At 35.4% G+C, this 72,089-nt stretch overlaps 1 protein-coding gene and 1 non-coding gene across 2 annotated transcripts; both read right to left on the bottom strand.

The window, feature by feature from the left end:
- Positions 1-17,835: 17,835 nt before the first annotated feature.
- On the bottom strand, positions 17,836-68,150 carry LOC143638546 (heat shock factor protein 3-like). The gene is made up of 13 exons (XM_077106446.1): positions 68,052-68,150; positions 58,639-58,747; positions 39,535-39,662; positions 35,628-35,752; positions 32,376-32,451; positions 31,854-31,915; positions 29,042-29,126; positions 28,706-28,839; positions 24,333-24,557; positions 22,112-22,235; positions 21,602-21,682; positions 19,383-19,446; positions 17,836-18,161 (listed from the first exon to the last, which is right to left on the bottom strand). The coding sequence occupies exons 1-13, from the start codon at positions 68,148-68,150 to the stop codon at positions 17,836-17,838; spliced, it is 1,638 nt and encodes a 545-aa protein (XP_076962561.1).
- On the bottom strand, positions 42,753-42,875 carry LOC143639573 (small nucleolar RNA SNORA1). The gene has a single exon (XR_013154721.1). It is a non-coding gene; the product is annotated as a small nucleolar RNA SNORA1 (small nucleolar RNA).
- Positions 68,151-72,089: the final 3,939 nt, after the last annotated feature.

Genomic DNA, 72,089 nt, shown 5'->3' with positions numbered 1-72,089 from the left:
TGGTATTCCAAGTAAGTGGTAAAGCAATAGCTAATGCCCAGAGGCAATCATGAACAAGAAAAGTTTTGTAGAAGAAAAATTTAGCTGAACTTATTTTGGTGCATGTATGTGAAGGTAGGGGACGAAAAGGCCTCATCAGATTATGGAGGAGTTTGCAAACCAGGCCAAAATGCCTACACTTGATCTTATAGGCTTCTCGGGTAGCCATAGAAAGTTTTAAAGCAAAACAGCGGTCTGCTGTTGCTAAAAGCAGGTAGTTTTAGTACCAAATCTATTGACGAAATACAAGTGAAATTGGGTGGGAAAAAGTGGAAGCAGGAAAATGGTATATTAACTAGGTGATTGGAAGCTTAATGCAATGGAAAGAACATTGAATGGACATTAGGAAGCCTGGGTTTATCTCTGTACCCTAAAGCTGTCATATTCACCCATGGATTCCCAAGTAATGTTCTGGGGGATCTTTAGGAATGCTTTAGGTGAGAAAAGGGCTAGAATGGGGAGAAGGGGTTTAGGTGACTGAATTTCAACCAATAGTATGCTGGAGCCAACTTGAATTCTGAGATGATTGTATGAATTTCTTTCCAATTCCATGTATAGTGACATCATGTTAGTATCTTGAAATAGGCCATGGTAGGAGTATTTACATCATGAAAATCAGCAAATGGCACAATCCAGGGATTTTTTTTCCCTTGGAGAGTTGACAGATATTCACCAGCACACTACTCATTTCAATTCTCCATACCCACTTTAACCAGAGTAAATTACCTTATGTGCTTCAACTATTGGGATCTTAATGTGTCATTTACCTAAAAGGTTTAGAGGGTTTAAATGGTTTGAAATCACAGAGATAGCTAACCCTTAAAGATTTATTTGGTCTGGCTTTTAAGAGTTCAGTGTAAAAGTCCAGGCATGAGACCAGGCACATAATCGGTATTTAACAAATGTATATTTTAATGGTTTTGACACTATTCTAGGTATAGGGCCTATAGTAATTAATGAAACAATCATAGAGTTTACATTCTAGTATAACAGATATTAAGCAAAAAAACAAAACAAATATGAAAAGGAAAATAGTGTATTTATGATTATATATTATATGACTTATGAAGTATCAGTAACATCAACACTGAATATTGCTGTTACCACCAAAATTATGCATAAATAAATTATGAACAATAAATTGGGAGAATGGTAAAATAGGGAATGTGCATGAATGTGTATTTGCAAGGTTGTGATTAATAGATGAGAGGGAGTACCTGAGAGTTAGATGCTCATATTCTACAGAATAACAATATAAGCATGCTATTTAGAGATATGTAGTCAATCAAATATATATATTATGTATTCTATATATAATATACATAATATATATAATACACATAATATAATATATACTACATATTCTAATATATAATATAAATATAATATGTATAGTGTATAATGTGTAAAGTAGTGATGGGTACCATGAAGTAAAATAAAATAAGACTATGGGGTAGAGTGTGATAGAAAGAATGTTGGTTCCTTAAAGATGTCTGCATGATAATCTCTAGAAACTGTGAATGTTAAGTTACATGGTGTTTTAGTTAGATTTTGCAATGCTGTCACCAGAGTACCTGACAAAAACAATTTAGAAGAAGAAAAGTGTATTCTGGTTCATGGTTCCAGAGGTTTAGTCAATGGTCAGCCAAGTCCATTGCTCTGGGGCAAAGGTGAGGCAGAACATCATGGCAGAAGTGTGTGGTGCAGGAATGCTGCAACATTCATGGCAACCAGGAAGCAGAGAGAGGCTAGGGGCCTGTAGGAAGAAGTACCCTTCCAGGGCATGACCCCAGTGACCTGCCTTCTCCAGCCACACCCCATCTGCCTTCAGTTACCATTCAGTAGTCCATTCAACATAGGATGGACTGATTAGGTTATAGCTCTCACAACCCAAATAATTAGCCTCTGAGTATTCCTGCACTAATAGGAGATTTTGAGGAACAGTTCATATCCAACCATAACACATGTCAACGGGCAATAAAGTTTGCAGATTTGCTTACTTATCAACTGAATTTAACATAGGAAGATTTTCTAGAATTATCCAGGTGGGTCCAATATCATCACAAGGGTTCTTGAAAGTGGAAGAGAGAAGCAGAAGGGTCAGAGCTAGAGGAAGATGTGACTATGTACAGAAGAAAGGCAGAGAAGTGTACAGATTGTTGTATTGCTGGGCACAGTGGCACATGCCTGTAATCCCAGTGGCTCAGGAGGCTAAGGCAGGAGGATCTCAAGTTCAAAGCCAGCCTCAGCTACTTAGTGAGGCCCTCAGAAACTCAGTGGTTAAGTACCCCTGGATTCAATCCCTGGTATGAAAAAAAAAAGACTGCTGTCTTTGAAGGTGGAGAAAGAGGAATGAACATATGCCAATAATGTGGATGACATCTAGAAGATAGGAAGGTCAAGGAATCTGACTCCCCCTCCCTCACTAAAACAAAACCTCCAGAAGAGAGCATAATCCTGCTGCATCTGAATTTTAGCTCCATTGCATTCATGGCAAAATTCTAACTTTTGGATCTGTAAGGGAACAAAATGTTGGGTATTTTATTCAATGTTTTTGAGATGGTGTCTTATTTTGTGGTCAAGACTGGCCTTTGACTGCTGGGCTCGACTGATCCTCCTACCTCAGCCTCCCAAATAGGTGGAACAACAGGCATGTGCCACATGGCCTGGTTCAAATTGTGTTCTTTTTAGCCACTAAATTTGTGTTAATCTCCTATGACAGTAACATAAAACTAATACAGAGAGTAATAAAGTAGAATGTATTCTTTGAGAATCTGATGTTTTAGCAGACCAGAATGAAGTAAGGGAGCAAGGTTGACACATACTTGGGCAAATATAATTTCAAGTATAGAGGATTACAAGTGTCAAGGCCCTGAGGAAGAAGCATACATGGCATGTTCAAGATGTGATCAGAACAGAGTGAGAGAAGGGGAAATTTGATAGATTAGATGGGAAAAGAGTGAGAGGGAGTGTATAATGTGGGGACTTGTAGGCCATTTAAAGAATTTTAGCTTTTATAGTGTGATATGAAATGATTAGAAGCACCTGGCCAGGGGGATGGAGTGTTCTTATTTGTATTTTGAAACCATTGCTCTGGTATCTAGAGACTTCTATAGGCTACAGAGGGGAAAGGAAGCAGGGAGACCAGTCTGGATGATTTTATGACAAATAAGTACAGATGCTCCCAAACTTATTATGATTTTACTTATAATTCTCAACTTTAGGGTGATGTGAAAGTGGTAAGCATTCAATAGAAATGATACTTTGAATTTTTATCTTTCCTGGGCTAGTGATTTAAGATATGTACTACAAAACTCTCTTGTGATGCTGGGCAGAGGAAGTGAGACACAGTTCCCAGTCAGCTATTTCAACACAGGAGAAAAAAGCCAATACACAATGTACTGTGTTGCAAACTATGATGTTAGTTGTAGAAATTGCATTGTTACTTACATTAATTTCAACTCATGACAGGTTTATCAGAATGTCACTTTATGATAAGTCAAGTAGCGGATAACCTTCAATATACAGTAGTTGGGGGCGGGAGTTGTAATTCAGTAGTAGGGTACTTGCTTAGTATGTGTGAGGCACTGGGTTTGATCCTCAGCACTAAATAAAAAAATAAATACAATAAAAGTATTATGTCCATCTACAACTAAAAGAAGTTTTAAAAAATAAATAAATGTACAGTAGTGGCAGTGAAATCAGCCATAGATGAAGAAATGAGTTCTTATGGCATACGCCACCACCACCAATTCCAAACTCATATATTGAAAATCAGAACTTAGAGGACTCTTTGACCAATGAGTCCTACTTGGCCTCAATAGTAAACAAAGGAAAAACTGAAGCCTAGAGAGAGAGAGTAAAATTTGTTCAAAAATACACAGTAGGGATGGGGATATGGCTCAGTTGGTAGAGTGCTTGCTTTGCATGCATAAGGCCCTGGGTTCAATTCCCACCAATGCATACACAAAAAAGAATACAAAGTGGAGACAGATCTACAACCCTACTACTTTTAAGCACATTCATACTGCCATTCATGCTGCTACAGCCCTTAATTGGGCAGGTTCTATTCAATCACCTTCAGAAATGTTCATGGAAGAGGCTGATTCTAGACTGGGCTGTGGAACTGCTTTGCCCTTTCTAGGTCCCAGTTTTCCTCCCTGAAGAGTAATACTACTAGAATTGAACAGTCTACTGAAACATCTAAGAATATGCCTGAAAATGAAGACTGGATCCATTGGTTACATGCATGCAGGCAAAATGGGTAATAAACACAAAATGAAACAAGTGTATGCAGCCAGCCCTTCTTTTTGACTGAACAACAAAAACCAATGCTTCTTGAGCTCTGGTTCTTAAGGTGACAGAAAAAGGGGAAGTGGAACAGTGATGGTAACTGTGAGTGGGTGGATATGAACATACACCACCCAAGTTTCATCAGTTTCCTACTTCCACCCAGTCTGGCCACTGACACAAAGAGTTGAACAAAGGGCATTGATGTCCCAAAGCCTAGGAAGATTTCTAGCAGGCCAGGCCTGCCAGCCTTTTCCCTGGTTCCTCCTGAATGAATTTTCAATTTCTGGTAATTTCACCAACAGGATTGAGTTCTTACTGTATGCCAGGTTTATGTTAGGTTACTCACAGGAATTGGCTCCTTCATACCTTCCTATGAAGAAGGTACTAATTTTATTCTCATTTTTAAAAGAGTGCAAGGCTCAAGGACTATAGATAACTTCTCATGGCTCCAGAGCTAATTTAAAGCAGAGCTGGAAATGTAACTTATGCAGTTTGTATTTCATGTTCTGACTACTATCACCATATAATATTGTCTCTTATACAATAAATTTCATCTCTGCAATTCTGAGCCCAGCCAGGAGCCTGACATGTGCCAGGTATTTGGTATATCTGTTAGGTTTCCTCAAATTGAATGTAGACATTACAATGTGAGGAGATTAAAGTACTATAAAACAATATGAGAGTGAAGTACTAAATTCCCCATAGGGTCAGGAAAAGCTTTCAGTATGAGATAGCGGCATTTGAAATACACTTTGAGAATTGGGTAGTCTTCTACAGGAAGCATTAGGGACAATAAGGGGGCTACTCCAAGCTGAAGTTCAGGGTGAAATAGCCAACTTTTTGGGGGGAGGGGTATAGGGGGTTAAACTCAGGAGCACTCAACCACTGAGCCACCTCTCTAGCCCTATTTTTTATTTTATTTAGAGATAGGGTCTCACTGAGTTGTTTATCACCTTGATTTTGCTGAGATTGGCTTTGAACTTGCGATCCTCCTGTCTCAGCCTCCTGAGCCACTGGGATTACAAGCATGTGCCACTGTGCCTGGAAGCAGCCAACTTTTGTGTGGACAAATAATTTTTTTAGTACCTCTAGTCTTCTTTTCTATTTTTATTTTTTGGCACTATGGATTGAACCCAGGGGCACTTAATCACTGCGCCACATCTCAGCCCTTTTTACTTTTTGTTTTGAGACAGGTTCTTGCTAAATTGCTTAGGGCCTCACTAAATTGCTTAGGCTGGCCTCAAATTGTTGATCCGTCTGCCTCAGCCTCCCAAACCACTGGGATTACAGGTGTGTGTACTACCACACCAGGCTACCACATCTGCCATACTTCAGTCCCACATGTGAGCAGCTATTTTGGCTCCAGACAAGATTTCACCTGTACTATGCCCAAAGCCATGTAATGCAAATGATATAATAAACATTCTACTATATTAGTTATAAAGTTGTATTCCATCAGCACATAAAATTTGAAGTATTTTATGAAGCTGTCTGTGTCCATATTGGTAGGCAGAAACAAGTCAGTATTAAAAGTTCTTTAAAAAACAGACAAGTTACTATAGGGTTACAAAGAGTGGACAAGTTGTTTCTCAGGATTAGGAGATGGGAGGAGAACGGGCACTCAGTGCTAATGTGCATAAGGTTTCTTTTTTGGGTTGTGAAGTATTTTAAAATTAATTATGGTTAAGCTCTTTGAATATACCAGAAAACCACTGAATGTACACTTCAAACAGGTGAACATTATGTTCTGTAAATTATATCTCAACAAAGCTGTTAAAAATAGTTTGGAAAGAATTTTAATGTCCTATAAAAAGTTTATGTTAAGTAATAAAGGAGAATATGAAATTATATCTAAGCTATAACCTTAAGCAGGTTAAAATATAATGAACATGCAGATAATGTTTCATTGTTTTAAGTTTTCCATATTTTTCCAAGTGTTTTCCAATAATTATGTATTTCCTATAATATATTTTTGTACTTTTCTCTATATGTGGAAAATTTGTATTAAATATTAATACTGTATTTAACTGGTAGCTCCAATATAATTTTTCTATTGTTACTTCTTATCATTTAGTGGATTTTCTACAATTAAAATATGTTATTTTAATAATCAATAAAACTAAAAAAAGGGAGAGAAAAAAACAATCAACAAAATTAAAGCAGTTGAAAATATTATAAAATATCCATTATACATTATAACATCTATAAATAAATGAAGATAATTGAAGTGAACTTATACAAAGTAAGCAATCACCAGAAGACAACTTGCATAAGAAATAATATATTTGGCTAGTAAACACATGACAATTTGCTAAACTTATAATAGACAAAAGATTAAAACTGGTGCCATACTTTGGGAACATGTTGATAATATCTATCAAGATAAAAATCATATGTGTCCAACTATAACTAAAAATAGATATTTAAAAATCATATTTACTAAACAACTGAAGTTATGTTATCAACAGAAACATTTACACAAACATAAAATGTAATACAAAAATGTTTATTGTATGATTGACTTTAGTAGGGGAAATTAAAGGAAAGTTAAATGTCTATCTGTAAAGAAGAGATTGTTTAAACAAATTCTACTTCATCGATGTACTAAAGAATACTAGGGAGCTACTAAAAAGAATGGGGGTTAAATGTATATGTACATCTGGGCATGGTGGCATACTCCTGCAATCTCAGTGACTCAGGAAGTTGAGGCAGAAGAATTGCATGTTCAAAGCCAGCCTTAACAACTAAGGAGATTCTCAGCAGGTTAGTGAGACCCTGTCTCAAAGTTAAAAAAAAAAAAAAAAGGGTGGGGATGAGGCTCCATAGTGGAGCACCCTGGATTCAATCCCCAGTATGTGTGTGTGTGTGTGTGTGTGTGTGTGTGTGTGTACACACATACAAGATTTTTATGTGTAATACTGGGTGTCAAACTCAAGGCCTCACAAATACTAGGGCCAGCACTCTACCACTGAACTACATCTGCAGCCCTCTCCAAGTTATTTTTAAGTGAAGAAAGCAAATTTTAAAAGAGAACATATAATTGGTTATTTTTTTACAATATAGGTTAATGTGTGTATAGGTATTATGTGAGGGGCATAAGACACAAATTGTTATCTATGGGGGGCTAGCAGTTTCTACAGAGGATGATTTTTTTTTCTTTCTTTCTTTATGGTACTAGGGATTGAACCCAGGGGATATTTACCACTGAGTTACATTCCCATTCTTTTTTTCCCCATATTTTTATTGGTTCCTTATAATGGTACATAACGGTGGGATTTGTTGTTACACATTCCTATGTACACACAATATAACAATATCATTTGGCCAATGTCATTCCCCATTATTTCCCTTTTCCTTCTCCTCTCTCTCACTGGTCCCTTTCCTGTACTCTAATGATCTCCCTTCAAATTTCATTAGATCCCCCTAACTTTATTTTCCTTTTTCCTCTCTAGTTTCCACATATGAGATAAAATATAATTTTTATTTTAATTTTTAGAAAGAGTCTTGCTAAGTTTTCCAGGCTAGTCTTGAACTTGTGATCCTCCTGCCTCAGTGTCATGGGTCTCTGGGATTATAGGTGTGCAACACCACACCTGACAAGGATTAAGTTTTGATACTAAATCTGTTGTATATTAAGGTGTGAGACGTATAAATTAATTCCAGTTTTCTCATTTGTAACAGGATGTTACATATATATATATAAATTATATATGTAAATATATTTCTGTTACATATAAATCATATATATTTCTTAAAGTTTTCTTGAAAGTAAATGGAAAATGCACAAAGATGCTCAATATTATTCTGCCTTGCATTTTTCTTTTTTAAAAAAAATTTTTTTAGTTGTAATTGGTCACAATACCTTTATTTATTTATTTATTTATTTATTTATTTATTTATTTATTTATTTTTATGTGGTGCTGAGGATCAAACCTAGTGCCTCACATGTGCTAGGCGAGCTCCTTACTGCTGAGCCACAGCCCCAGACCGCATTTTTCTAACTAATTATTTTCATGCAGTTTCTGATATCAGAAGAAAATGATAAAGAAGAAATTTGACAATCCACTTTCAGGTAATGGTTTAGTGACTTTGCCTTAAAAGCAAACAAGGTCAGTAGAAAATGCCTAAAACCTCCCTTTGAAGAGCAGGATATCTGGTAAACTGCAAAGGAGTTCTCTGAATGGGAAAAGCCTTAGATGTTTGTTCTTACGTGCTATTGAAAATGAAAGCATTTTTACCTGCATTATCCTAAACCTGACATTATCGTTATTCTACTGTATAGATAAAATAGAGGCTCAGAAGTTGGGTAACTTGCCCAAGATCACATATAATAGAACCAGGAATCTCGCCCATTTCTGTATGATTCCAAGTTCATGCTCTTTCATATTGCCCAACCATGTCCAGATTTAAGTGGAGAGTAAGTCAACTTTCCCTGGTACAGCCCCTTGGTGTCTTGCATAGCTGTTGCTTTATACATATGCAAACTGCTTTTTGCTTTAGAGATGGGAAAGTGGAAGTGGAATCCCATTTCCGGGCTGGGCTAAAGTTATAAGTCCTCCTAGGTCACTGACCACAGAGGATGAAAACTCTTGAGTAAACTAAATTATTCTTTCTCACTGGTTTGGGAGCAAAGCAGAAGTGGCAATAGCTGACAAAGCCTAGCTGGAACAGGATGTTGAAATGTACACAAATAACATGTTTTTATGGATGAGACCAATATAAATACTCTAAACTTATTCCTGCTCTTATGCTTGTGCATTTTGCTATCTCATACCTAACCTTGGAAGTAACAGATACTCTTCTTTCGCTACCTCTTTCAGGTGCCTTATTATGTTGCTCTTCATCTTTATCATCAAATTTCTCATTGGGGTTCTGTGTAGCTCACAACTGAACTTACTTGTTCTCATGGACTTAGATATCTCCAATTTGGGTTTAAATTTATACTGAGCTCTATTCTGGTATCTTTTTTCAGTTCTCAAAATCCTTTGCCAACTCTTCCTCATCATCTGGCTTTATTATCCAAGACTAAATTATCCAACCTGTACTAAATTATCCCAGATATTCTGGCAAGAGAGTATTTAGAATTGGAAAACATAATTTCCTCCTAATTCTTACTGACTTTTAGACTGCAAGCTTCAATGGAGTGGTATCATGCTTGTTTTGTTTTGTTTTTTAACTGATATGTCACTAGTGTGCCTGGAAATTTGCCTGCTTGAAACCTATATAAAATTCAATAAATACAACATGGGATAATGAATCTATATCCCCTAGAATCTTCTAGTTCATTTTCTACCTTTTTAGTGCTCAAGTAGGAATCAAGTCAGTCCTATGAAAGTCAGAGGTTATATAGTCCAACGAATAAAACTCTACAATTTTTCTTGACAATCTTTTGTATTTTCCAAAATAGCTCAATGCTAGCAAGTGTGCTCTATAATTCATATTCTTATTCATTCTTCTTCTGAGTGTTTGACCCTCAGCCAATATAAAATAAGTCTAAAATATTTTTGCTTTTAGGAGACACAGAATCTAGAGTACACATAGCAACTAACTAGACTTGTAGGCTGCATATTAATGTCATACTATATATGTTAAGTAGTTCAGAAGTATCAAGTAGAGAGATATCATTTTTAGTTTTGTTATTAGATCTGGGTGCAGTGGTGCACACCTATAATCCCAGTGATTCCAAAGTCTGAGGCAGTAGGATCATAAGTTCAAGGACTTATGTGAGTAACTTAGTAAGGTTCTGAGCAACTTAGAGATCTCTTGTCTCAAAATAAAAAAGGGGGGGCTGGGTTTGTAGATCAGTGGTAAAACATCCCTGGGTTCAATCCCTAGCACCAAAAATAATCTGTTACTATAAAATAATTCTAGTATTGGATATATTTTCTGTAGCACCTTAAGCCCATTAAAGTCCTAGCAGAGAATAGTTAGGTGGTGTTTGGCCTAGCTTCCAAAATTTATAGACTGTTAGCAAAGATGCTCACTTCATTTAATATCCTCTCCCCATTCTTTCTTCTCTAATATATAGTCCCAGTTCCATTAATCTTACTTCACAAATCATGTGTCATGGTCTTAAAAACTTCTTGAGAGTACTTCTTAGGTTTTCTTCCTAATTACTGTATTCTAATAAACTGTGATAGTCAATCCCATGACTGAGGAGTTGGGAAATTCAACCACTCCCAGAGGGTATGCTGACTGAGATGGAAAAATGGCTTCAATGACTTAACAACAAAAGCAACCCTCCACTCCCATGGAATATGGAGCAACTAGGGTGGTGTAGTAACAGGGTGAAATTGGGGGTCAGAGAGGGCAGGCAGAAAGAAAAAAAATAAGATAAACTTAAAAGGAACCACCACTTGTCTCCATTATTTGTTTGGTTACTGTCATCTATATGAAGAGTGCTGATATTAAATTTATTACTTTTATTATTTGTAAGGCTGCTCCTAGTTGGTACTACTGAGGATGAGACATAAATATGCAGACATAAAGGCTCAGCTATCTGTGGCAAACTGGCTCAATGAACTGCATTGATGCTGAGCTATATGAGGAGGTACAAACTGTGAAACAGGAGATGAGGCTTTCTTCAATATACATGGATTAGGGGCTGAAGTTGTAGCTCAGTGCTAGAGAGTTTGCCTCCTATGTGTGAGGCACTGGGTTTGATTCCCAGCACCACATATAAATAAGCAAATAAAATAAAGGTCTACCAACAACTAAAAATAGTTTTAAAAAATACACGGATTCACAACTCAAATGCAGTTAGCTCTTCTCCAGCATCACTTTGGATGCATTGCAAGGAAAAATCTTCTCAAAGCCTAGAGTTAATGATACTTCCATCTGGCTATCTCTCTTTAATTGCTATAATCTCTCAAAGTGAGAGTTAGACATTACTGAAAAGTAAAAAAAAAATTAATAGCTTTTTCCAGAACACTTCATTTTTTAAAAAAGGTTTGAGAAACACCTTATATCTTTTAGACACTAGGAAGAAACATCTATTTCTCATGCTATGTTGGGGCACATGTCCGTGCTATTCCTGGATGAAAGAGCTTCAAGGGTTGGTTTGGTTCCAAACACTTCAGCAGAGGTTCTCAACTTTATAGATCCAAACAATCACTATTATCAACTCTGATGGATAGTGTCAAATTAGTCATAGACATAAAGCAGTGTCTCTCAGTGTTGGATACATTTAGAATTATCTGGAGAACTTTTGAAAGTCCTGATGTCCAAATATTACCTCAGACAGATTAAACTGAAATCTTTAAAAGGTCCCAGACATCAGTATTTTTGTAAAGTTCTCCAGCTGATTCCAATGTGCAGCCAAGATTGAGAATCACTGCATTTATCATTCCATATATCTAAATGTCATTTGAAGTACTATAATGAGATATATCCACAGCAAGATTTCCAGAGATTACTATATCTCTTTCCTTTCCTCTTTTTGGTATGGGCATACGTAAGAAGTGAAAGTACTATCTTTGATGAGGATGTGATCAAATTGAAATGTAGCAGTGTCAGGGACTCATGAGCCATGGGAAGAATTCTTATAATTTGAGAAAGTGCCTAAGTGAGATAAAGCATAAGGGAAGCAAATACTCTCCCACCATGGCAGGCCCTATTATTAATATCCAGTCAGAAAAGGCATAATAACACCATATTGATTCTTTGGTATTTTTACTATTTTCTTCTGTGATTTATTATTTTATGGAAGTCAATGTTATTTAATTTGGAGGGGGGTACTAGGGCTTGAACCCAGAGTGCTTAATCACTGAGCTACATTCCCAGCCCTTTTTAATATTTTATTTAAAGACAGAGTCTTGCTGAGTCACATAGCCTTGGCAAGTTGTTGAGGCTGGCTTTGAACTCATGATCTTCCTGCCTCAGCCTCTGAGCTGCTGAGACTTAAAATTTTTAAGAAATTCATTTTGTAGTTAAATGTGCTGGAATGTGTATGTTATAAATCAAATAAGTATTTATTAGGCTAAGATTAAAAAACCATTAGACTAGCAAACTTCTGGCAATATTCAGATTTGAGTTCTAATTTTGTAGGTCAGCACAGCAGTATGAGAGAAATATAAACAGATATTTAAGGAAATAAATGATTAATAGAATGCAGAAAAAAAAGAACATGAAATGACAAGTAGCAGTATTTTTTTCTTTATTGGTACTAGAGGTTGAACAACCAGGGCCTCCGACTGCTAGGCAAGCTCTCACCAACTAAGTTACCTCCCCAGCCCTTTTTGAGACAAGATCTCCCAAGTTACTAGGATTACTAGTGTGTGCCACCCCAATATCCAATAGTTGATAGCATTTTTTGAGGGAGTACTGGGGATTGAACCTAGGGGAGCTTAACCATTGAGCCATATCCCCAGCCCTTTTTATTTTTTATTTACAGACAGGGTCTCACTGACTTGCTTAGGCCCTTGCTAAGTTGTTGAGGCTGGCTTTGAACTTGCAATTCTCCTGCCTTAGTCTCCAGAGCCTGAGGATTACAGGTGTTCACCAGTATGCCTGGCTTACTTAATAGCATTTTGACAATTAAAAAAAAAAGGTGGGGGCTGGGGTTGTGGCTCAGTGGTAGAGCGCTCACCTAGCACGTGTGAGGCCCTAGGTTTGATTCTCAGCACCACATAAAAATAAATAAATAAAATAAAGATATTGTGCCCAACTAAAAAAATTTAAAAAAAGGTGGCTTCTGAATGACTTCCAAAATGAAATAGGATAAGTTCAGGCTCTCCAAAAGTAGAATGGCCTCTAGCTTTAATTCTAGAACTTGCATATTTCTTGGTTTTTAAGTGGAACATTCCAAACTGGGTATCCCCCTTAGAAATTTCATTGGATGTTGAGGTAATTATTTGTTCCAAGATTTTATAGTTCTGCCCAAGCACTATGAAATACCTCTTTCTATTCAGGGGACAGCCTAATTGACCATCTTTTCATCTGTCATTCAACATACTGTGTCACTTACATTCTAGAAATCAATGACATAGGGCAAATAAGACAACAAAATCCTTGATCTTGCAATTTGGAGTTTAGATAAGAGGAATGGACTATAAACAAATAAAAAAAAACTCCTTTTCCATCTTGTCTCTTACAACTTAACGGAATTACCTATTTGAGTGATGATTATAACTTCCCAGAGAGACTAAGATCCATGGGGGCTGGGACTCTATCATGTCCACTGTCATACCTCTAGATCTTGGCACAAAATAGGCACTTAATAAATATTAAAAGGATTCACAGCAATAGAAAAGCAAGTGCTTATTCACCACCTTTTTAATTGATGAGTTTTACTACTTTGTTCATTCTTCTTAGTGTCTTTGGCACAAGAATCAACTAGTCAGGAAAGATTTATCTTTGACCAAGATCTTATCTCAAGAAAGATATTAGAGAAAATAGAAGACAGGTTCCTTCATTTCTCTAAAATCAGAACTACCAATACTCATTTTTGATGGACAATTGCCCTGAGCACAAGCAAAGCAAAATGGGTTAAGTCATTTGTTTGAAAGCTTTCCACTGTGTGAGATGAGCACTTTCATAATTTCAAACTGTAGGTGCATCTGTTAGTACCTTCTAAGTCTTCATTATGAAAGCACATGTCAGGGCTGAGGTTGTGGCTCAGTGGTAGAGCGCTTGCCTAGCATGTGTGAGGCACTGAGTTCAATCCTCAGCACCACATAAAAATAAATAAAATAAAATAAAGGTATTTAAAAAAAGAAAGCACATGCCTGCAATTCCAGTAACTCAAGAGGCTGAAGCAGGAGGATCACAATTTCAAGGCCAGCCTGAACAATTTAGTGAGACTCTGTCTCAAATAATAAATTAAAAGGCTGAGGATATAGCTCAGGGGTAAAGTACTACTGGGTTCAATCCCCAGTGCCACCACAGGAAAAAATAAATACTAAAATATAATTCATTATATATTTCACAATGTACGGTATTTCTTTTTTTTTTTTTTAAAGAGAGAGTGAGAGAGGGAGAGAGAATTTTTTTAATATTTATTTTTTAGTTCTCGGCGGACACAACATCTTTGTTTGTATGTGGTGCTGAGGATCGAACACGGGCCGCACGCATGCCAGGCAAGCGCGCTACCACTTGAGCCACATCCCCAGCCCCAATGTACGGTATTTCTAATTTGGGGGAAGCTATAGCTCTCTACATTACTTGGGTTTTTGTCCAATGTAACCTTACCCTTTCTCAGACATGGGCCCTGATAGGAATGTCATGAAAGCAGTTGGGTGCTTGCCTGGTTTAGAAGAAGGGACCTTGCCTCTTTCAGAATGGAAGTAAAACATACATACTTGAAATTTAGTAATCTTGCACCAAAATAATTTGCCAAGATTACTTTGTGATGGCCATAGCATTCAGCTTAGTGATTCTTTTTCTTCTATAGGCTGTTGAAAGGAAAGTGATGATAGGTTCACCAAATCGAAAAACGCCCAAGGTCAACATTCACTTCTAAACATTAAGATATACAATGGTATATTATTCAGTATTAAATGAATGAAATTGTGGCACTTGCAGGTAAATGGATGGAGCTGGAGAATATCATGCTAAGCAAAATAAGCCAAACCCAATAAAAACCAAGGCTGAATGTTTTCTCTGATAAGCGGATGTTGATCCATAATGGAGGTGGTGGGTAGAGAATGAAGGAACTTTGGATTGTGCAAAGGGGAGTGAGGGGAAGGGAGGGCTGTGTGATGGGAAGGACAGTGGAATGAGATGGACATTATTATGCTATATACATGAATGATTACAATACCCCTGTGACTCTGTACCATATTAGCTAGAGAAAGGAGAAGTTGTGCTTCATTTGTGTACAATGTGTCAAAATGCATTCTACTGTCATGTATAACTAATTAGAACAAGTTAAAAAAATAAAAAAAGACCCCTTAGTCATTTAGTCTTGTATAATGCTAGTAGTAAAGTGTGCTGACTATTTCATTACCTATTTATTATGGGGTATGGGCCTTGAGGAAAACAGAACATTATTTTTGATAGACAGATTACCAGACTATTAAGAGCATGCCAATTTGATTTCATTTTGTTCCTCATATTTTTTGCCTGCTTCATATTGTTCAGATTGAAATGTAAACTCCTGAGCTATGGATCTGAAGATACTGCCAGTTTCACCTCCAACCCATTGCTCCACATATGTGGCTGTGTTGTTTTTATTTTGCATAGAACCACACAACTGAAGGAATCTCAAGGCTAGGATTTTTTTGAAGTGGAAATTGGTGCAAATAAGTATATGTGTGTGTGTGTTACACAGTCGCAAACCTATATGCACAGTTTACAACACTTTTTTATGTATAGAGCCCAGTCTTCCCCAAAGAAGACAATATGAAACACATGGTAGGATGTTTATTAACTTTATATAACCTGTGAAGTAAACATTATAACAACAATGAAAGTGTTTTTTTCCAATTTAGTATGCAAAGTTCAATTCTGCATATTAAAAGTTCAGTCCTGAATAAAATGAAGCCTGGACTTAAGAATTTTAGAGATTGTATAAACCATTAAAATGAACACAAACTTTTTAACTTTTATTGGCTGAAAACAATTAAAAAATCCTTCCTTTCCTTTGAAGTTGACTTCATTGGAGAGGTTCTGGAACCACACGTGAAATTTTGTGAAATAAAAGGAGCATAAAATAAGTAAATTTGTAGAAACCATTTAGCAGATGAGAGTAAAAGAAGAGGAAAATGGTACAAATTGATCTCTTTAAAAATTTAGCTTGAGGGGCTGGGCTTGTAGCTCTGTTATAAGAGCACTTGCCTCACATGTGTGAGGCACTGAGTTTGATCCTCACACCACATAAATAAATAAAATAAAGGTATTGTGTCCATCTGCAACTAAAAGTTTTAAAAAAATTAGCTTGAGCCAAGCATGGTGGTACAGGCCCATAATTCCAGCAACTCAGGAGAATGAGGCAGGAAGATCACAAGTTCGAGGTCAGCCTTAACAACTTAGCAAGATCCTGTCTCAAATTTAAAAAAAAGAAAAAAGAAAAAAGAAAAGAAAAGAAAGAAAGAAAGAAAGAGAGAGAGAGAGAGAAAGAAAGAAAGAAGGGCTGGGGATGTGGCTCAGTGGTTAAGCACCTTTGGGTTCAATCTCTCTCTCTCTCTCTCTCTCTCTCACACACACACACACACACACACACACACACAAAAATTACCCTGAAGATTTTCTTTTCATTTTAAAAACTAGAAAATCTTGCACATGTTTTGTAATGTTTCCTGTACTTAACAGAAGATTTAGAGTCCAAGTGTTGTGGTGCCCACTGGTTGATCAAATATGAATCCTACGAGTTTGTATAAGAACTGCTCCAGGCTGAAAACAATATAACATTCCTGAAACATGATCAATTATAAAATAAGTATATGCATGCCAGCATATGCTTTAAACAACTAAAGAAATAGAGATGGGAGATAAAGTTAAGAAATGGTTGACTGTGAATGTGGCATATTAATTTTTAAAAACTAAATTGGGGGCTGAGGTTGTGGCTCAGTGGTAGAGCACTCACCTAGCACGTGAAATGCCCTGGGTTCGATCTTCAGCACCACATAAAAAATAAATAAAATAAAGGTATTGTGTCCAACTACAACTAATATATATATATATATAAATTGGTTCTTGTGTTTCCTCATATTGGGGGTAAAAAACATGGCTAGAATGTGACTCAGTTCTTTCACAAGGTTTTAGATGAGATTCAAAATATTGGGTAAAGGTAGTCTTTCTTTAAATTTTTTTATATAGTTGTAGATGGACAGCATTTCTTTATTTTTTTTTATTTATTTGTTTACGTATGTATGTATGTATGTGGTGCTCAGGATGGACTCCAGTGCCTCACTCATGCTAGGCAAGTTATCTTCCATTGACTTACAACTCCAGCCCAAGTAAAGGGAATATTTTGATTAGTGCAATAGCATATAAAAATATAATTTTATGCTGAAAATTCAATTTTCCTTAGAAAATAAAAATTGCATAATTAATTAAACTAAAATAGAAAAACTGTAAAATAAATGTACCTGTAAAATCAAGGGAAAATTTTAGACCTGTCCTTTCCAGATTCACAAAAAAATCCTTGCCTTTGAAAATATTTTTCAAAATATATTTGTCTCAAGAATCCCTGGAATGGCATAGTTTGCTTGCTATCAGCAGAAACTAGCTACATAGATTTGCTATTTATTTTGAAGATTGTCATCCTTTGTAGTACTTAACATAAACTTCTGGATGTAAATAAGGTATTAGAAAAATGTTGATTTACATTTTTTACATGCCCCCCTCCCAACTTCAACGTGTTCTCTATCTTTTTTTGTGTGTGGTTTGAATTTAATCCCAGTTGTGAAAACTTGCTTAGGTACCAGCAAGCAACAAGTTTAACTGTATTTTTCAATTCACAGAGGTTAAGAGATGAAGGGGCACATACTAGATAGCCAAAGGTATTTGAGTCATTGCCACTTTTCTAGCAGGAAGCTAGAATGGGGGGAGCTCAAAATAAATTCAAGTAGAAGACACAAGTTTGTTGGACTCATCATCAAAATTGGTAACAGGGCTGAGAAAAACCAAAGGGAACAGCATAGATTCTCCATTTGTTTCCACATACAAGTGGGGTGCAGAGTTTTCAATAGCATTTACATTTCCTGGAGATGAAACATTCAGGGCTATACAATTATGGTCATTGAAATCTGGTAAGACCAACGATGGATTCTTCAGATCATCCAAAAGAAGGTCATTAGAATCTTGAAGTCTTTCTCCAAAATCGTTTTTTGGCATCTCTTCTAACAGGGAAAGCAGGGCATATTTCTTATATTCTACCACCTGCTGTTCTGTGGAGAGACATTGTTTTGTTACACATTGTGGGAGAAGAGAGGGTAAGAAAAAATATAATCAAAATCTTACACTGCTAAATGAATCACAGAATAGAATGAGAGTTATGTTCCCACTATTCTGAGTTACACTCTTCAAAATAGCTATTGGAGGGGCATCTTATGCAAGAACAATGTGGAAGAATAACGTACTCTTGCCTCTGGTCCTGGAATCTAATATCAGCTTTCCTAATATACTTAATATTTCAAACTTTTGATGATTCTATAAGAGAAGAATATGATGTGACTTTGTTAAAAATCTGTTTTTGGATTTAGGGATATCAGTAACCACTAGAATATAGATCTTTGTAGGATGCACTTCCTATAAAATCTAAGCTAACTGTGGAGAATTAAGCTTAGTAAAAAACAAAGGACCTACCTTCTGAGAAGTTGTTTGGATGTCATGTGAAAACCCAAATTCATTACAGCACATCTTTTTGAATATCTTTATTATGATTTTTGTCTTAAAGTTAGAGATATTATAATACATTCTCCCTTAAGTTTACATGATATCAGAGAAAACATTCGGCAATTGTTTTTTTTTTGGGGGGGGACTGGCTAAACTTCACTGGCATTATCTTCTCCAACTGTATCCATTTACCTGCAAATGCCATGATTTTATTCTCTTTTATTGATGAGTAATATTCCATTGTGCAAAAACAAATGCTGAATGTTTTCTCTGACATAAGGTGACCAACTCATAGTGGGGTTGGGAAGGGGAGCATCAGAGGAATAGCTGAACTCTAGATAGGGTAGAGGGGTGGGAGGGGAAAAGAGGAGGCATGGGGTTAGAAATGATGGTAGAATGTGATGGTCACTATTATCCAGAGTACAGGTATGAAGACATAAATTGGTGTGAACATACTTTATATACAGAGATATGAAAACTTGTGCTCTATGTGTGTAATAAGAATTGTAATGTATTCCACTGTCATGTATTTAAAAAATAAAATCAATTAAAAATAGTTTTCAGGGCTCTTTCAAATATATTATCTCATTTAATACTCATTTAATATTCATAAAAATTTATAAATCAAAAAAGCAATTATTATTATCTTAGTTTACACAAGAGTAAAGATGGGTTTGCAGAGGTTAAATGACATGCCAAAGGTCATTTAGATAGTAAGTTGTGAGGCTAGACTAGAACATAAATCTGACCCCTCTACAAAAAATCGTTTATACCTTTTCTTCCATTGGCTTCAAGTAGATTACTCTCTCTTTCTTCACTATTCATTAAGTCAAGAGTCTATAAAGGGAGATAAAATATTAGAATCTTTATCCATCAATCATTCTTGGAGATAAAGTTAAATACTTGATGAAAAAAAGACAATGTCTTGGGCCAGAGTATGTGCAGTACACACTTAGCAACCATGTGGCCTTAAGTTCAGTCCTCAGCACCTTAAAAAAAAAACCTATCGCTTGAGAGATTAACAAAATTGAGGGAAGAATGCTTCCATTTACTTTGCTTTCTAAAGGCTGTAGCTTTCTTTACTAACTGCTCTTTAGACAGAAGGGGAAAAAATCAATTCATAGTGCAGCAAGAGCCAATTATGAGACGTAGGTCCAGTTGTCACTTAGCTTGAACTAATATTGACCAATATTTATTTGCCCAGACAAAAGCAAATGTGGTAAATATTGGATTTGAACCTGAGTGTTTGAACCTGAATGATGAGAATCATCAAATATGTCTAGTATGTCCAGAAAGAAAAAAAAAAACAACTTCTTTCAAGTCATCTCAGCTAAACAATATATAACAAGAATCAACACCCATAGATCTAGCCCCATTACTTATTGGTCAATGACCAAAAAAAGTTTCATCTGGAGATCTTCTGTAGCTAGAGAAAACAGTTATGGGAATATACAAGGGTTTTATTTTTTCCTAAAATAGCAACAGCAACAATAAGATTTCACTAAGCTAAGAGAAACAGGCCTGTAAGTATACTATTAAAGAAAATTATCTGCTAGGAATTCAGTTTCCTTGCAATTCACAGGAATATGAGGAAAGGCTTAACAAAAACAATTTTAACAAACAGATGCCCTGTTCTTTTTTGGTCCTATTATAATTTCCAGTCATAATCATGATCATTTACTAAATGACTGTATCCAAACAAAGCATGATTTCTTACATAGATTAAATTTGGTTAACTATACAATATTTATAAAGTAGTACATTTAATATTCAGATATTTATCTATTACATAGTCTAAAATGCACAGATTCTGCATTTGTCAAACGTTCTCATTAAACTGACACTCATAGCCAGGCATGGTGGTGCACGCTTGTAATCCCAGTGGCTCAGGAGGCTGAGGCAGGAGGATCACATGTGCAAAGCCAGCCTCAGCAACAGTGAGGCACTAAGCAACTCAGTGAGACCCTATCTCTAAAAAAATAAAAATAGGGTTAGGGATGTGGCTTAGTGGTTGTGTGTCCCTTAGTTCAATCCCCAGTAGCAAAAAAAAAGCCATCTATAGCCACCAAATTATGTCATAAAAGACAGGAAAGGGTATCCTAGAGTATGAAGTAATGTTTAAGAAAATCAAGTATATGAGCAATGTGGTAATGCTCATTTTAATCCAGTCATACATATTTTCTGGCTGACAAGTATCTTAAAATATTTCCTTAGTATCTGGGGGTATAGCTCATGATAGAGTGTTTGCCTAGTATTCATGAGCCCATGAGTTTGATCCCCAGCACCCAAAAATATTCCCTTAATTATTCTCTCTGGTCCTCTTGTCTATAAGAGACAAGTTCTAAAGAAAGTTGCCATGTTGTTCAGCATGGCAACTGATGTTAAAAAAAGATACTTAATCTAACACATGGATCAGTTTTTGATTATATAGACAGGAATAGGATAAGATTCCTCTTTATGTAACTTATAAAGAAAGCAATTGCCAAGAAAAGCAATGGTTCACTTAGAAGTAATTTTTTATTTGAGATGAGGTGTCACTATGTTGTGCAGGCTGGCCTTGAACTCCTAGGCTCAAGTCATGTTCCTACCTTCTTAGTCTCGTGAATAGCTGGAATAATAGGTTCATCAGTAAACATGGCTTGTCAATTATATTAGTAGCCACTTGCAAATATGTGAACAAAGAAGTTCTGCTTCACTAAGTGGATCTCTGGGTGTCTTATATATGCATGGAAGTAGTAAAATGTTAAAAAATACTAATTTAAACTGGACTTTGCTATAAGTAGTCAATATTAAGGCATAGAAGAAAAAGTGAGGAGGGCAGATAAAGAATATAGATGGCATGCCTTAAGCCCTCCTACTTCATTCACTTAACTGTATAGGTTTTCTGCTAATAATCTACTATGGCAATCTTCATCATCAAAAATACAATATAGTGTCCCAGAACTGGATGGTATATAAAAAGCAATAAAACGACTAGAAAAATAGATCTTACATCTATTTCTGCCATGACATCCATACTGGATAAAGTTTCAGTTTCGTTTGTCATTAAAGTAGGAAGTTCAGAACTGACTGGCTGTAAAGAAAAAAGAGAGAAATATACAACAACTTAAATTCTACACTGTTAGCTTAGGAAAATATTTTTGCACAACAGTGAGGTATAATGTGACAAGAAGAGGAACTTTGGATGTATGAAAAACTATTATTAAAGCATCACAAAATTCTACATAAAGGTATACTTATACTTTCATATTGACAACTTTAAAGGAATTGGAAGAAGGAAAATCACCACATAATAAAAAATAAATTATACTATTAGTCTGGGGAAGAGAGATATAACAACTACTTCAGTTTCTGGTTCAGAAAACCAAGATATAAACACCATATACACTAAATCAATGGAAAAGTCAAGGTAAGAATTCAAGTATTTTTGAATCCCAGGCATAATATTACCAGTGCCAATTGTCATATATCATTCTGCTTTTGGAATAATTTATGTAAATACAGCAAAATGAATTGATAGTCTTACCTCACTGACATGACCAGCATCACAGTTCACTTTCTTCCTAGATTGCAAGGACTTAATCTCCACCAGATTTCCTTCAATACCCTCCATATACATTTCATCCCTTAAATGAAAAATAGAGGGGTGGGGAAATCAACAAACTCTGCTGCCAAGCAGGATGAAGGTGGATGGAAAAAATGATAATCTAACTGCCAGGAGACAATCTTTGAGAAAATACCACAAACATAATAAATTGCACAGATTATGGCAGGTCCTTGACCAAGAAACCACAAACCATATGGCATTTTCCAGTTACAGATATTTCACTTTCAGACTATAAAGCCTAATGCTATTCAGAAGATTTCAGTACATAATTCACTGGTTATAACTCAGCCAAAGCGGCCCACTTCCAAGTAACATACCAGAGTTTTCAACCTGAAGAAGCCTAGAAAAGAAGGATGGAAGAAAAACACACTAGTCTGTTCCCAGGGAAAGCTATAATTCCACAGGATGCCCCTTTGTGAATTTGGTGCCAATAGTCACTGTTCCCAATCAAAAGAAAAAAAGTGAGATGCAAAACACCACAACAATGTAGCTAGCTAATTCAAATGACCTCTAGGGTCTTTTCATATATGAGATTCTATATACACCAAAGTTAGCTTTTGAAATGACTACATTGCTCCACTGAACAACACTCAGCCTGAATCTCATCAATAGAGGAAGTGGGACACATGTCACCAGTTGTCAGTGAACAAAAAAAAAATGCATAGTTTCACTTTGCCCTTTGGTATAGTTCTTGACTTCATTTTGTGGTGCCAATCATCAGGAAAATCAGGTGTTCTGAGGATCATATATTTTATTATTATCAAATATTACTATTTAACCTAAGAATCCAAATGTCACTAAATTCTTAGTTTCCTATAACTTTGCCAATCTATTAGAACTTAACTTCACTTTGGTGGCCAATTCAGGCAATGTTAAAGCAACTCAGAATAATTATCTCAAACAACAGTTGCTGTTAATGTTCTGAGGACATAAAGTGCCCTAAAATTGGTAGATTATTTTATTGTCTAGAGAAGTTTCCTTTGAAACAGGTCCAAGGGTCTGTAGTGAAGTTTTGGAAGCTTACAGGGCCCCCTTTTGGGTGTTCTTAGGAAGCTATTTATGAGAAAAATTTGACCAAGGCCCACACTTGACCTTCATCTTTCTGGGATTGGACAATAAATAAGGGAAAGTAGCAGGGAATAATACAAATATAAGATGGTAAAGTATGAAAACAGACTAATGTAAGCACTGCTGATGAAGGTGAAACTCCAGCTGACATCCCTCCTCCACAAGCCACTCAGTGTTGTCATGAGTAGAGATCTGCTGACAACAGTGACTCTGTGGCTCCAATTTAGTAGTATTTCTGCTGAAGCACACACAACCTCTTAGTTTCAGGAAATGAAGACATCTTGTTTTTTTTCTTCTAGTTTTGTTCCAAGCAGGAGGTTTCACCCTGCTTTCTGAGATAATTTTGAATATGAAATAAAGGGAAGATTTTATACTACCAATGTTGGGCTCTTATTTTCAGAAGACCACAGAAGGTGAAACACCAAACATATTACCAAAAAGTACATTTGCAGTATATAAGAAACAAAGATAATATCAGGAGTGGAGGTGCCTAAGGGAAATGTTTCCTTAATTATATCTCCCAGAACTTACTATAATATTATGCTTTGGATAAACAGGTAATTTTCTAACTTCAGAAAAAGAACATATGTGTGAAAATCAATATCCAAATTTCCTCAGAAACACAAGTCCTACATCAGTGCTAAGTCCCAGGATAAGGTGTTGATCCTAATTTAGTTTTCCCCTTAAAAATGTCTGATTGGTTAAGGTTGCAAAATGAGAGTAGACTCAACTCAATATTCAACTGTGTAATCACAGATATAGCAAAGAATTATGCTACTGCTCAGCTAGATTTGGGGGTAACTAGCTTCATACTTAGATTTCAAAGTCCTTATCAACATTCTAAATAATGTTTTTGGGTTTCACAGAAAGAAAGGGAAAGAGTGGGGGTGGAGGTATTCTTCAAAGACTCTATAAGCTATTGTTATATCCCCGATTTTCTTAAGCTGTATCCAAAGTGTTCACCAGACTGTAAATTTTTTTTTAAAAAAACCACTTTCCTCAAAAACATGTAAAACCCACTAGGTTACAGAAGAAAGATATTGCATACCTATTCATTATAGTATTAAATTGACTGTCTGATTTGTCTTCAGTAAAGATTGAATAATTATCCTCAGAAGTAGAAGACATAAACTCCAAAGAAATATTGTCAGTTTCCTCTCCTAAATAGTCTTCAGTCATTAGTTCTTGAAAATCGGGTATAGATGAATACATATCAACATCCGATGAATTTTCATTCGTAGGTATATCCTGAATAGACATTTTAAGATCCTCTCTGAGAAACAACAAGAACGTATTAATCAAAAATGATGTTAGAGCTCAAATCATACAGGCTATAACACCTCGATCAGTTATATAATATCTAAATATTCACAATATTTAGAATAAATAACTTATGATATGCCATGAAGCTCTCCTTTCATTTCATTTATACATCATATAATATTATGTCCATGCCAACTGACCAGCCAATTGTTCCATCACCTTAACTTAATGAAAAAAATACTTGTCAAACCCAGAATGCTATAATAAAAATGACAAACAATAACAAGTGAAGGTGAGGGTAAACAAAAATAGGATCTTCCACATATTACTGGTGGAAATACAGGTGAAATGGTATAGCCACTTAGGAAAACAGTTTGTAAATTTATTAAGAAGTTAAACATGCTAAGCATGGTGGCTCACACATGTAATTCCAGCAACTTGGGAGGCTGAGGTATGAAGATCACAAGTTCAAGGACAGCCTCAGCAGTTTACTGAGGCTGTGAGCAACTTAGTGTGACCCTGTTTCAAAACTTTTAAAAATTAAAAAGCTTGGGAAGCTGGGTGCAGTGGCACATGCCTGTAATCCCAGCTACTCAGGAGGCTGAGGCAGAAGGGTTGCAAGTTCATACCCAGCCTCAGCAATTTAGCAAGGCCCTAAGCAACTCAGACCCTGTCTCTAATAAAATATAAAAACGGTCTGGGGATGTGGTTCAGTGGTTAAGTACCCCTGGGTTCAATCCCTAGTAACAAAAAATAATTTTCCATTCTATTCCATTTGTTTCTAGCAATACCATTTTTAGGTATATACCCAAGAGAAATACGAACATAAATATTCTTCTGTGAATGTTCATTATTCATAGCCTCAAAATGGAAAATACCCAAAGTGTCAATTAACTAATAGGAAAGAAAACTGTGGTGAGCCCATAAAATGGAATATTTTTTTATAAAAAAGAGTACTAATCTATGATATAACATGAATGAACCTTGAAAATATTATGCTAAGTGAAATAAACCAGACAGAATAGACCATTTATTCTATCATTCTATTGATATGTAATATCCAAAGTAGTCAAATTGAGAGTCAGAAAGTAGGTTAGTAAACAGGCATGAAAGATTTCATTTGGGGTGATAAAAATGCTCTAATATGGGATGATGGGGATAGTTTAACAACTCAGTAAATTCAATACAAATTAAACAGCGAAAATTAAAATGAACAAATTATGTCTCCATAAAACTGTTTAGCTATGCATATATAAATCTCAGCTACATATTATTGTATGCATGTAACTATCATACATATAATTATTCCTATCTATCCATTTATCATTTAGAGAAGCTATATAGCATGTTACAAATCAGAGCAATGGAATGGCACTATGAGGATCAGTAGTCAAAGCTCACAGCTCAAGTTTCCTTTCTGTTTTGTAGTCAGTTTTGACTAGAAAATAAGCAGAATGGGACAACTATTTGCTTATCAATAAAGAAGGAAATACAAAGAAAAGACAAATGATTTTTGTATTGTTTCTCATATAACAAATTATATAGTTTGTGTTGGGGTTCTTTGAACAAGGATGAAAAAGCTAAACAAACAAGTTAATTTATCATAGGATTAAATATTTGTTTCTAATAGAACAATTAAGTTGATGTGTTATCATGATTTTCCATATTTTTTCTGACATGATATTTTTAAGACACTACAAATATCTGTGATTGTGTAGCTTCCCTGAAACTTGAATTTTTAATTAGCTTCTAAGGTTTTTTGTACACATGTTCAAATATCATTCATCAAAATTTTAACATTCTAGATGTCATAAAGTCCCAGATCCACTGATTTCTTTCTTTCTTTGCTCTCTTAGGAAAGCTTTTGTGGTATACTCTTTTTTTTAAGATGTACCTATTGTCACCACTCTGCATCCTTGTTAACTTGTTGGACAGGGTAAAGAAAATGCATATATGCATCTCTTTCTGGGCCAGCAACCAGATAGATAGCTTACATGCTGTTGGATTTAGCATACAATATCTGTGCAAAACTTTAATTCAAGGACTGAAGTTGAACATCTATATCTCCTTCTCTAAAATGGCACCCTTCTCATTGTCTTGTCCCCTTAAGCACCCTAGCTCCCAGACCCTATTGACTCAGTAGCTTACTTCTCTGGATATACCAGGCTCTAGGCCATACTGCTCATATCCGTACTGACCTCCCCCTCCAACACTTATGTTCTCCCCAAACATTCTATACCCTCAGGATTTCTTTGGATACCTTCTAAAATACATCTCATAATATTCTGCTGAATGATTTTCCACTTGCATGCTCCTCCAACAGTCTCCTAGTCAAGTATCATTTTCTAGAACTTCCACCCTCCTGCACCACACTTAATGATTCTCCATTTGGTCTTTCTTTCTACTCATATAGACATCATTGAGACTTAGATGTCTAAACAAAATACCCTCTCCAATAGACATCCAAATATCTATAACACACACTTAAAAATAATATACACAACGGGGCTGAGGTTGTAGCTCAATGGTAGAGTACTTGCCTAGCACACGCACGTGCACACACACATAGTATGTAAACACAATAGAATATTATTACTCAACCATATAAAGGAATGAAATCCTGTTATTTGTGACATGGATGAAACTGGAGGCCCTTTTACTGAGGAAAATAGGCCAAACACAGAAAGATAAATACCACATATTCTCACTCATTTGTAGAAACTAAAATGCTAATCTTATAGAAGAAACGGTGGTCAACAGAGACTAGGAAGGGAAGGAGTGGGAGGAAAGAAAGAAGTTAAACAAAGGGCACTAAAACAGAGAGGAGGAAGTAGTACTAGTTGTCTATATAGCACAAGTAAGTATTGTTAAAACACATACTTCATATTTATTATTAACTTTATAGTTTATTGTTTTGTCAAGAGAAATTTTTTTCCACTAGAAGTTTTAACTGGCTATTGTTGACATCTAAAAAAAGTTACATATTATATATGTGTGTGTGTGTGTGTGTGTGTGTGTGTGTGTGTGTGTTTTATTCAGCTTTTCTGCCACTGTGACCAAAAGAACTGACAAGAACAATTTGAGACAAGGAGAAATTTATTTGGTGCTCACAATTTCAGAGGTCTTAGTCCACAGAAGGCCAACTCCACAGCTGTGAGTTCAAGGTGAAGCAAAACATCATGGTAGAAGGGTATGGAGGAGAAAAGCAGTTCAGGACAGGGCAATCAGGAAGCAGAGAGAGAGAGTTCTCCACTCACCAGGGACAAAATATAAACCCCAAAGTCATGCCCCTAGTGACCCATCTCCTCCAGCTACACCCTACCTGCCTTCAGTTACCACCAAGTTAATCCCTATCAGTGGATTAATTCACTGAGTAAGTTACAACTCTCATAATCAAATGTTTTCACTACTGAACCTTTTTAGATTCTCTCAAACATGAACTTTTAGGTGATATCTCATATCTAAGCCATAATCATATACAAATATCTTACATTAAGTAAATTATATTTTAATACCTTATTTCTTCAAAAATCATTTACTGTATAGATATTTTAAAGGGTAATTTATCACTGCCCTATTCTGTTGTAATAAAATACAGGTTAAACTTTTTTACAAGGATGTTTTGGTAGTCATAAGGAAGGCTGAACAAGAACATGAATGGCAGCCAGGTACAGTGGTGCAAGCCTATAATCCTAGTGGCTTGGAAGGCTAAGGCAGGAAGATCATGAGTTCAAAGCCAGCCTCAGCAATTTAGTGAAGCCCTAAGCAACTTATCAAGATTCTGTCTCAAAATAAAACATTAGGGCTGGGATGGTGTCTCAGTGGTACGGCATTTGCCTAGAATGTGTGAAGCACTGGGTTAGATTCTCAGCATCACATATAAAATAAAATAAATAAAATAAAAGTCCATCAACAACATATAAAAGGGCTGGGAATGTCGCTCACACCCTGGGTTCAATGCCCAGATATGGACAGCAGTACCATTAACACTAAGGAAGAACACAAATGCATAATGACAGGACATCAGTTGTATTTTATTTTAGTAACTGAAGGAAAACATTATTTGTTCACTTAACAACAAAATATACCTCGTGATTTAACATACCTGTAGACTATATTATGATTCATTACCAATACATTATCCACGAGACTGCTTACCCATCATCTCCAATTGCCTGGTCCATACATGAAACTAAGGTTTTAGATTCATCTTTCAAAGTAGGTATGATACTGTCAAGGAGATTTTTATATTTTTCTTCAATAAGTGTATAACCATTTTGTAATATCTGCATCTAAACAGGAAGGTTAGAGGAAATGAGAGTTGATCATGTACCTATGTATACATCTGGTCTTTCTCAGATCATATTTGATGTGATTCCCATAGAGAACACTTAACTATGGTATGAGAAATAATAACAGGTACTGGAAATTTAACTGACAGTAAATGCTCTGTTTTTACCCACCCACCACCATCATCTTATTCCAGAATCTTACAGCTTCTTTCTTCTTCTCCTCTGGAATATGGAAATATTGATGAGCACATTTGGAAGCTGAAGCCCCAGATTTAAGTGAAAATGACCTGCAACGAGATTCACATTTCAATGTTATAAGCTATCTTAATGTTGCATGGTCAGAAAAAGTATTGTATAGAACCTAAATTTTAATTATCTTTTGTCAGAATGATTCCCACAAGACATAATGTTTTAGCATCTCAGCAACAATGTGAGCAAAGAAAAGGACCCACCACATTTTAAAGAGAGGCTGTTTAGAAAAATTAGCAACAATTTGGAATATTACCACTGTGTGCTAGCTTCCTTCTAAGTGTCTTACATTTAGATATCCTAATAGCTTGTTTTTTTTTTTTTTTTTTTTAAGTATACATCGGGTCAGCTAAAACTAAAACAAAGAGCTAAAGGGGAAACCAGATTCTTTGGAGTGATGCCGATTCCAGAGCTGGGAAATGCAAAGTATAAATCAAGCCTAGAACATTCTATTATGTGAAAAGTAAAAATGTTCAAAGCAACAATGTATCTATCAATGGACATATTCTGATAAAGATTATAATCCCTTACTAAAATAAGAATCCATGATTCCATGTTGATATAAATAAATGAATAACCAGCAAAAAAGAAAAAGTTCTTCCTTATAGTAGAATGTAAACAAAATATATAGAGAAATAATGTAATTAGAAGAGTCAAATCGTACAAATAGTATGCCAATAATCCCAGCTACTCAGGAGGCTGAGGCAGAAGAATGCCAAGTTCAAGGACAGCCTAGGAAATTTATCAAGACCCTGTCTCAACATAAAATAAAAATGGGCTGGTGGAGGGGTGTGTAACTCTGTGGTAAATTGCCCCTGAATTAAGGGCTACTTTAATGGAAAAAACATTGAAAAGAGTGTTTATATAAATTAAAAGTATCTCCTGGAAAGTTACTAAGTGAGAAATAGTAACTTAAGACTAGAGAAACTGAGGAAACACCCCTTGAATTCAAATGATCAAAGCTTACATCACAGATAATTACAGAAACTGACATTAGTTGTCTCTGACAATGATATACTAAGAATACAGAATCACTTCTTAGTTATACTACCAAAAATTACAATTGTTTTCTAGCCATGACACCACAGCAAACCCCAAATGATGGATATTCTACAAAAATCACTGGCCTGTACTCTTAAAAAATGTTGAAGTCCATCAGGCATGGTGGTGTAGGCATATAATCCCAGTGACTTGGGAGGCTGAGGCAAGAGGATCTTAAGTTCAAAGAACTTAAGGCTCAGCAATTTAGCAAGATCTTGCCTTAAAATAAAATAAAAAGGACGGGGGATATAGTTCTGTGGTAAAGCACCCCTGGGTTCAATCCCCAGAAAAGGAAAAAAAACACCCCCTCAAAAAGCAAATAATAACAATCATCATCATCATCATCATCATCATCATTATTCTTAGGAAATACACATGAAATCTTAGGAACAATGGACACTATATCTTGAATTTCCTTTCAAATGGTTCAGAAAAAAGTGTGCCTCTGTGTGTGTAAGGACAGGGAAGAAGGGAGAATAAATGATAATATAAAATGTTAAGTTGGAAATCTGGGTAAAAGCTCTATGGGAGTCACTTGTAGCATTCATATAAATTTTTATCAAGTTTGATTGTATCAAAATTAGAGGTTATCAAAAATAAGTGTGAAGGAGGGTCCACTCAAATGTGAGGCAAAGCTCTGAAGTCAATGACTCCCCCCTACCTAGGTTTGAAATATAGCTCTATCATGTATTAACTAAGTCACTTCAGATAAAGTAGTTGAATTTTCTTTTAGTTAATTCTCATATCTGTGAACTGGGGATAATGTTAGAGCCCATCCAATAGAATTTTTGTAATAATTAACTGAGATAGTCTATGTAGGGCACATAGCACACTATAAATACTCAATAAATATCAGCTATTATCTACTGGTTCAAAATAGCTTAATGAAATCTGAGGAATCAAGCTAATAACATGACTTTATTTCTCAGATATAACTACACGGCATATCACAAGGGAATATTTTACAATTATATACTCTGTCTTCTAAGGACTTACATAAAAATCCTATAATTTTAGGTTGCAAAAGACCGGGAAAGTTAAAGCTGGGAACTCTTGATCATATCAGAAATTGAAGGTAAAACATCTTTGCTCTTTCTGTCCAGGATAATCCCTTGTGTGAAGAACCTCTATGCAAGTTCTACAACTCCTTAACAAAGTAGAGTTGAGGAGTACTTTTTAATCTATTCCAGAATAATCCCAGGAGATATGTTAAGAAGGGATTCTGAGGCTAGTGGTATAGTTCGATGGTAGAGTATGGATTTAGCATGTGTGAGACCCTGGGTTTGATCCCCAGCACCAAATACATACATACATACAATAAAATGAACATGTTTATTTAAAAGTAAAGAAGAAGTCCAGTTCTGTCTGGCTCCTTAGAGAGAAGAAGCCTTAGAATGATTACCACTTAGTAGGCCTACAAAAGGAAGACAGAAAGAAAAAAATCATCCTGCAAGTAAGATCCAGCAACTAGGATATACCTATTGTATCATGCCATGGCAAAGTTAGTCTGTTATCAAGTATGAAAACAAAAGGAAAAACAAGATACACTGAGCTGATGTGTGGCTTTTGTTGGTAGGTATTTTTTATCCTGATATCACACGCACAATTTGTACACGCTAAATTCTCTGAGGTAAAAAGGAATTGAGCTTAGAAAAAGAAAAATTATAAGAGAGAATAAAGACACCTTCTGTAACCAAGAAAAGAACTGGAGTTAATAAATTCACCTTTTTCTATCTGTGTTTACCATGTAGTTTTCACCTATCAAATTCAACATAAACTGAAGAATCTGAAAAAAAAATCACACAGAATAATTAATTAGGACATCATCTTTAATATTTAAGGAAATCAACAGGTAAAGAGGAAGGTAGAGACCTCATTGAGCACAACTAAATATTTTTTTAGAGAGAGAGAGAAAGAGAGAGAGTTTTTTAATATCTATTTTTTAATTTTTGGCGGACACAGTATCTTTGTTTGTATGTGGTGCTGAGGATCGAACCCAGGCTGCACGCATGCCAGGCGAGCGCACTACCGCTTGAGCCACATCCCCAGCCCAACACAACTAAATATTAAAATTTAGTTGTGATTTATTTAATCTTTACCTTAAAAGTCTGAACTGAGGGGCTGGGGTTGTGGCTCAGGGGTGGAGTGCTTATCTGGAATGTGTGAGGCAGTGGGTTTAATCCTTGGCACCACATAAAAATAAATAAACGAAAAAATATTTTTTTAAAAAAAGATTTAATTGATACCTGTGTTAAAAGTTGCTGTTGCTTGCAGTAATTCTGCCTTAGCTCTGTCACTTCAAGCCAAAGTGTTGCATATTTCCTACAACATTAACAGATTCCTCAAATGAAGCAGGACAGAAATGTTTCTGTAGAATTTTGAATATATATATCAAATATTATATTGAGTTGTCTGAGTTAATAGTATTTAAAATGTTCTTCAGATTATGAGAAGAACTGTCTACTGGGTTAAGGAAGCAGACTAAATCTAAGTACCAAAATAATAACCCAAATAACTTAATCAGGCCAAGGACCTGAACAGACACTTCTCTCAGAAGATAATTTACAATCAACAAATATATGAAAAATCTTCAACATCTCTAGCAATCAGAAAAATGCAAATCAAAACTACTGTAAGATTTCATCTCACTCCAGTCAGAATGGCAGTTCTTAAGAATATAGGCAACAATAAGTGTTGGCAAGGATGTGGGGAAAAAGGAACACTCATACACTGCTGGTGGGACTGCAAATTGGTGCAGCCAATATGGAAAGCAGTATGGAGATTTCTTGAAAAATTGGGAATGGAACCACCATTTGACCCAGCTATCCTTCTCCTCAGTCTATACCCAAAGGACTTTAAAACAGCATACTACAGGGACACAGTCACATCAATGTTTAAGCAGCCCAATTCACAACAGCTAAACTGTGGAACTAACCTAGATGCCCTTCAGTAGATGAACGGATAAAAAAATGTGGCATATATACACAAAGGAATATTACTCAGCAATAAAAGAGAATAAAATCATGGCATTTGCAGGTAAATGGATGGAGTTAGAGAAGATAATGCTAAGTGAAGTTGGTCAATCCCAAAATACCAAATGCCAAATGTTTTCTCTGATGTAAGGATGCTGATTCATAGTGGGGTAGGGAGGGGGAGCATGGGAGGAATAGACTAACTCTAGATAGGGCAGAGAGGTGGGAGGGGAAGGGAGGGGGCATGGGGTTAGAAATGATGGTGGAATGTGATGGTCATTATTATCCAAAGTACAGGTATGAAGACACAAATTAGTGTGAATATACTTAGTATACAACCAGAGATATGAAAAATTGTGCTCTATGTGTAATAAGTATTGTAATACATTCCACTGTCATAATTAAAAAATTAATTAAAAAATAAAAGTCTCAAAAACATGTTCTTCATGAAGATTGCCACCTCCCATTATCCTGCCTGAATATTTCAGGCTTAAAATCTAATACTTTTCAAACTTTGTCAGTGAATTAGTCCATACAGATATCACACTAATTTTTCCCTTTTTTGTATGTGGTGCTGGAGACCAAATTCAGGGACTTGTCCATGCTAGTTATATGCTGCACCACTGATCTACACCTCTGTATCACACAGTAATTTTTTTTGAGAGAAAGACTACTATTAAGGTAGTCTCTTCTAGACAGGAGAATCTGAGAATCATTAAAAACCCATATACTTCTTTATTTTCATTTTTTTAGTTGTAGATGGATATAATACATTTGTTTATTGATTGATTGTTTTCATTTCTTAAATACATGACAGTGTATTATGTATAATACAATTCTTATTATACATATAGAACACATTTTTTCATATCTCTCTATATAAAGTATGTTCATACCAATTCATGCCTTCATACATGTACTTTGGATAATGATATCCATCACATTCCACCATTATTGCTAACCCCTTGCCCTCTCTTTTCTCCTCCCACCCCTCTGCCCTATATAGAGTTCATCTATTCCTCCCATGCTCTCCCTCCCTACCCCACTATGAGTCAATCACCTTATATCAGAGAAAACATTCAGCATTTGTCTTTTGGGGATTGCCTAACTTCACTTAGCACTGTCTTCTCAAACTCCATCCACTACCTGCAAATGCCATGATTTTATTTATTTGTTTGTTTGTCTTTATGTGGTGCTGAGGATCAAACCCAGTACCTCACATGTGCCAGGCAAGCAATCTACCACTGAGCCACAACCCCACCCCCACAAATCCATATGCTTCTAATGTAGTCATAACATTCATAGGATTAGGAATAGAGACATAGTTCATAAAAGGCTGAAAGAACACTTAAAACTCTAGGATGGTGGATTTATGCCAAACTAACACATCTATACTTTCACTGAATGGTATGACAAGAGATACTTTGTACCAGATTAAGAGACTAAATTTCCTATACAAAATGACTTTTAAATGTGTTCTAATACAATCCAAATTCCACAATGGGAAAGTATCACAAATTTGGGGCCAGAAGAAACCTCAGAAGGCCATCTAGTTCACTATTGCCCAATATTTTCTGGTCTGTTTTACCTATAAAACAAGCCAGAACCCACTGGAGGATCATCAACCACATGATGTATCTGTATGTTATGGTTAACGTTTAACAACAGGCTGATATCCAGAATTAATATGAAGGGTTGGCTCATGGTCAATGTCAATGAAAATCTGGGCTTATTTTCAATGTTGATGAAAAAGCAAGAAAACTACTTCCATTCTCCTTACTTCCTCACTCTTTTCTCCCTTGATGAATATGAAAAGTTTAATTTACTAAGTCAATTACAAAAGATTGAATCATGAAATTAAAGGTACATTTGCAGTTCATCGAAAGATTTGGAAAGGAGTTCAAGTTTAATTTGAATACTGATGAACATTTACTGGAAAATATTCACATACATCTCCACTAAGAAAAAAAGGTTATAATTTTTTATCACAGGTATTATTTTGGGACTACTAAACCATTTAAATTTTGCCTTTGAATACTATATTCTTAATAAAGGTTAGAATAACTGCATGCTATATTCTATACATGGTAGCTCCTCAGAAAGCAATGAAATACATCTTAAAGTATGCATTTCACAGAACATTTTTAAAAACTAGTCCAAGGAAAGAATTAGCCAGGAATTTAGGTCAGGTTACTTAAATACAGAACCTATATATTTTTCTGTTTTCTATTGTCAAATGAAAACTGCTATCTGCTATACCACTCATGCCTGCACAGTTGTTTTGGATGCCAATAGTTTATTTCTGATTTATACAGTGGTCTTCTAGTCAGCCACAATTACATGATCTGAGCCCACTGGCACATTAGCAGCAGTCCAAACACTAAAGCATTTGATTCAGTGCTGCGGTTTAACTTGAAAGAAACCTCATTAAAGTGCCATGGAAAACAAGAGTTCAGTTTCTCAACTCAGAAGCAATCAACCTTTAAACCTTGGAAACAGACATTGGAAATCTTGATAAACACCCACTTTTTCAGTTCTGCAAATTTGGCATCCATGTTACTCTGCTTGTCTGTCATATCCCGCACTTCACTCATTATTCTCTGCAACTCACAAGGGTAAGTTTTGACATTCTCAATTTTCATTGTTGGCACCTAAAATGAAAACAGAATACAGTCGGGCTGGTTAGAAATTTCACATACCATCAACTCTCCATTATTGGCACTAATGGAAGGGAAAAGATATATGATTAATCTAAAACAGTAGACTGAATTCTATAAATGTGCCTTTATTGTAGCACTAAGCAAACTATGCCTCATATTACAGTTATTACATACATTATCATCTCTCCCACTAATTGAAAGATAGTCTCCTTCTATCCTTCTCACCATTACCTAGAACAATACCTTACACAGAGGAGATCTGCAATAAATATTTCCTAAATTCAGCATATGTTGAGTACAATTTACACATTAACAATAGTGCAAATATGGGTAAATCACAGTTTTTATCCCTAAAGAATTGAAAAAGCCTACAGAGAGAATAAAGTATGTATTATAGCAAAACAGAAAATCTAAAAGACAATTATACATGACTTTGACACATATGGAAGTATATTAACTTAGATAGGCACTCTCATAAATATATTTCATTATATTTAAGTTTTAGCTCTGACCCTCACCTAGTTATTTCCTGTTGGGAGCTATTAAGATCAATGTTGGGGAGGGGCTTTAGATTATGGATAATCTACAATGTGGTTAATTCTCAGAAACAATCCAAGTTAGACTATAGATTCATTTTATAGGCCTGCTGCGTTAAGTGCATACTGCAGTATGTATTTTATAAAAAGAAGCACCATGCTAAGAAGGCTTTATAATTTAATGCAGAATAACGTCTATAATAACATTGTTGTAATTATTTCCACAGGTGGTGACTGAACAGGCTTTAATGATTTAGATCTCTGCTGTTGGTGGGAGTATGCCCATAAGGTGCATTATCATCATATTTATTAGATCTTTAAAAACTCTCACTCATTCATTATCTCATGGTATACATACAATAAAAATTTTTAATCAACATTAAACACAGATGAGAAGTAACAAAAACAAAACTTTAACAGAATAAAGCAACACATCATGTTACCAATTTCTCTAAAATGAATCTTTACGTCATGCCACTAATATGAGTGAGACTGGCTTCTAGCAAACAAGAAACTAGAGGTTCTAGGACCCTTAAGTTGAAACTCTGGAATTCTGAAGAAAAGCTTCCAGTATATTTTTGCCTGCTGTAAACTTGTCTAACGACTAAGCTGACTATCAAAGATTGCTTATATAAATTTTACAGATCAGAAGAGTGGCATGGTGGTACATGCCCATAATCCCAGTGACTCAGGAGGCTAAGGCAGGAGGATCACAAGTGCAATTCCAGCCTCAGCAATTCAGTAAGGCCCTAAGCAATTTAGTGAGACCATGTCTCAAAACAAAATGGGCTGTAATATTGCTCAAAGGTAAAGTGCTTCTGGATTCAATCCCCAGTACCAAAAATTTTTTTGATTAATATTAAATAAATAAAAAAATTTAAAAAGATCAAGAAAGTTAGATGTTTAGACACAAATAGATGGCTATCTAGGAAAAGCAGTATGCAATAAATGGCAATTGAGTAGCACAGATAATAAATTGTATCAAGATTCAGAAGAAGGTACAATTATATTTGCAGTGAAACAGATACCTGTTTTCATTCTTTAATAAATGAAAAAATTGCTTGTCCTGTTTGTAGGCCATAACCTGGTCATCTTCTCTGTGGAGGGTATGTATCATTTCCCAAATATTCACTAAATGAAAGAACTTAAAAGCTAACAAGTATACTTATACAAGAAAAACACATTTAAAGTTTTTTGTTTATTTAAATAAGAAATTAAAATAAGCCAGGTGTGGTGGTGCATGCCTGTAATCCCAGTGGCTAGGGAGGCTGAGGCAGGAGGATCGTGACTTCAAAACCAGCCTCAGCAACATAGCAAGGCCCTAAGCAACTCAATGAGATCCTCTCTCTAAATAAAATATAAAAAGAAGCAGGGGATATGGCTCAGTGGATAGTGCTCCAGGGTTCAATCCCTGGTACCAAAAAAGAAAGAAAGAAAGAAAGAAATTAGCCTATACATGAGGCCCTAGTTTCAATTCCAGGCACCAAATAATAATAATAATAATAATAATAATAATAATAATAACAACAACAACAACAACAACAACACTGTTGAGTTCATATATCTAAATATTACTCCGAATGAGAGCAAAAATAAGTGTTCAGAAACTGGGCATGGTTGTGCATGTCTGTAATTCCAGCAGCTGGGAATGCTAAGGCAGAAGGATCGTGAGTTCAAAGCCAGCCTCAGCAATAGTGAGGCCCTGAGCAACTCAGTGAGACCCTGTCTCTAAATAAAATAAAAAAATAGGGCTGGGGATGTGCCTCAGTGGTGGAGTGGCCCTAAGTTCAATCCTCAGTACAAAAAAAAAAAAAGAAAAAAAAGTGCTCAGTAGTATATTTATATGGCTTATATTTGTCACTTGGGAAATCCCAAGTGACTCCTCTTTCAACATATGGGATAATTATTCATCTTTTTTTTTTTTTAAACTGGGGATTGAACCCAGGGGTACTTTACCACTGAGCCATATTCCCAGTCTTTTTAATTTCTTTTTTTTTTTTTGGTTTGAGACACAGTCTCACTAAGTTCCTGAGGGCAGGGTGAGGCTGGTCTTGAATTTGCAATCTTCCTGTCTCAGCCTCCTGAGTCACTGGAGGCAGATGCCACAGTGCCCAGCTGATTCATCTTAATTTAGCTTTGTTCTTCATTCTTCTACCTCACAGAATGGGAAGGTCATTCCAAGGTCACCACATCTAAGATGAATACTATGGTTTTATTTATATGGCTTATATTTGTGAATATTTACCATATCAGAATTTAAATTTGATAAAATTTTGAATATTTATTAATTTCTGGGCACAGTGGTGCACACCTGTAATCCCAGTGGGTTGGGAAGCTGAGACAGGAGGATCACAAGTTCAAGACCAGCCTTGGTAAATTAACAAGGCTCTAAGCAACTTAGCGAGATCCAGTCTTTAAGGGGAAGGGGGGAGATTGGGGAGACAGCCCACTGGTGAAGCACCCTGGGGTTAAATCCCTAGTACCAAAAGAAATTTACAATAATATGTACATTATGTATTAATATTAGAGTGATGATGCAATCAGACATCATGTAACCTTGGAGATATTCCACTGTACTCAGGAAAGAATAAAGAGTGAAAAAAGCCAAGAAATCTTTGTATTATTAAGAAAATAGTTTCAATATCACAGGTCCCTGAAAAAATGTCTCAAGAAAGTTAGGGTGTTCACAGATCATATAATGAGAACCACTAATCTAAGTGATAATCCAAATCTTTCTGGTTTTGATTTTGGTCTTAAACTTCCAGTACACTGATGTCATCTATACATAGGTTCATGCAAAGTATCCACATACATAGACATCTCATGAATGGAAAACTTTATTACAATTCTGCCTTGACTAATAATTAGCTCTGGGAGTGAACAGGCAAGTTCAGCAGTTATCTTGTATGTTAGGAAAAATATAAATAGTTACTAATTTATAATTTAACCTTGTCTCTTCTGCTTACTTGCTAAAATGTTATATTCCCATCTGCATGAGAAAAAGATGAAATGGCAATAAAATATACCAAGGAAACATAATAATAAGTCTATAGATAAACTGATATCTAAAAGTCATCTTTCTAGAGAACTAGAAAAAGTACCTAGCAAATGAATTTCCAATTGCCAAATTCCAGCAACTTGACCCTTAAAACTTACAAAAACTGAAATATTTAGATTAAGGAAAAACTAGCCACTGCCCAAATGCTACAGAAGAGTTTGTGGCAACAGTCCCCTTACCTTGCGCTTGATGTTTTCTAGAAGGCTGGATCCTCCCTTTTTGAAGAATGGATGTTGAAATTCCATAGTTAATGTCTTCCCTTGTAAAACCTTTCCATTTTCCATTGCAAGCACCTTTCGGAAACCATCTAGTGAAACAAAACCACAAAGATAATAGAATAAACTCTGAAAGGAAAGCTAGAATCACTAGAATAAATAAGAAATAATGTGAAATATTTTACTGGACTACACACTAAATTAATGTACCATAATAGCCTAATTTCAAACTTGAGAAGTGAAATCTCAATAGCTTATTTTACTTTGTTTATATGAAAAGATATACGATTTTAGAGTACTAGTGTGAAAGCATGGACCATTGAAAATCTATATATAATTCTCAAGACCCATATTAAGCAATAGCTTCAAATTTCTGCAATATTCCCTATATGTAGTGATTTTGTTATCTCAAAGATAACAATGGGAAAAGAATTAGTGATTTGTTTCATCCTCTTTTAGTGTCTTTCTCACCCTTTAAAAACCATGAAAAGGAAGGCAGTATGAGAAAGGAGAAGCTTGAGACACTTGGAGAGATGACAAACTAGATCACATGCTTCTGAAAAATCATGAACGAAAAGCCAAATAATCCAATTAACAATGGACTAAAGATATAAGTAAAGATTTCACAAAAGAAATACAAATGATTAACAAATATATAAAAAATGTTCAACATGTAGTTATCAGGGAAACACACACCAAAACCACCATGTGATATTACATCACTCCAGTAAAAACAGAGATTATCAGACAGTCAAAAACTAATGTGTGGGCTGGCACATGAGAGGCATTGGATTTGATCTTCAGTACCACATAAAAATAAATAAATAAAATAAAGGTATTAAGTCCAGCTACAAGTAAAAAATATTTAAAACAAATAATGTGCTGGTGAGAATGTGGTGAAAAGAAACTCAAAACACTGTTAGTGGGGTATAGCCAGTACAGAGGCTCCATAAAACATTAGAAATAGATCTACCATAAGATCCAGCAATCCTTCTGAGTATATATCCAAAGGAAAATAAAAATCAGCATACTAATGAGATTCCTGCACTTCCATGTTTATTGTAACACTATTCACAATAGTTAAGATAAGGAGTCAACCTAGGTGCCCATTACCAGATGAAAGGATAAAGAAAATATGGCTTGTATATAAAATGTAATATTCTTCAGCCACAAATAAAAATAAAATCATGCCATTTGCAGCAAAATGGATAGAAATGGAGGGCATTATGTCAAACATTATGTCAGACACTGAAAGACAATGTTTTCTCTTATATGTGAAAGCTAAAAACATGGACCTGAATGCAGAAAATAATGGTGATTACCAGAGGTTTCAAAGTGGTAGATGGGTTGGGAGGGTGGATATAAGGAAGTTGGATTATGGGTACTAAAACATAGCTAGATATCAGGAATAAGTTCTGGTGTTCTCCAGCTCAGAATACCTTATTATATATTTTGGGAAGGTACAGAAGAGAGATCAAATGATCCAAACATAAAGAAACATAGGAGGGGAAAAGCTAATTACCCTAATTTGATCAATGCATGCTGTTTATAGCTGTTAAAATATCACGCTGGAATACAGTGGGACATGTTTGTGGTCCCAGTTACTGAGGAGGAGGAGGCAGAAAGATCCCTTGAACTAAGGAGTTCAAGGTCAGCCTGAGTATAGAAACTAAGATTCTGTCATATATATATATATATATATATATAATATGTGCATTTATATTATATAGTATGTATTGTACACAATATATAATATATAATGCATATGTGCAATATAATATTGGATATTATATAATATATGTAATGTAATATTGTATATTATGTAATGTATATAATATATGCATTATGTAAATACTATTACATATTATATATCAATAATTTATATCTCACTGAACTCCATTAATATGTACAAAAAATAGATGCTAAGCAAATAATAAAGTAAAATGAAAGCAACAACAAAAAATCATCCTCGTGGGGGCTGGGGATATAGCTAAGTTGGTAGAGTGCTTGCCTAGCATGTACAAGGCCCTGGGTTCAATCCCCAGCACGACAAAAAGAAAAAAAAATCATCCTCGTTATTTTTTTTTTCTCTCTTTTTTTTATTGGTTGTTCAAAACATTACAAAGCTCATGACATATCATCTTTCATACATTTGACTCAATTGCGTTATGAACTCCCATTTTTACCCCAAATACAAATTGCAGAATCACATCGGTTACACACTCACATTTTTACATAATTCCATATTTGTGACTGTTGTATTCTGCTACCTTTCCTATCCCCTACTATCCCCCTCCCCTCCCCTCCCATCTTCCCTCTCTACCTCATCTGCTGTTGTTCAATTCTCTCCCTTGTTTCCCCCCCTTTCCCCTCACAACCTCTTATATGTAATTTTGTGTAACATTGAGGGTCTCCTACCATTTCCATATGCTTTCCCTTCTCTCTCCCTTTCTCTTCCCCCACTCGTCTTTGTTTAATGTTAATCTTTTCCTCATGCTCTTCCTCCCTGTTCTGTTCTTAGTTGCTCTCTTTATATCAAAGAAGACATTTGGCATTTGTTTTTTAAGGATTGGCTAGCTTCGCTTAGCATTATCTGCTCTAATGCCATCCATTTCCCTGCAAATTCTATGATTTTGTCATTTTTTAGTGCTGCGTAATACTCCATTGTGTATAGATGCCACTTTTTTTTATCCATTCATCTATTGAAGGGCATCTAGGTTGGTTCCACAGTCTAGCTATTGTGAATTGTGCCGCTATGATCATTAATGTGGCAGTATCCCTATAGTATGCTCTTTTAAGATCCTCAGGGAATAGTCCGAGAAGGGCGATGGCTGGGTCAAATGGTGGATTTTTTTTTAAAGAGAAAACAGAGGTAATTGTGTATGAATGAATAGGCATTTTTTATTTTGCTTCTTAGACATGGTCTTCTTTTTCTAGAACTTGAACTGCAGAAAGTACTTGTTTCATTAATCATTTTTTAAAAATATTTATTTTTTTAGTTATAGGTGGACACAATATCTTTATTTTATATTTATGTGGTGCTGAGGATCGAACCCAGTGCCTCATGCATGTTAAGTGAGTGCTCTACCACTGACCCACAACCCTAGCCCCTCATTAATCATTTTTAATATTGAAATGCCAGCATTTTTCTTATTACCTATTTTCACTTGTGAGCTTAAGCAAAATGTTACAGGTCTCATTGTCACCATTGCAATACATATACTGTGATAGAAGCATAAACTGTGTCAATTTAGCCACACTGACCAATTTTAGACACAGTGCCTATTCTCATCTAGAATGAGGGTTGAGACAAGGTCTTGATATGTTGCCCATGCTATCCCCAGACTCACAATCCTCTTGCCTCAATTTCTGAGTAATCCTCAAGTGGGATTACAGATTTGTGCCACTGTGTCCAGTTTATATGTAATTTTATTTTGTACTAGTGATTAAATCCAGAATTGACTTACCCTCTGGGTGACATCCATAGCCTCTATTTATTTATGTATTTAGAGGCAGGGTCTCTCTAAGTTGTTTAGCGCCTTACTTAGCTGCTGAGGCTACCTCCAACTTGCAATCCTGCCACAGCCTCCCAAGTTGCAGGGATTACAGGTATACCCCACAGTGTCCTGCTTTTATATGTCTTTTATACATACACACACACACACACACACATATAAGTTGTAGATGAACACACAGTATCTTTATTTTTATGTGGTTCTGAGTATCGAATCCAGTGCCTCACACGGGAGAGGCAAGTGTTTTACCACTGAGCTACAGCCCCATTCCTTATATGTCTTTTTTCTTAAATTATTTATTTATTCTAATTCATTATACATGATGGCAGAATGTAATTCATTTCATATTACACATATAGAGCACAATTTTTCAAGTCACTGATTGTACACAAAGTATTTTCACACCATTCGTGTCTTACATACGTGTACTTAGGGTAATGATATCTTACTCACTCTACCATCATTCCTACCCCTTTGCCCCCTCCCTGCCCCTCCCCACTCTTTGCCCTATCTAAAGTTCCTCCATTCCTCCCATGCTTCTTTCCCATCACCATTACAAGTCAGCATCCTCATATCAAAGAAAAGGCCTTTGGTTTTTTGGGATTGGCTAACTTCACTTAGCATTACCTTCTCTGACTCCATCCATTTACTTGCAAATGCCATGATTTTATTCTCTTTTAATGCTGAGTAATATTCCATTGTGTATACATACCAAAATTTCCCTATCCATTCATCTATTAAAGGACATCTAGGTTGGTTCCACAATTTAGCTATTGTGAATTGTGCTGCTATAAACATTGATGTGGCTATGTCCCTGTAGTGTGCTGTTTTTAAATCCTTTGGGTATGGGTCAAATGGTGGTTTCATTCCCGGTTTTCCAAGGAATCTCCATACTGCCTTCCATAGTGGCTGCACCAATTTGCAGTCCCACCAGCAATGTATGAGTGTGCCTTTTTCCCCATATCCTTGCCAACACTTATTGTTGTTTGTATTTTTGATATCTGCCATTCTGACTGGAGTGAGATGAAATCTTAGAGTAGTTTTTTTTTTTTTAAGTTGTTGATAGACCTTTATTTTATTTATTTATATGGGGTGCTGAGAAGTGAACCCAGTGCCTCACACATGCCAGGAAAGTGAGCTACTGCTGAGCCCCAGCCCCAGCACCTTAGAGTAGTTTTTATTTGCATTTCTCTAATTGCTAGCAATGTTGAACATTTTTTCATATGTTTGTTGATTGATTATATGTCTTTTAATGTAAGAAAAAATGTCACAAACATGACTGCATAACTAATCCAGAGAAGGTATAGTTGGAACTAGTAAGGTATACTATTTGAAAAAAGAGGAATCAGGCTGGGGCCATAGCTCAGTAATAAAGTACTTAACATGTGTGAGGCCTGAGATGCATTTCTAGTACCTCACATACACACACAGCACAACTGTCAACTGTCACTTACCAGGTGCAGTCATATGTGCTGATTAATAGGGAGTTGGGAAAATATGGCAATGGCAGCATGAGTTATTTCAAATAATTGTTTAAACTAGATGTGGCTTACCCATTCTATTTCTTTTTTAATACATTTATTTTATTTATTTTTATGTGGTGTAGAGGACTGAACCCCAAGGCCTCGCACATGCTAGGTGAGAGCTCTACCACTGAACCACAACCCCAGCCCCCTATTTCTTTTTTAAAAAATAGTTGTAGATGAACATAATACCTTTATGTTAACTCCTTTATGTTATTTATTATTTTATGTGGTGCTGAAGATAGAACCCAGTACCTCACATATGCCAAACAAGTGCTCTACCACTGAGCCACAACTCCAGCCCACCCATCCTATTTCTTTAATTTCATTTAGGAATCTGGATTTATGAACATATTCAGAGATTCATAGTTCACAGAAACTAAGCAAAGAAGGGAAAAAATTATATCAGTAGCTATTAGCCACAGTATGAATAAAATAAAAATACTGTTTCTGAAACATTATTTAATGTTTTCTCTTATATTAAGAAATCTAACATTCCTTTTCTGCCTTCCCTCAGGAAGACATCTAAAAAGATTCTGTCCTATACCAAATTGTGAATAATATATTTTTAAATGAGCTGATTAGAAAGTGAATCACATCCTTTATGCCATCATAGACTAACAGCAATAGTTGGTATAGTAAGTCTCTTTCGTGGACTTGAAACATCACTCATAAATTTTTGGGGGGATAGCAAAAGGGAAATTATTATCCTATATTTGAACACAAGTCTGAAGAATGACTAAAATTTATGTCTTTAAATTAATTGTACTTACTTTCAAAGTTTCATAATTTAAAAGATCAGCATATTTTAAGAGAATTTAAACTTTTTCTTAATGTCATGAGGAATCTCAATATACCTTGCTAGGGAGAAATCAACAGCTGATATCCAATTGAGGGCAATCTCAAATTTAAATTCTTTCTTTTGAAATATTGCACTTTGGGCATTTATACATCAATTTTTCTACATAGTAACTACTTTCTTTTTAAGGCCTAATCAGCTTTTTATTTCCTGGTTAACCTGGGACAATAAAGTGTTCTTCTATGGAAAAAGCTAGAAATCAGTCTACAGTAGCCTACATCCAAATCTCTCCACTGAATTAAACTTAATATGGGAATAAAAGAGATCTTTGCTGGGCCCAGTGGTGCATGCCTGTAATCTAAACGACCAGCCTCAACAGCTTAGTGAGACCCAAAGAACTTATCAAGACCCAGTCTCAAAATGAAAAAAAAAAAAAGGCTGGGGATAAGGCTCAGTGGTAAGCATCCCAGGTTTCAATGCCCAGTACTTAGAAGAAAAGAGAGAGAGAGAGAGAAAGAGAGAGAGAGAGAAGATTTTTTTTCTTCATCATGTCGGAGGGTGGTCTGGGGATAAAAACTAGGCCACATTTATGTTAGAGCTACATCCCTAGATCCCTTGACCTTTTATCTTTAAGTGTTGTATCATTCTTTGTTAATATTCTCAATGTAGTTTGCCCTTTTTGTCCTAAGCCTGATTTTCTCTGCATTAATTTCAGCTACCTATGTGCAAAAACTTTGAACACCACCTCATTACCTAAAAGAGTAAGAAATCCCAAATTTTGAATTATTGAATTCCACGCAAATTATATTTTCACATGTGAAACAAGGTGATAATACAGTATTCTCACACCTTAAAATTCAACAGGGTAGTTAGGACCCTCCTGAGTAGATCATCCACTTGTGCCCTTATGCTTGCATCCTGAGTATGTTTTCCTGATAAATACACCAAGGAACATTTTCTAGGTCATATCTGTCCTCCATGACAAAGCATGTTATACACAGTTCAGAAAGTCTAGGTGTTCACTATAATAATAAACCCTCAAAAAATTAAGTGTACAAGATACACAATAAATCTACACATGACAAACCCACAAACAATCTCATACTAAATGGGAAGACATGACATCTTTTCCTCTGAGATCAGGAACAAAGAAGTATACCCACTTTGACCACTTGTATCCAATAAACCACAGAAATCCTAAACAGAGCAATAAGGCAAAATAAAGGAGTAAAAAGCATAATTTGGAAAAGAAGTCAAATATTCCTGTTTGCTGCCAACATTGTCTTTAATATATAGAAAAGCTAAAGACTACCACCACAACTACAAAAAGAAATCAGCTGGAACTAATAAATTAATCCAGTAAGGCTGCAGGATATAAAATCAACATACAAAAATCAGTAGCATGTCAAAGAAGAAATACAAATGGTCAACATATACATAAAAAATATTCAACATTCCTGGAAATCAGAAAAAATGAAAATCAAAACCACAATGAGATTCCATCTCACTTCAATTAGAATGGCAATCAACAAGAACACAAATAAATGCTGGCAAGGTTGTGGGAGAAAACATAGTCTTATATAGTATTGGTGAGACTGCAAATTAGTCTTGAAAACCAGATAGAGATTCCTAAAAAAAAATGGGAATGAAACCACCATATGAGTTAGTTATCACACTCCTTTGTATATTTCTAAAAAGATCTAAAATCAGCAAATTATAGGAATGCAGCCACATTAATGTCTATAGCAGTCCAACTCACAATAGACAAGTTATGGAACTAGCCCAGATGCCCGTCAACAGATGAATGAATAAAGAAAAAGTGGCACATATATTCAATGGAGTTTTATTCAACCACAAAGATTAATGAAATCAAGGTATTTGCCAGTAAGAGAACATCATGCTAAGTGAACTAAGACCCAGAAAATCAAGGGTTGAATGTTTTCTCTCATGCAAAAACTACAGTAAAGTAAGGGGGAGGAAATGATGGGTGGTCTGACTTTGTAAGGATAGAGGGAATATCAGTGGAGTAGAGAAGAGAGATTGAGGGGCACGAGAAAAGGGATGGAAAAGGGGAAGAAATGTGTAATGAATTTGACAAATGTTATGTACATATATAAATATACAACAGTGAATTCTACTTTTAGGTATATCTATATAGCACCAATAAGTAAATAAATAAATGGAAGACTTGTGGAGCAGAGGAAAGGAAATAGGGGGAGGATAGAGGGAAAAGAGGAGGTACTGGGGACTGAAATGGAGCAAATTCAATTCCATAAATTTATGATTATGTCAAAATAAACCCAACTGTTATGTATAACTACAATTGCACTAAAAATGCATCTTAAAAATAGTGAGCTATATAAATAACAAATCAGGCAATTGATTCCACTTAGAATAGCTACCAAAAATTGCCCAGGAATATATATAAGTGAATAATTTCTAAATTGAAAACTAGGAAACACTAATGAAAGAAATTGAAGAGGACACAAATAAATAGAAAGATATCCCATGTTCATGGGCTGGAAGAACTAATGATGTTAACATGTACATGCTATAAAAAGCAACCTATAAACTTAATGCAATTCCTATTAAAATGTCAATGGTATTCTTTTCAGAAATACAAAAGAACCTCTAAAATTCTAGGGAACCACAAAAGACCCTGAAAAGTCAACGTAATTCTGGGTCAAAATGATCAAACATAACCATGCATAGTGGTGCCCCCGCCCCCATAATCTCAGTTACATGGGAGGCTAAGGCAGGAGGATCAGAAGTTTGAGGCCAGCCTGAACAACACAGTGAGACACTGTCTGTCTCAAAATGAATTTTAAAAGGGAGCTGAGCATATAGCTCAGTGGTAGAGTGCTGGACTACCATGTGTGAGGTTCTGAGTTCAATTCCCAATACAAAGAAAGAAAGAAACAAACAAACAATGAAAGAAACAAAGAAAGAAGGAAAGATTGATCAAAACTGAGGTATCATCACACTACCAAACCTTAAAATATAATATAGCTGGGCACAGGGGTGGTGCATGCTTGTAATCCCAGCTACTCAGGAAGAAGGAGGATCACAAGTTTGAGGCCAGCTTTAGCAAGACTCTGTCTAAAAAATAAATAAATAAAATTTTTTTAAAATCTGCAGTATACTTTAGTGGTAAAGTTCCCCTGAGTTCACTTCCCAGTACAACAAATGATGACAATGATGATGATACAAAGGTCTAGGAACCAAACGAACATGATAGTGGCATAAAAAACAGATACATAGATCAGTGGAACAGAAGAGAGAACTCAGAAAAAAATCCACACATGTACATGATCTTCAACAAAGGTGTCAAAAATATACACTAATAAAAGGAAAGTCTCTTTAATAAGTGATACTGGGTAATTGGATATCCATACGAAGAAGAATAAAACTGGAGCCTATCATTCATTATACATGCAAAAAAATCAACTCAAAATTGAATAAAGAGCCAGGTGTGGTGGCACATGCCTGTAATCCCAGTGGCTCGGGAGGCTAAGACAGGAGGATCACGAGTTCAAAGCCATCCTTAGTAAAAAGTGAGGCATTAAGCAACTCAGTGAGACCCTGTCTCTAAATAAAGTACAAAATAGGGTGGGGATATGGCTCAGTGGTTGAGTGCTCCTGAGTTTAATCTCTGGTACCCACCCCTCCAAAAAAAAAGAATGAAGAGACAACCTAACAAATGGGAGAAGATACAAAATACATCTGATAAGAAGTTAATATTTAGAATATGTAAGGAACTCAATTCAATAACAAAATAATCCAATTTAAAAGCAGGCAAAAGACTTAAACAGACATTTGAGAAGATGTACAAATGACCAACAGGTATATAAACAAATGCTCAACATCACTAATCATCAAGAAAATGCAAGTCAAAACCACAATAAGATTTCACCTAACTCTTGTTAAAGTCATTATAATAACTATTATAAGAAAGACAAAAGATAACAAATGTTAGTGAAGATGTGATGAAAAGGGAGCACTTGCAGACTGTTAGTAAGAATGTATATTAGGCCAGGAGCAGTGTTGCAGGCCTGTAATCCCAGCAGCTCCAGAGACTGAGGCAGGAGGATGGCAAGTTCAAATCCAACCTCAGCAACTTAGTGAGGCCCTAAAAAATTTAGCAAGACTCTGTCTCAAAATAAAAGGAATAAAAGGGCCTGGGGTAAGATGAAACCTTAGAGTAGTTTTGATTTGCATTTCTCTAATTTCTAGAGATATTGAACATTTTTGATTGATTGTACATCCTCTTCTTAAAAGTGTCTTTTCAGTACCTTGGCCTATTTATTGGTGTTAAGATTTTTGAGTTATTTATATATTCTAGAGATTAGAGCTCTATCTGACATGCATGTGATGAGAATTTGTTCCAATTAGTAGGCTCTCTATATAATGCTAAGTGATATTATCCAATCCCCCCCCCCAAAAAAAAAAAACAAATGCCAAATGATTTGTCTGTTCTAAGGATGCTGATCCATAATATGCTGTTGGGGTCAGGGGGATGAGAGGATTAAAGGAACCCTAGATAGGGCAAAGGGAAGGGAGAGGAAGGGAGGGAGCATAAGGGTTGGAAAGATGGTATAAGGCAATGGTCATCATTACCCTAAGTACATGTAAGAAGACACAAAGGATGTGATTCTATTGTGTGTACAACCAGAGATATGAAAAATTGTGCTCTATATGTGTTATATGAGTTGTAATGCTTTCTGTTGTCATATATAACAAATCAAAATTTTTTTAAAAGGGCTGGGGATGTAATGTAGCTTAATAGTAAAGTTCCTCTGAGTTCAATCCTTGATACCAAAAAAAATATTTATTAATGTGTCCATTATGGAAAACAATATGGAAGTTCCTCAAAACATTAAAAATAGAACTACCACATGACCCAGCAGTCCAAAAGAAATAAGTATGCTGAAATTTTTGCACCGCTATGTATTTCAGCACTATTTAAAATAGGTTGATTTTGCTAAGTATCCATTCATGGATGAACAAATAAAATAGGGCATATATATGAAATGGAATATTATTCAGTTATAAGAAGAACAAAATTCTAACATTTTATAATAATGTGGATTGAACTGGAGTACATTATATTCAATGAAATAAGCCAGACACAGAAAGACAAATACTGCATGATATTACTTACATTTAAAATCTAAAAAACAGCAACAACAACAAAAAAAAACTGTTCTCATAGAAGTAAAAAAAATAGAACAGTGATTACCAGAGACTGGAGAGGGCAGGGAGGCTAGAGGAATAAGGAGAGATTAGCCAATGGGTACAAACATAATTAAATAGAATGAATAAGTTCTGATGGTTTTATTACATCATATTTAACAATAATGTAATATATATTTAAAAATTAATAGAAGGGGGTTTTAAATGGACTCACCACAAGAAATGATGATCGTGTGATATCTTGAATATATTGGTTTCCCTAAGTTGATCATTATGCAATATATGCATGTATTCAAATATTGCACTGTACTTTCTGAATATATACAAGTATTATGTGTCATTAAAAATAAACATATGGCTTGGAGTAGTGATACACACCTATAATGCTAGCAACTAAGGAAGCTGAGACAGAAGAATCAAAAATTCAAAGCTAGCCTAGGCAAGTTAGTGAGACCCTGTCTTCAAATTAAAAAAAAAAAAAAAATTAAAAAGGAGTGGGGTTGTAGCTCAGTGTTGGAGCAATCCTGGATTCAATTCCCAGTACCTGGAGAAAAAAATGATAAACATGTTTTTGGTAAAAAAAAATTAATAAATGAATAAATTTAATAAGAATGTTCTAGTATAGGAAAATGACAATTTGCTTTTATTTTTATTTTTTTAATTTTGGGTACTCAGGATTTAACCCAAGGGCTCTTTACCACTGAGCTATATCCCCAGCCCCTCTTAATGGGAGATGGGGTTTCCCTAAGTTACTTAGGGCTGAGGCTGCCCTCAAACTTGTGATACTCCTGCCTCAGCCTCCTGAGTTGCTGGGATTAAAAGCATACACCACCATACCCAGCTACTATTTGCTTTGAAATTAGAACTATCTTTGAGGTTTTCTTGTTATATGTGTCAAAGACAAAAAGTTAAATTTAGGTAAACAGAGACTGGCCCTTTTGAGAGAATGGGATTAAATATAGGCAGTTACAAATCTATACCTAATCAATTGGAAAGAGTTGCCAGAACACACACACACACACACACACACACACACACACACACACAATTTTTTTCTGGTACTAGAATTGAAACCAGTGGTGCTATATCACTGATCTATATCCCCAGACATCTTAATTTTGTTTTGAGACAGGATTTTCCTAAATTGCCAAGGCTGGCCTTGAACTGGCGATCTTCCTGCTTTAGCCTCTGGAGTAGCTGGAATTACAGGCCTGGGCCATCAATGGTGTTTTTAAAAGGTATGTATTCCTTTCAGGAATGAGTTTCTGAAGCATTATTTCTCCCTCATGTGGTAAGAGGTTTGGCTTTCATTTCCTATTCCTACATCCTCTATCAGAGCAGATAGCATAAAAGCTAATCACTTGAGGGGTACTTTTTTATTAATTTTTATCTTGAGAGAGCTTGCTAATTTGCTATTGGTCTTGCTAAATTGCTGAGGCTGCCCTCTAAATTTTGATCTCTAGTCCCAGACTCCCAGAGTCTCAGATTACAAAATATGCTACCATGCTCCACTTGGAGGGTTCTTGTTTTTCTTACTGAAGACTGATAGATTTTTTGTTTGTTTGTTTGTTTTTGTTTTTGTTTTGTGGTGCTGGTGATTGAACCCAGGGCCTTGTGCATGCAAGTCAGGCACTCCACCAACAGAGCTATATTCCCAACATGATAGATAGTTTTAAAGATTTATTCCTTTCCATTTGAAATGTATTCACAGACCAAAAGGCTAAACATATCCCATGACACTCCACTCTACAAATGAATTTTCTTATCATTCCTTATCATTCATCCACTTAAAAAACATTTATTAAACACTTAACTTCACCTTGCATAACTAGTTGGCTGGGCTCTTGGAGGAAATACAAATCAATAAGATGAAATTCCTATTTGCAAGAATCTTAACAGTCTAGCAAGGAAGACAAACACATTATAACTACAGTAATGTAGCATGCTTGAATGCTAAAGTTATAGCATGGACAAATGTTTGAGAACATAAAGGAGGGAATAATGAATCACTCCCAAAGTAGATGGAGATATATCAAATATCTTTAGATCAACACTCACAAAATAGGAAAATCCAGAGTGGTCTTCCTAGAAAACAAATTTGTCAAAAGAATAAAAATACTGTCATAGAATTATATAGGAAGAAAATCTGCACCAGAACAGTTGATCCAGTACATGTTGCTTTATTTTAAAACCCTTGCTAACATGTTGAACTCAGGAAAGGGAGAAAAATTAAGAAAAAAAAGAAAAGCTAAGGCTTTGAGTGGATGATCATCAGCAGATGTAGTTTTCCTTGACATCTGTAAGTTCTCAGGGAACAAAATTGTGAGAAACAAATACGTTCACAAAAGGCTTTCTTATTTTTTTCATGGAAACAAGGATTTAACCCAGGGCCTCGAACATGCTAGGCAAGTACTGCAAGTAAACTACATTCCCAGACCCCACACAAAGGCATTTCCAAAGCAAGAGTTTTCTGAAAATTAAATCAGAGAGACATATAAATTCAACAATTAAGAAATGTATGATTAATAATTGTTATAATTGTACTCATCTGGGCATGGGGGCACATACTTTTAATCCCAGCAATTTGGCAGGCTAAAGCAGGAAGGTAACATGTTCACGAGACCTGGTCTCAAAATTTAAAAAATAAAATAAAAAGGGATAAGGCTGCAGCTCAGTGGTAGAGCACTTATCTAGCATGTTAATCCCCAGCAACCAACCAACCAACAAACAAACAAACAAAAACACTGCACTCTATCTAGATGTCTTAATACTGCTTGCTGATAAATAACAGCACTTTCCCAAACCTTTATCATCTAAGAAGTCATAACATTTTAAAGGAGACACACACACAAACATATTTTTACTGTGGTTTATTTGAGAAACACAGTTATAAGGCATGTAAAGACAGTAACTACCCTGTATAGTGGAAAGATGTGTACACACACACACACACACACACACACACACCATGAGTGAGAATAGAGGTAGGGCAAGAATATAGAAAACAAAGAATAAAGTTGAGCTGTAGAAAGATGTGAATGCTAGACTGAGGAACTGTACATTATTCTATATATTGTGGTTGAAACCAACTAAGACCTTTTAAAAAGACTGACATAATAAGATTTGAATTTGAAAATGTGAAACAAACAATAATATGAATAATTTATTAGAACAAGCAATGCATAGAGTTTATTAGAATGGGATAAAGGGTCGAATACTAGCCAAAAACCTACTCTTGGACAGTGAGAAAAAGGAAAGGAGGGACATTGGGGAAAAGTAGGAGATTAATAATACTTCCCATAAAAGCACTAAGACAGGGCTAGGGATATAGCTCTGTTGGTAGAGTGCTTGCCTCGCATACACAAGGCCCTGGGTTCAATCCGCAGCACCACACCCCCGGCCCCAAAAAAGAAAAGTAAAGTACTAAGAAAATTAGAGTATAGTTGTGCACAGTGGCACATGCCTGGAGGCTGAAGTAGTAGAATCACAAGTTTGAGGCCAGCCTAAGCAATTTAGTGAGATCTTGTCTCAAATTTTAAAAAAAATGAAATGGGCTTGGAATTCAGTTCAGTGTTAGAGCACCTCTGGGTTCAATCTGCAGTGCCAAAAAAGGGGGAAAAAAGAAAATTGTGGTATAGAACAAATAGCCAAAGCAATATTGAGCTAAAAGAACAAAGATGGAGGCATCATACTTCCAAACTTTAAAAACAGCATGCTATTGGCATAAAAACAGACACATAGAACAATGGAAAAGAATAGAGAATCTAGAAATAAATCCATGAATCTGTAGACAAATGACTTTCAACAAAAGTGCCAATAATACACATTGGGAAAAGGAAAGTCTTTTCAATAAATACTGTTGGGAAAACTGAATGCAATTAGACCCTTAGTTCTGACTAAATACAAAAGTCAAATCAAATCAAAATGGAGTAAAGACTTATTTATTTATGTTTTTTTATGTACTGGATATGGAAACCAGGAGCACATAACCACTGAGCCTTACCCCCAGTCCTTTTTTGTATTTCATTTAGAGACAGAGCCTTGCTGAGTTACTTAGTGCCTTGCTAAGTTGCTGAGATTAGCTTTGAACTTGAGATCCTCCTGCCTCAACCTCCCAAACTGCTGGGATTGCTGGCGAGTAGCAGGATGCCCAGTTTGGAGTAAAGGTTTAAATGTAAGCTTCATAGCTATGAAACTACCAGAAAAAAAACACAGGAAAAATGTTCCATGGCACTGTTCAGGGCAATGATTTTTTTATATGACCTCAAAAGCACAGGCAATAAAAGTAAAAATAGACAAATGGAATTACATCAAACTAAAAAGCTACATGTCAAAGGAAAAATACAACCAAGTGATGAGGCAAATCTACAAAATAGAAGAAAATGTTTGCAAACCATAAATCTGATGAGCAGTTAACATCTAAAATATATAAGAAACTCAAACAACTCAATAATGAGAATAAAAATAACCTGAATTTCTAAAATTTGGGAAAAGATCTAAATAGAAATTTCTCAAAGGAGAATAGGTATATGAAAAATGCTAATGACCAATAGGTATATGAAAAATGTTCAACATTACTAATCACCAGGAATTACAATTAAGAACCACAATAAACTGGGCATGGTGGCACATGTCTGTAATTCTAGCAAATTAGGAGGCTGAGACAGGAGGATTCCAAGTTCAAGACCAGCCTAAACAACTTGAATGAGGTCAAGGAGACTAGAGAATAGGAGAAATATTGGCCAAAAGATATATAATTACAGGTAGATAGAAGGAGTAAATTCAAGGCATGGGGACATGGCTAAATGGTAGAGTGATTGCCTAGCAAGCAAAAGACCCTTGGTTTGATCCCCAGCACTGGGAAAGAAAAAGAGTAAGTTCAAAAGAGCTACTATGCCACATGTTAACTAGAATCAATGATAATATGTTGTAGTCTTGAAAACAATAGAGTGGCTAGGTGTTCTCACCACAAAAATGTTAACTATGTTCATCAGTTAAATTTAAGCATCCCACAATGTATATATATATATATATATTTCAAAATATGATGTTATACACAATAAATACATACAACATTGTCTGTCAATTAAAAAATATTAACTTTGCCAGATTCAGGGTAGTGCATGCCTTGGTGTGTGGTTGTAATTCCAACCATTTGGGTGGCTGAGAAAGGAGGATTGTTGTTCCCAGGAGTTCAAGGATAGCCTAGGTAGAATGGGGAGACTCCATCTCAAAATGAGATAAGATAAAAATTTGAAAATTAAAACACCACATAGAACAACCTAACAAACAAAATTAGGATATATAACTTTATCAATCAGTAGTTGTCTTTGCTTTGTTTTTGGTACCAGGGATTGAACCCAGTGGACCTCAACCACAGAGCCACATCCCTAGCCTGTTTTTTTATTATTTTTTTTTTAATTTTTAGCCACACACAGTGGCACATGCCTGTAATCCCAATGGTTCAGAAGGCTGAGGCAGGAGGATGGCGAGTTCAAAGGCAAAAGTGAGGTGCCAAGCAATTCAGTGAAACCCTAAATCTAAATAAAATACAAAATAGGGCTGGGGATGTGACTCAATGATCCAGTTCCCCTGAGTCCAATCCCAGGTCCCGAAAAAAACAAACAAACAAATTGTTGCTCGGATTACAAGTGTGTGCCAATACACCCGGCAGTATTTATCTTTTTAAAAAATTGTTTCTTTTAAGTTATACATGACAGTAGAATTCATTTTGATATAATTGTACAAGCATGAATATATGTTATTCTACTTAGAACCCCATTTTTATCTTTGGATTATGAAACTAGGAGAAATTTTCCCTCTCCTTTTATAAAGGTTTAATTTTCTATAACCAGCATTTATCAACTTTACACACACAAACACGTACACACAATGAACTTAAAATAGAGGATTATTACATTTTTTTACTGCCTATTCAATTAGTCAAAATATAATTTCTTGCCATGTATCTAGGCTAATCTACTTTAATTTGTCATTCTTAAACTAGTAAAAAGTTATTTTTTTTCATTCCTGTACATGACAAAAGCACAGAAATCATATTTTTATACAGAGAATATATATTCCTCTAAAACAAATTAGAGCTGGGTATGGTGTCACACACCTGTAATCCCAGAGGCTTGCAGCTCTAGCAGGAGGATCATGAGTTCAAAGTCAGCCTCAGAAATTTATGGAAGCCCAAGCAATTTAGCGGGATCCTTTCTTAAAATAAAAAATAAAAAAGGCTAGGGATGTGCTCCCCAGCACCCCCCAAAAATCGTTTAGAAGTATGGAAGAGTAAAAATTCAATGTATTTTTAATTTGAAACTCCTATTAATTGGAATTCCTATTAATGTATAGAATACTTTATTAAATGTAAAAAAAATCTAAGCTGGGCATAGTAGTACATGCCTATAATCCCAACAACTCTGGAGGCTGAGGCAGTAGTATCACAAGTTGGAGGCTAGCTTCAGCAAATTAGTGAGGTCCTTTCTCAAATTCAAAAATTTTTTTAAAGTACTGATGATAGAGATCAGTGGTAAAGTGCTCCTGGGTTCATTCCCAGTTCCACAAAAAATAAATAAATCTAAAATGCTAAAGATACTGGGGAGGCATAGGTACATGAATGGTTTTCTATTCTCCAAAGTAACTAGGAAAACAGATCTTGTGTCTAGTTATGCTGAGATAGGTTCAGTAATAAATGCATAATGTTTAAAGATGAATAGAAGAAGAATTAGCGGAGTAACCATATTAATATGACAGTTTATAAAGAAATGTTTAAGGGGCTTGGGATATACCTTAGTTGGTTGAGTGCCTTGCATGTACAAGGCCCTGAGTTAAATCCCCAGCACCACTAAAAAAAAGAGAGAAATGTTTAAAGTTTTTGAAATGCCTATGGTTTTACTTGGTATGCCTTACATATTTTAAATAAAAATATTATGTGTTGTTAATAAATATGAAAAGTTTCTGTGCTTCTAAATCTGAATAATTTTTAAAGCAATACATTGGGTATCTCTATCACTCTTTTGAGGCCTTAAAAATATCTCAAAGGTATTTTACATAAATAATATTTCTATTTTACTGTAAAAATAATAGATATTCATAATAAAAATTGGTATAAAGAGAAGTTTTTTTTTCAAATGGTACTGGAGATGGAACCAAGGAGTGCTCTACCACTGATCAACATCCCCAGCTGGCAATTTTTATTTTGAGAGAGGGTCTCAGCTAAATTGTCCGGGCTATCCTTGAACTTGTAATCATCCTTACTCAGTCTCCTGAGTAGCTAGGATTTACAGGCATGAGCCACTGCACTTGCAGAAGCACATTTTTTTAAAAATGCATATAACTAGTACCACAAAAGTGTGTATAAGTGAGAGCAACCTTAATACTGATATCATGATATTACATAAGATGACAAAATATTTTAAATGGAAAATATTTATGACACAATGATAGGTTGAAAATATGCAAGATACAAATTTTACAAAGATTATCCTAAGTTTACATACACAAATACAAATGTACTTCTTATACTTTTATATAGTTTTCAATTTTTCTCTAACAGTAATATAAAATTATGTTCAAAAAAGAGGACTTATGGCAGCAATAGAACTCACATCTGTGCTATGTCAGACCTTGAATTCTAAAGATTAGAGGGAGAAAAACTAATCTACTTTTAATCAAAATAATGGAGTCCAGACTTGATTTGCCTTGCTGTATGAACTGGATCAAGTATACTTAATCTCTTTAGAGCCCATTCCTTGGCTCTAACATAATAGGATTAAACTAGATAAATTCTTTGGTAACATTCAGTTTTAAGATTCTATAACTCAAAAGAATTAAAGCAGGTATTGCCAAAAGGAAATTTTTTCATATTTGGAACCACAATCAATAAATCAAACTAAGTAAAGTTTTAATAATAATAGATTTTACTAAGAACCCTCACTCAACTCAAGTAATATCACATATGTTTTACAAAAAGGATTATTTTTATGTGATATCCCACTAAATTCTGATATTTACAGAAATAAGTCGTACTTACATAGGTTGAGCTGCCGTATGAAGCTGGATATATTGTTATGTTTGAAGTATTTTGGAAGTATGTTTTTGGCAAAGTTTTGTTCATTCACAACGAGAAAGCTGTGACCATTCTAGAAATAAGATCAAAAAGTAGTTATTACAGAAAAAAATAAAGTTTCAATAAAGCAGCAGTTCAACAACAATGTATCAGGAACCAAGAACTTGAAAGACTTGTGAAAATGTCAAGCCAAAAATTATAAGAACATTTGTGTTAGGGTTCTAGTTTAGTGATAACATGCTTTCTAGGACTTGGGTTCAATCCCTACCTACCACTGGGGAAAAATTGTTCTATAAAGAGACAGAATATGTCATAGAGAGAAAACATTAAGAAAAAGGTAATAGGTTGGCTACAACATGAAAACATGTTCAAAAACCATAAATCAAGAAAGCATAAACAAAATTAAAAGGCAAATATGAAGTGAAAGAGATATTTTCAGCACATATAACAAAGAACATTATTAAAATATAATGAATGCTTTCAAATTGTCAAAACACATAAACTCCATTTGAAAAAAAAACGGAAAAAAATAAGAAAAAATTCAAAACATTAGACAATTTTGAAAAAAAAAAAAAGTATTCAAAATGTGAATTAGAATGGTCCTGAGTTGGAAAGATGATGGTCACCTATAATCCAGACTATTTAAGAGGGTGAGGCAGGAGAATCACAAGTTCAAAGCCATTCTGTACCACACAATGAAACCCTGTCTGAAAGCAAAATTAAAGTGTCTAGGGGGCTGGGGATATAGCTTAGCTGGTAGAGTACCTGCCTCACATGCACAAAGCCCTGGGTTCAATCCCTAGCACCACACACACACACACACACACACAAAACGTGGCTGGGGATGCCACTAAGAGGATGAATACCTGCCTAGCATATATCAGCACCTAGGTTCAATCCCTAGCACTGAATAATCCCTAGCACTGAATAATCCCTAGCACTGAATAATCCCTAGCACTGAATAATCCCTAGCACTGAATAATCCCTAGCACGAGAGGTGGGAGGGAAAGGGAGAGAGAAGGGAAATTGCATGGAAATGGAAGGAGACCCTCATTGTTATACAAAATTACATTTAAGAGGAAGTGAAGGGAAAGGGAAAAAAAAAGAGAGATTACAGTAGATGGGGTAGAGAGAGAAGATGGGAGGGGAGGGGAGGGGAGGGGAGGGGGGATAGTAGAGGATAGGAAAGGCAGCAGAATACAACAGTCGCTAGTATGGCAGTATGTAAAAACGTGGATGTGTAACCGATGTGATTCTGCAATCTGTATACGGGGTAAAAATGGGAGTTCATAATCCGCTTGAATCAAATGTATGAAATATGATATGTCAAGAGCTATGTAATGTTTTGAACAAGTAATAATAATAAAAATAATAAAAAAGAAAGAAGGAATAAAGAAATAAAGAATAAAGAAATTCAAATTATATCATATATATTAAATATTATATTTATATATATTCAATATTAAATTATATTAAATAATTATTTATATGTACAGAGATTTATCTATAAACTGTTACATAAATAATTGTATTTAATATTTAAAATTGAAATAACATACTAAGAGAATGACAAATCCATACAAATGAATGTTATACTGACATAAAAATAAAGCTATAGAAGTGTATTTAATGATATGGAAATGTTCATAATGATATATCTTAAGTAAAAAAAGCAAATTTTCAGACAGTATAAAATAAATCATTTTATATTAAATATATTGGGCTGGGGTATAGTTCAGTGGTAGAGTGCTTGTCTGGCAAGTGTAAGGTCCTGGGCTGGATCACCAGCACCACACACAGAAAAAAAGACCCACAAAAGAATATTTTGCAGATTGTTAACAGTAATTTCACTGGATGGTAATATGACATTTTTTTGCTTATTTTTATTTTCTAAAACAAATGTATTTCGATAAAAATTATTTTAAAAGTAGTAAAAGGTGGTAGTGCTCATTCTCTAAAATTATAAATTTAATGTTCAATGAAATTATAAAAAATGTGTTAACTTCAATATTATGTTGCTTAAATTTTAATATCCACTTGGACTAAGATTTAGAAAAATATGCTTATCTGTCATGTCCCCATATTACCTAACAATTAGTTCAGTTCTTTAGAAGTGAAATGGATCATCATAATCCTAAAAGGCACCGAGAGAGAAAAATCCAAGAATTTTAATTCATTCTAGTCTAGTTTGTTCTCAGACTTACTGAGTCACTCTTATTAAAGGTATATGTTTTGGCTGGGGATTGTCTTTAATTGGAATTGCCTCTCAAGAGCCCTTGGGACTATCTATAAACCAAACTAAATTATTCTCAGAACAGAATCCCCAGAATTCACTCAGCTCATGCTTTTCCCAGAATTGACTGGACTTCAGAGATAAGAGAAAATAACAGAGAAATCTGCATAATGTCAGATTAGACTATTCCTTCCCTTGATCAACCCTCTGTGGAGATACAAACAAATGATGATTCAATTAAAAATAATCAGGAAGTGAAAAAGGCCCTAGAGAAAATTACTTCTAAATTGGATAAATGGTATCTGAATATTTAGAGGTTTGATAATAATATATAATAAAAGTGCAAGTAAAATATGATAATGTATGTTCCAGTTTAAATATATTATATATTGGTCCATCCTTAATTTTATAAAAATTAAACTATTAATACTTAAAAAGGAAGTGTATAGAAAGATGAATTAGTGATTATTTAAATTACATAAGGAATGACAACACTGATTGCCTTTAAAGGGTACATTCTCCTTCATATATTTAAAATATTTGACTGAAAGAACCTACATGCCCATGTCCAGAAAACATGAGGAAAGATTACATTACTTACAGCATATTTCTATGACAAAATATACTGTAACTCCTAAAAATATTGTCTTAGATAAAACTTTGCATAATGTAATATTTAAGTGTTTTCCTTCTTAAAAATTGGCTTTATTCTGATTGTTAAAATGATACATTATCAATGTAAAGAACAACAAAGAAAAATAAATCATAAAATTCCCACCATCCAAAGATAGCAATTGTTAACACTGTAAAGAACTCCCAGGCTGTCAAAACATATACACTGAACTTTCTTTCTGTATGTTTATAAATACATACATGGAGGGCGGCTCAGTGATAGAGCACTTGCCTGGCACACATGAGGCACTAGGTTCAATCCTCAGCACCACATAAAAATAAAATAAAGGTATTGTGTCCACCTACAACTAAAAAATACATATTAAAAATATATATGTATACACTGAATATACACATATAGACACTGATATATATGTGTGTACAGAAACACAACATGAAAAGTACAAATAAAATTGAAGTATCACCTCCTAGAAATAAGCACTGTTTCATATTTGGGTATATTTACTTTAGTTTTCAGTTTATAAATTTTCTATGATAAGCATACATTGTATTCAGAATTTTAAATTTATTTAAAATTACTTAAGGGCTTCAGTTGTCACTCAGTGGTAGAGTGCTTGCCTAGCATTCATGAGGCAATGGGTTCGATCCTCAGTACCACATAAATATAAAATAAAAATATTGTGTCCACCTAAAACTAAAAAATAAATATATATTTTTAAAAAATTATTGGGGGCTGGAGATATAGCTAAGTTGGTTGAGGGGTTGCCTCACATGCACAAGGCCCTGGATTCAACCCCCAGTATCACAAAAAACAAACAAAAAATTGTCATTATCACAAGACCCTATGTTGCACAGGTAGCATATAGACACACAAAAAGCTCATATCCTTTAATTTGGTAATTCCCATCCTAGGAATCTATTCCAAAGAAGCAGAACCCATGAAAAAACCTTTCTGCACAAATGTATTCATCATGTCAACATGAGATGATGATGATGATAACCATAACTATGATGATTAGAAACCAGGTCTTGACCAGGCGCAGTGACGCATGCTGGTAATCCTAGCAGCTGGGAAAGCTGAGGCAGGAGGATAGAGAGTTCAAAGCTAACCTCAGCAAAAGTGACGTGGTCTGAAACTTGTGGACTCAAGATATCCTCCTCAATCACTGAGTTGCTGAAACTACAAATGCATAGCAAAATATTTTTTAAATATTCAATTTTGAGTATGGAAAAATGGTCAAAATATAATACTAATTTAAAAAGTTAATTACAAAATTTCAGAGTATGATCTTTATATATGTGTGTGTGTGTGTGTGTATATATATATATATATATATATATATATATATATATATATATATATATTAGTTGTTGATAGACCTTTACCTTTATTTTATTTATTTGTATGTGATGCTGAGAATCAAACCCAGTGCCTCATGCATGCTAGGCAAGTGCACTCTCACTGAGCCACAACCCCAGCCCCATGATCTTAATTTAGTAAATAAATGTGCATTTGTAAAGATATATGTCAACCTGTATGAATACATTTATATCACCATGTAAGAAACTACATAAAATTTGGGTTATCTTTGAATGTTGTAATTATAGACATTTTTTTATATTTTCCAAATTTCCATGCATACATACACAAACACAGTTGCTCAAGCTTCAGTACTCGTGCACTCATTTATATTTATAATATCTGAAAGGGAATAATTGTTTAATTTTAAAATTTTTTTTTAAATATTTCTTTCTTTTAGTTGTACATAATGCCTTTGTTTTTATTTACTTATTTTTATGTGGTGCTGAAGATTGAATCCAGGGCCTTGTACGCACAAGGCGAGCACTCTACTGCTGAGCCACAATCCCAGCCCTTTAAAATTTTTTTCTTTGACATATTTGTATATATTTATGATGTGTATATGTATTATAAAATTTTGGTATATGAACACAATGTATAATGATCATCAATATAATTAGTGTAGGCATCCTTCAACACTTAAGATTTTTATTTTTTTTAACTTTACTTCATTTATTTATTTTTATGTGGTGCTGAGGATTGAACCCAGTGCCTCACACATGTGCTAGGTAAGTACTCTACCACTGAACTACAACTCCAGCCCCCACTTATGATTTTTATATGTTGACAATCTTTGGACTTCTTTGTAGTTATTTTAAAATATATCATAAATTGTTGTAGACTATAGTTACCTATTGTGCTATAGAGCACTAGAACTTATTTCTCCTAACATTATTTTGGTATCCATTATGCAACCTCCCCTGTCCCTCCAGCACCCTTCCTAGGCTTTAATGACTATCATTTTAATATCTTTTATGAAACATTTTAGGGGCTGGGGTTGTGGCTTAGTGGTAAAGTGCTCACCTAGCATGCAGGAGGCACTGGGTTCGAGCCTCAGCACCACATAAATGTAAAATAAAGATATGTGTCTGCCTAAAACTTAAGAATAAATATTAAAAAAACTTAAAAGTGCTTACTAGCAAACATTAATTGCACAAAATAATGGGTTTATTTCTGATATTTTCATACATGCATATAATGTACTTTGATCATATCCACCCTCCCTATTACTCTATCCTTCCTCCCTCCTCCTGATCCCAGTACCCTTTCCTAATAGTCACCCTTGTAGTTTCATGTCTTTTTTTCCCCTAGATTCAACATGAGAGTAAAATGTGATACTTGAGAGGTCAAATATTTTTAGCTTCCAGAAATGACTCCGAATATGTAGCATTTTTATCTTTATGTGTCTGGCTTGTTTCACTTAATATATCATGAAAGAGTATTACTTCTTAAGATGATGTGGGTTTGGGTGAACATACTCAAATACATAGTTTTTAATTGCAATACCTACTTGGTTACTAGGAAATCCCAGGGTCAGAAGCAACAGTTAACTCAGAAAGGCACTAGGTGGTGCTCTCTCCCACCTACCCCACCAACACCAATCAGCGTTCAAAAAATGTTGGCGATCCTTACCCAGTTCAAGTGTAGCAGTACAGCTATACACACCCAATATCAATGACTTGGGAGCAATTTTTTTCTTTTTCTTAAAATATTTTATAGTTGTTGATGGATATTTATTATTTTATTCATTTATTTATATTCGGTGCTGAGAATTAAACCCAGTACCTCCCACATGCCAGGCAAGTGCTCTACCACTGAGCTACAACCCCAGCCTCAATTTTCTTCTTTCTTTCTTTTTTTCCTTTTTTCTTTTCTGGGAATTGAACCCAAGGCCTACATATCACTGATATACATTTTGAGACAAGATCTCACAAAATGCCAAGGCTGCAATCCTCCTGCTTCAGCCTCCCATGTTGTTGGGATTACAGTTTTGTTACAAAAGTGGGTATTGTGCCATTGTTTAATATTATTCTAGGGATATGGGGGTGATTTGTGGAATTTGGTGATTTCCAAATGTCAATCCTGCTGATTTCACTTTGGGGACATGAAGTCACTGAATGCAGATTTGTGAGATGAGTACAACTGGCTTTCATAAACACCTTTGTGCAATAATCAGCCCATTCTAGCACACCACTGTCTATAAAATAAGACTACTTCAACGTGCACATTAAATGTTGTATAAGGCAAAAATCATCCAAAGCCTAAGAGCAACGTTTATCTACCATGTGTACATGATGTGGCCTAAGATTTTAATGGATTTTGTGAAAAGGCGTGTGTGTGTGTGTGTGTGTGTGTGTGTGTGTGTGTCTGTGTGTCTGTGTTTCCCTGGGGATCAAATAGAGGGCCTTCTATATGCTAGGTCAGCTCTCTACCATGAGCTATACACTCCTAACCCCTGCTGTGAAAAGGCTTTTTAAAAAGTTCACTCATTAAAAAGAGGCTTCCTCAATCCTCAATGCTTTAAGTCAATCAACAATATATATTTACCCCCATGCACAAGGCTGTGGGTTCGATCCCCAGCACCAAAAAACAAAACAAAACAAACAATGTGATATTTAATTTATAACTTATTCATATACACGACTATCACAAAAAAATTTAAGAGCATAACACTGTTGACATTTGTTTGGGGGTTTTCAGAAAAAAATAGATTTAGTGAAATTAACCAGTTTTAAGTGAGTTTTGACAAATGTATACACCATTTAGATATGGATGGGGTTGGCTAACAGCTATTTTCCTAAAACCATTTCCCCATTCCCTTTTCTACTCAAATCTGTCCCCCACAACAGAAGACTCCACTGTTTTTTTCTCTATAGATTATAGGCATTTTATTGTTTCACAATACACACGAGCAAGTATATTTTATCAATAAAAATAAAATAACGTGTGTGTGTGTGTGTGTGTGTGTGTGTGTGTGTATTATTCCAGGTGCTGTGCTAGGGGTGCAGTCCAGTGATACAGGGTCTGCCTAGCAGGTGCCTTAAAAATTGGAAGAGTCAAGTTTTTAGAAGGTGATGGAAATGGATCAGGAAAGAATGAAATTTAATGGAAAATAGTGCTGTGTTACGTAGATATACATTTCCCAAAAATATTAGGTTAAGTCATCTAGAAGGCTTATGTGCTTATGTCTCTTCAATTATGATGCAATTTTATGAACACTAACTTTTATTGCTTTCACATTTATCTTAATGGTTTCACAATCCACATGAGCAAGTATATTTTATTAATAAAAATAAAATAACAAATTAAAAAAGTAAATTTTTTTTGCTCTGTATTTTAAAATAAGGAATACAACATACCTATATAGAACTTTACCTTTTTTTGGTACTGAGGATTGAATCCAGGGGCACTTAACCATGGATCCATATCCCCAGCCCTTTTTTAATATTTTATTTTAAGACAGAGTCTTTCTGAATTGCGTAGGGCCTTACTAAATGGCTGAGGCTGACCTTGGAGTCCTGAACTGTCTCAGCTTCCTAAACTGCTGGGATTACAGGCCTAAGGTCTTTCAACAAGTGCTTTCATATATATTCCTTTACAAACATTTGGGTTACAGGCATTCAGACAGATACATAATCATGAAAATCCCACAGTAACATAAGGACTCAGTTTTTTCAAACTCTCTCTGAGTCCATTTATATATATAAATATAGATATATCTATGTGTGTGTGTGTGTGTGTGTGTGTGTGTGTGTGTGTATTTTTTCCAGCATAGGGGATAGATCCCAGGGCCTTGCAAGTGCTCTGCCACAGAGCTACATCCTGATCTCAAAGCAGTATATGTATTTGGAGTGCTGGTCATGGAACAAACCCAGGGCCTCTTCTCCCTGTACACTGAACAACACTCCAGCTTCTCATTTTTTTAAGCATTAAAATTTTACTTAAGAATTTCTTTCATTTTAGCCATGTGTATGAATAAGTTATAAATTAAATATCACATGAAGCATTTGCTTCAAAATAATTAGAGGAAGAGTAGAAGTTTATCTATGAAACAAGAAGGGCCATGATCATTACTTAAGTTGGCTATAGAAACTGTGAGTTCATTGTAGCACTTTATATTTGTGTTTTATTATATATATATATATATATATATATATATATACATATATATATGTATATATATATAATCAATAATATAAATATGAATTATATATAATATAAAAAGTGTATCTCAGTGTCAGAGTGCTTTCTTAGCATGCATGGAAGCCTAGGTTACAACCCCAACACCAAAGAAAAGAAAGCAAAAGAAGTGAAAGGTTAAAGTTCTACCTCAATTTACATGTATATTTTACCAAGGTGACTATTATCACGTTAGAGGACTGGGCTTTAACTGATCCCGCAGGGTTCCATAATTCTCTATTTGGGTGATTAAAGGTAGCATAAATCAAATCCTAGAAGCAGTCTGATCAAGCATCAGACTGCCCGGATTGAGGAATGTGCAAACTTCGTGTGCCCACCCAGCACACTGTCTGAGAGAAACTGACAAGGCCTGGTGAAGAATGGAATTTACAAGTCAATGCTTTCAGAAACTGTGAAAAAGTTAGTCTTGTTAAAAAGCACCCAAGACACTCAATTAGGTACACTTGGCAGGAAAGTTCCCATTATATAAAAAGAAAAGAAAAAGTGGGGGTGGGGTACAGCTCAGTGGGAGAGCGCTCTGCTAGCATGCACGAGGCCCTGGTTTCTAAACTTAGCACCAAAAAAAAAAAAAAAGGAAAAAAAAAGTTACTTATGCTCTAGTAAGAAGGCAGTTGAGTTGCTCACTAGCGTGCACCAAGGCACTTTCCTGGGGAGGAATTCCTATTCGGGGTAAGGGACTTTTTGCTGCTGTGTCACGTGTTTCGGGGTTCTGAAGAGAAAAACAAAAGCCTGAAAATAGCGGCTAGCTTTTGGCAGTTACTCCCACCCAAATTAATAAGGTGAGGCTTATCTTGGGAAGAAACTGAATTTGATGCCCAAGTGATGTGGGGTCCTTAAATGGTCTGGTGCCTCTGCCCTTGGACCCTGCCCCAAATCTTCTACATCTTGAAAAGACCCTTTCCAAGCCCGCAGCCCTCTACTACACCCAATCCTCTCCCCATGCAGGTATACCTCACTCCAGCGAATCACATCATCCAAGTTGGTGTCGTCTACTAACGTCCAGAGCTTAATGAGAAAGCCAGGAACAGTGGCATTGGAGGCTTCCTCCATGGTTTTGAGAGTCAGTACGGAGGGGAAGGCAGAGGCAGGGGCAATAGCCCAGGGACACCTCGTTATCCGACACAACCAAAGGGGTTAAGGCAACCAGCTGTAGCCTAAGGTGACTAAACTCCGGGTACCGCCTACAGCCCTTGGGGGCGGGGCTGATTGCCTAATGGATAAACCCCATAGGCTGGTTAAGCTATTGTTATTTCAAAGCCCTACTTACTCACACGTGACTCTTAGGTTACTTTGAGTAGGAGGAAAATCTTTAAAGGGGCAGTGAAAACATAGTCATGGAGAAAAGGGTTTTGACATCGATTTTTCTGTTGTATCCACGAATCCCAACTCAAAAGTAGGAGGAATTAATATAGACTTGAGAACTCCCATATTATCCCTAGCAATAATTAGCAAGCATTTAAGTATGGGGATGCAGACGATGGCACTACATGACACAGGTCACAACCTCACACTACATGGGAGATGATATTGTATGACTTAAGTCATGTTCAGGTAAGCAAGGGGCATGGCGTTGCACTAGCTTGGCATTGCATGAGCTTGGTGTTGCATGTTGCTTGGTGGTGAACTTAATGAATTACAAAGCAATAATATTTTGCAGTACAGTTTTGATCCTTTGTTTGGAGAAATAGTAAGAATTTTTGGCATATGGTTTTGGTATGAAGGAAGACTCTTGGGATATTAGGAAATAGGCCTTCCCTTCCTCCTACTATTAAGATTGGGAAGGAGAACATGAAGACAAACTTGCCAGCCCAACTTTCATTAGAAAATACTGAGTGGTTAAAATGCCACTTGTTTTCTGAATTTTTTTTTATATATCCTTGAGTTGAACTGAGTCCTGAAATTTATCAATCCCTCTCTTATACCGGACATACTAATAATAATAGCAATAAAATAGCAACAGGATCCAGGCATGGTGGTGCAGCACACACCTGTATCAAGAGGATCACGAGTTCAAAGCCAGCCTCAGCAATTTAGAGAGGCCCTAAGCAATTTAGTGAGACCCTGTTTCAAAATTAATTGTTTTTAAACGTGCCAGGGATGTGGCTCAGTGGTTAAGTGTCCTTGGATTCCATCCTTGGCCTCAAACAATAAAATAAGGTAAAACAGCAGTAGGGATTATCTCACTTATAGTTCACATGGATTTTAATAACTAGTAGGTACAAATTCATACAATGTTAGAGGTGGAAAGGATCTGAAGGCTAAATTCCTCTAAATTCTAAAGGGAAATAATGGAGGTCCAATGTCTATTTTGTGAACTAAATAGTGAATTGATTTATTTTATGATGCTAGGCATCAAACCAACAGCCTCACGCAGGCAAGGCAAGTACTCTACTGTTGAACTACACCCCTACTCATAAACAGTGAATCTCTTATAAGTGTGGCACACTGATTATGCCACTCTTGAATTGTAAATTTATTAAGGGCAGGCAGCATGTCCCACTTTATAAAAATAAATGTTCATTCTTGGGCTGGGATTGTGGCTCAGTGGTAGAGTGCCTGCCTAGCATGCAGGAGGCACTGGGTTCAATCCTCAGCACCACATAAATGTAAAATAAAATATTGTGTCCACCTAAAGCTTAAGAATAATTATTTAAAAAAAAATACAAAATAAATGGTCATTCTGAATGGAAATTGAGTTACTAAATACTGTCAATATTAAATATAACCTAAAAAGTTTTATGTGTAGGTTAAGATGAATTTACCTTTTTGTGCTATTTTAAAATAAATGTTTAGTGTAGATGCACACAATATATTTTATTTAATTATTTATTTTTATGTGGTGCTAAGGATTGAACCCAGTGCCTAATATGTGCTAGGCAAGCACTCTACCACTGAGCCACAACCCTAGCCCCCCCCCCTTTTTGTACTTTTTATAAAGTGTTCTTTTCTTTGTTATTTAATCTTTATCCTCCTCTCTTCGTTGACCAATGCTATTTGTTCAGTTGAATACTTATTTCTCAAAATCTTTCTAAAGGAGTTGAGAATGATAAGTAAATTAATACCTATTCTTTTTTGTGTCGAATGGTTTACTGATTTGTAATAATACAGCTGGCTGGGCATAAAGATCTCATGATTTACCATTATTTGCCCGAGAGATTCATCTCTCTTTAACTTTTCGCTAACTTCTTCTCATTGGCTTTTACTTTTCTATTCCCCACCCTTCATTCCAAAACTAACCAAGGAAGGCTTTGGAGGCCTTTGATTCCACCATTCACCAGTCTCAGACTTCTTTTTTTTATTTCTTTGATTTATTGAATCCCAATAGTTAATTTTCTATTTTTGCATATTCAGACTTCTTAAATAGGTGTTCTACCAGATAATTTGCACTTTAATTATGTAGTATCTGATTATCTGTCTTTCCCCACAATTTGAACTTTTACTTCAATAAATAATTCTTATCTATCAATTCTCTATTTGCTTATTATTTCTCAAACATGTCTCCCTCTCTAACTGGATTATAAACTTGTTAAAGACTATTTTATACACTATAATATCCTAGTATTTCCTTATAGCATGGGGCGAGGGTGATAGAAGTGGCTCAGTAAATATCTGTTGATTAACCAGTGCTCCCTTAAGCAATCTTTTCCTTTGCATTCATACTTCTCTATATGGAATGACAATGAGATTATCTTCCAACTGGTCTTTCTACCTGTACGCTGTCTTCTCAAGATAATCTTATATACCACTGCCAGAATTAATTCCTGTACCCTGAAAATTATGGTGGCTCTTCCATATTTTATTTCCTATTTTTTATTACTATAACAAAATACCTGAGGCTAGATACTGTGTGAAGAAAATAGATTTGGGATAGGGGTACAGCTCAGTGGTAGAGTATGTGTTTATCATGTATGACACCTTGGTTTCTATTCCCAGCACCACAAAAATAAAAGGAGTATAATTAGCTCTCAATTCTGGAAGTCCAAGGGCATGGTCCTGTAATCAGTTTGCTTCTGAGAAGGGCCCCCTTGGCTGTGTCACATAGTGGCACATGTGCCTAAAGGAGAGATCACACAGAAGCCACAGGACTCAGCTCACTCTTTTTTTTTTTCAAACATTTTTTTTTGTAGTTGTAGAAGGACAGAATGCCTTTATTTTATTTGTCTCATTTTTATGTGGTGCTAAGAACAAAACCCAGTGCCTCACACATATAAGGCAAGTGCTCTGCCACTGAGCTACTGTCCTAGCCCAGCTCACTCTTTTTTAAGAACCTTTTTTATGACAACTAACTCAGGGCCCCCGTGAGACTACCTTGATCCCTTCCAAGGACAGTGGCCCAAATGAGCTATTCAGTTCCCACTAGGCCTCACTTGTTAAAGGTTCCATGCCACCTGTCAACATTTCCATTCTAGAGAATTAGCTTCCAATATACAAATCCTTCCTTGCGGGAAGCACTCAAACCATATTCAGAACCGTAACATAAAGTTCATATCCCTTAGCATAGAATTCAATCTTCTTGAAAGTGATCTAAATTTTTCTTTCCTACCTTAAAACTTCACATGATCTGTGATCTAACAAAAAGAAAACACACAACACACATACACACACACACTCATATGCACACCCAGACACACACTCCTCTTGAAGCACATTCCACACTTTCCTTGGCCAGAATTTTTATGCCTGTAGATATTATATCCATCTTTATACAGAAGCAAAATAACATAGTGGAGGAGCTGTGAGATCTAAATCGGACCATCTGGGTTTGGATTCTTGTTCTGGAATGTATTAGCTGTGTGATTTTCTATAGCATTCTCATATCCCCCCCACTCTCTCTGGTACTGGGAATTTAAACCAGGGGCACTTTACCACTGAGCAACATCCCCAGCACCTTTTACTTTTTATTTTGAGCCAGGTCTTACTAACTTGCTGAGACTAATCTTGAATTTGAGATTCAAGGCTGTTGCCTCAGCCTTCCAAGTCACTGTGTTT

Source organism: Callospermophilus lateralis, chromosome X (assembly GCF_048772815.1).
Source record: "Callospermophilus lateralis isolate mCalLat2 chromosome X, mCalLat2.hap1, whole genome shotgun sequence".
In the NCBI taxonomy this organism is placed as follows: Eukaryota; Metazoa; Chordata; class Mammalia; order Rodentia; family Sciuridae; genus Callospermophilus; species Callospermophilus lateralis.
This window is presented reverse-complemented; position numbering and strand designations above follow the sequence as displayed.

Bases quoted from the DNA above. Each gene is read 5' to 3' on its own strand.
- LOC143638546 (XM_077106446.1), bottom strand. From the start codon at position 68,150: ATGGAGGAAGCCTCCAATGCCACTGTTCCTGGCTTTCTCATTAAGCTC. The intron at 29,127-31,853 runs GTGAATTTATTA...ATCTCGTTGCAG, and splicing joins GTAAACACAGATAGAAAAAG to GTCATTTTCACTTAAATCTG. The intron at 18,162-19,382 runs GTATAAACGATT...GTCTCTCCACAG, and splicing joins TGAAGCCAATGGAAGAAAAG to AACAGCAGGTGGTAGAATAT.